The following is a 72,089-nucleotide window of genomic DNA, read 5'->3' on the forward strand; positions in this document are numbered from 1 at the left end:
TTCGGGATACAACAGATACCACCTCTCTCCCCTATTCCATTCAAGCAGTGGAGTTAGGCAGGGTTGTCCAATCTCACCATTCCTCTTCAACTTTGCCATCGATAACATCCTGGAAACAGCTCTGATAGATGTGGGTAATGGCGGTGTGGATCTGTTACATGAAGAAAGACTTTTCGACCTTGAGTATGCGGATGATATTGTCTTACTGTGCGATAATGCCCATGGCATGCAATCTGCACCTAATCAGTTGGCAATCAGTGTCCGCAGGTACGGTATGTGCTTTGCACCTTCGAAATGCAAAGTAATTTTACAAGACTGGCAGGATTCTAATCCTGCACTCACTCTGGGTAGTGAGCAAATAGAAGTAGTCGAGAAGTTCGTGTATCTTGGTAGCTACATAAGTGCTAGTGGTGGAGTGAGTGATGAGATTGATGCACGTATAGTGAAAGCCAGAGCGACTTATGCCAACCTGGTCCATCTTTGGCGCCTTCGTGATGTTAGTCTGGCTGTAAAAGGTCGGATCTACAACGAGTCGGTGAGAGCAGTTCTGCTCTATGCTTGTGAAATCTGGCTTCTCCGAGTTGAGGATGTTAGACGTCTCTCTGTGTTTGATCATCGTTGTCTCTGAAGGATCGCTGCCATCCAGTGGCAACACCATGTTAGTAATGCAGAGGTTCGACATCATGTGTTCGGACACAGCGACGATAATTCAATTGGTGTCACTATCTTGAAACATCGACTTCGGTGGATTGGACATGTTCTACGAATGTCGTCCCAGAGAATTCCTCGTTGTGCATTATTTGCCGACCCTGGGACTGGTTGGAAAAAGCGGAGAGGAGGTCAGTGTATGACATGGTGTCGTGGTATGAAGGAAAGCTGCGCAGGACTAACTTCTGTCGGTCCTTTCCGACTCCTTGTTTGGGATCCAAGAGATGGTGCAACACAGTGGCTAGAGACGTTATTAGATATGGCTCAGAACAAAAGCCAGTGGCGATCCTGCTGTAACCTTCTTTTACTTTGTTCATAAAAAGTGGCCGTAACTTCTTTGACTGAAAGAATTCTTTCTGGTTGTAACTTTTTGTTTCTCCCATTACTATTATTTGTTCACTACCATACATTAGTTTGTGGTCGTTATTGTTCTTTTTTCTTTTATACTCACCTTGAACTCTTTATCTCTTCCCATTCTCATTGTTTTTGTATGGGGCATATGTATCTGGCGCACCCTAGTACCAATATTTATGTGTTCAAATAAAAAATAATAAAACAAACAAGGTAGCCAGTGACTAACAATTGATTCATACGACATTTGTCTCTCCCGGATCCTGGAGCCCATGTGCACCATTAGTTTAGAATCAGGGTTTTCCAACTCCTCTAGGTAGGTTCACCGTTCCGGTTAAAGCACCGGATATTCTACCGTTCGTCCTCTCAGTTTCGTAAAAAACACCCCACAGCAAGAAGGCAGTGAGTAGGACTTCCTCATCAGTGGCAGTATACTCATGGCCATGTAAAAGCATTTCGAGAAGGAGAGCTGACTCCAGACCCTCGACCTTTCCAGGACATTTGGGGGCTGTTTACCAACACCTAATGGGAACATCGTGTTAGTAATATGGAGATCCAGTAATCTATATTCGGGAGCAGTGGTAATTCAGTCAGTGTTACAGTTTATAAACACCGGTTTTGATGACTTTTTAATGCCCCCATTGTAGCTAAAGTTTTGTGTCGTAAAACATCATACTCAGAAACATTGGATCATCAACATTGAGGCTAGGGTGTGTGTTTGCTGGAGTTACTACACCACGTTAACACAATGGGACGAATATCAATAGTCAAAATAACATTAGTAGACATGCCACTAGGAAATAATAGGCGTTAAGAATATTTTTTGAAAAGAAGGAATACAAAGATATGTCTGAAAAAACACTGAATCTGAGGATCTAGCGGAAGGTGAATTCATTTGTGCCATTGACACTGATTTTCAGCCACGTAATACACTTTAAGATAAACATAACCTTTTATATATCACATTTTTCTTCAGCTTCAGTTAACAATATAAGATAATGTTAATATCCTGCTAAAGCTTTATGGGGCTAATAAACACTTATTTTATCACTTAATAGTAATTAGTGCAGCAGTTCACTTTGTTTTACTTTAAACTACTGACGTATCTATTCGGCTGTTTCACAAGTCACTACTTTTCTCACTTCATTCTACTCCATGAACTCTAAACAACTCAATAAAAGAACAACTTCTTCATGTGGTTTTTCTCATTGTCATCTCTATATTTTTTATAAATCAATATATAGACTCTTAGTTAACTCATGTTGTAGATTTACAACCATTGCATCATTTTGCTTGTATTTGTCTTCTATTCCAATATTTTAATTATGCTCTTATTACCTGTATTCCCATTGATTAGTTTGAATACTGTTCCTGTTTCAATAAATTTACGAAGGATGTCTTTTCAAACGCAATCTGAAGAAAATGTAATAGAATGTAAGAAAGTGGATTTGACTACGGTAAGTATATAATCTGTAGATGGGGAAAGTAACTAATGCTTTTTGGTTTGGTGACAGAAACTTCTACCTACTGTCGCACGGGCTGTTAAACTATCTCAAGAATTTCCCGTATCCGACACACCTGCTTATATTTACTACAATGACTTTCCTCAATATAAGGCTATAGCAGCTGGACAATCTAAAAAGATTCTTTCGATGTAATTAAAATTATCATTACTATTTTATCACCATTTTTTTATACATTCATTTAGCTTACAAAATGTTCTGGATATTTTAGATGCCAAAGCTAACATTTTAGATGTTCCAGTGACTAAAAGTATGCATGAGAAATTCACCTCTATTATTGATGCTAACGATCGGATACTGGAAAAATTGGTAATTTTTAAGTTGCAAAAATTAACCAGTCATTTTTACATATATATATATATATGAATAGGCAATGGCTATGGATTTTGAAGAAGATCCTCAGCGTAAAGCATTCTTTCTTAAAACAAGATCTGAAGATCTGGTGGTTGCTGTTCATCGAAAAAATACAACATCTCTTGAATGGTTAAAAACGAAAAATGTATGTTCAATTCACTTCACCATTTTCATATTATGATTATTATTTTAGTCAAATGAAGAAACTAATGAAGGAGTTGATTTGTCGGAAAATTCATTAAAACTTTTATCTTCAAAATATATTGTCAGACCACAAACATCTTTTGCCACTCCACCAGACAATTCATACTCATCGTTTCGACCGAAAATAAAATCAAAACCAAATTGTATTCAACCACTTCCTGGTAATTTTTATTAATTTAACGTTTTGTTTTAAATTAACCTTTATTAAGAGTTGTTATCCAATGATAATGGGGAGTCGACAGAGTAAGTGTGTATACTTTGTTTATAAAATCTATAATTCTCTATTTTTCAAGTTATCCTCATCCATACAAAGTAGAATTAGAAACGTTTGGCAACAATCTACCTAGTTTGAATGAAATGATGTCAGAAGATTTTCCAGTGAAACCTTTAGATTCATCATATCAATATGTTGATACACTAGATACTCTTGAACAAATTATGAAATCCCTTTCCATGTGTAAATATATTGCAGTTGACTTGGAAGTAAGTGTATTCTTTTTTAAGAAATTTTCCATTCACATTTTTGTATAACATTGGGATTCAGGAGGTTTTTACTTTGTTAACCCATCTGCTAGCAGTCTACAAACAGAGTCAAGTCACAGTGAAATCAGAGTATAAAGGAGTCTTTTACACATACTAATAACCTGTACAATAGTCTACATAGGGTAGTCTGTTTTTATTCGCTCATTGTTCAATTACAGCTCATTATCACACAACATATCAGTTGACAGTAAAGCAATGTTATCTAGGACACTGAATCATAAGTGTGCTGAAATATCTCAAAATCAATGAATTATTTCTCAAAACCTCGAATTTGTGTTATTCAAAACAACTCCCAAACATATTACCCTTAAAAATATATCTTTAAATTATTACTTAGATTATAGGTATCAATGCCAAGGTTGGACTTGATAGTTTTAAATAAATTGAACATTAGAAAATAACAAAAAATGCATTCATTATTGGTACTGAGGCGTTGAAATGCTTGGTTAGACTGTTTTTGTTTTGATTGTTCACAGAAGTGTTTTGGTACAAGTCCAATGGATATTATTGTAGGTTAGTTGTGTTAGACTAAACATAAAATGGAAAAGACTATTCTTAATTAAAGCTTAATAAGTGGATAATCCATTTACAAATTAATTGGTGAGTATTAATCGAAACCTCTGAACAATTAGGAATTTTTGAATTGCTGTAATAGGGATTTACTCATAGTGTGTTATAAAAAATTCATAAATAGAGAGACCGACTACTGGTGACTATTTATCTCTGTAAATTTAGTGTTTGAGGTTTTACTACTTTGTCTTACTAAGTAGTTTAAAGTGTAGTACGAAAAGATTCAAAAATAAGCAGGATTATGTTCTGACTTGGAATCTAGTCAATCGTTGTTCGATTGTACCTAAATTGTACATAATTTGACTGTATTCGGAAATTGACATGACATACTGCTTTTGCTCTTCATTTTCGTGAACATAAATCTTCTTTACTGGTGGTGAAAACAATCACCATAAGTCCATGAATATTGCAACTTGAAATACGTTTTCTAATCTTTGTAGTCTTAGTTCTCTCTGTAGTCATGAGTCAACGTAGGATCTGTGTGGTAATTACCGTGTGTTAGTCGAATTTCTCTCAAGTTTTCTAGAACTTCTTCCGGTATAGCTGCACTGTATCTCCAGGTGATCCGGCTTAAACAACTGGGAGACAGTAAAGGTAAATGAATGATTTGTTGCACTAGGAATTAGGATTAGGATCTTAAGATTCTTTGAGTATCTGTGATCTTGATGCAATATTGTGCGTTCACCATTGACTCAGCGGTATAGAATTGCTCTTTCCTTTCTCCTATATATCTTTTTGTAAACTTCCACCACTTTTCTTAGCATCATAGCTATCGAAGCTTCTTGGGCATTACATGTCTAATACAAATGAGTACATTGGGTAGTGATTACATTATCGATGCATTGGCTCTACGTGATCATTTGTCAATATTGAATGAAGTATTCACTGACCCAAAAATTGTTAAGGTAAGAGAATTACACTCTTTTTTTATTACTAACATGTAAATTTAATTATTTGTACCTGTGCATTTACCTGGTAAATCCCAAAGTAGACTAAATGCACTTTTTGGACTCCACTTTTAGTTAATATTCGGCTGAAAAAAATGAAAAAGTGTGCTAAGAACTGTTGTCCTATTACATGTTTTTCGTAATTCACTTAGATTTTCCTAACATGTTTAAACTGAAGTGGGTAAAAGTACAGTCTAGGGACCAAATTAAAACAACCGTGGCGAATTTCCAGCTAGTTTCTGGTTAATCAGAAAACAGCCTGTACAAATGGATAGTTTATGGAAGGGGGAAAACAACAACATTGAAAACTGTGAATAGATTTTCAATAATTAGTGGATTTGTTGAAGTCTCCTACAGGTTATTCTTCTTGTCAATCCAAAAACAATGACATACAAATTTGTCTTTACAGATATAGATTATTCATATTCTCATAACTTTAAATGAACCTAAATATATTTTTGAGAGTCTCCACATTGTTACTAGTTAGGGTTAAGACTAGAAACTTTAGGTTTAAAGTTTTCATCATGAACTGACATCAGCTATAATGTAAAGTGCTCTGTGTTCGTATGAATGAATGTTGCGCAAACATACGACAGTCTCTGTCTGATTAGTCCATCTATAAAATAGATAACGAACGGGTTAAAGTTTGTTTCATAATTAAGAGCTTAGGGTTAGGATTTAGAGTCGATTTGCCTGTTTTATTTATTTTATTTATTTAAACACATATATATTGGTACAAAAGGGCACCAGGTACATATGCGCCACACTATTTGTGTGTGTGGGCTGTGATACTGCCCGGGTGCCCAAACCGAAGCAGGTGGTTTTCTTAGGGGGCCACACCCCGAGCCTTTGACCAAAAGGTCTGATCCACAAGGCAATGGAGCATCGTGAGGAGATGCAGTCCCATGGTAGCCGTTGACCAATGACAGGTTCGTCCGCCATTCGTTCCATCAGGATACTGGAGCCCATGTGCACCATTGGTTTGGAATCAGGGTTTCCCAACTCCCCTAGGTGGACACTCTACAGTACAGTCTAAAGAGATGGAATTAAACATTTCATAAGCTTACTCTATAATAGCAAAAATTAATTTTCCTCTATCATTTTAAGCGTTTTGAGTGCCATACATAGGAAGTTTTATTGCATACCATGCATTACATTTTAATTTTGCGCAAAAACCTACCTGTCAAACTCTCGGTTCTGATTGGCTCTTCCCTAAATTATAGTTTTACCCTAAACTCTAGGCTGATTATATTACATATACAAGCACTCAAACTTTATATAATAAATGAAATTCTCTGTTAATATTGCAATAGAATTTAATCTTATTCAAATTAAGTGAAGGTTTTGAACAAGGGATTGTGACTCATCTTTGAGAAGTGCAAATGTCTGAAGGTCATGCACTTTTACCTCTATTGGCTGGTTTTATTGAGGATTTTGATCTAGTCATTACATTTTGACCGTTCATATTTCTTTGTGTATTTATGTATCAATGATGAAAGAGATTTTATCCACATTGATATAAATAGGCTACAGTTGGCGTATGGAGTTTAATTACCTAGACTGTGTACAAATAATGTTAAAATAGAATGATATGATATGTCTCAATTGTGAAATACTATATACAATCTTATATACTACCAAATAGTTTTTTACTTCAAATAGTCGAATATCTTCACTATTTCCCTATTTAAACCAGTCTACTCAGATGTGAATCTCAAATAAATGCATAGAATTTGATTTTCTTGACTCATGGTCAAATTTTAATAAGAGGAAAAGCATTTATTTGAATTATAATAGTAAGAGAATACGATATTTGAGCACATTCAATGAATATATCCTGAACTAGGTTGGCGACTACAGTATGCTAGTAATTCCTACTGTTTCGTAGATTCCATCTAGAGAGTGGATGTGAAGTTAATAATCTTCGTCTCTCTAGAGATTTTGCGATTTTTCGTTTTTTATTATAAACATTATGTTTGATAGCTACTAAATTGTAAGTTCGATTTGGGCAACCGGATACTTCCGCTAGCTCTCACACTTGGAGTATGATTTGAAGCCCAATACTACATGTGTCTACATATACTTAGCTTTAAGTCGTAATTTTTTTTAATAAGAGCTAATTAACTCGGTTGCTCAAGTTGAAATAGATTAGGGCATGTTCAAGTAACCAACGGACTAGTTGGAAGTGAAGTGCTATCACCAATACTTAACGAAGCCTCCTAGGCCATCCAATCTCTTCTCATTGCAGTTATCTCTTTCAGTATTCTCACTAAGTTTCCATCAGTATTCATGCTACTACAATGGATAATCTGATCGTTCTTACTTATGAAATTCAACGTGTGATGATTCGAAATTCTTTTTTATTCATTTTCCAACTGTGTTTAAAAGTAAGATTTATATTTAACTGAGCTTGAAACATCACTTCAGTGATGTGCAAATGTTTTTTGTAACAAATTTTATGTCTCTTTTGCTCTCCACAACACATTCTCTATTATACACTTCTCAAGGTCTTTCATGGATCCGATTCTGATTTAATGTGGTTACAACGAGATTTTGGTGTGTACGTAGTCAACTTATTTGATACTGGCATAGCTGCTCGTCTGCTACAGTATGGCCGTTTCTCACTTAGTTATCTATTACAACGATTTGTTGGCATATATGCGAATAAGAAATATCAACTAGCTGATTGGCGTATAAGGTACCATTCTTATTTAGTTGTTCATGTAATGTTTAACAGTACTATTTTTTCATTGAAATCATGAACCGATCTACGTTAGAACACCACTGAAAATTTGAAAGCACAGGGCGGCCGTCTCGTTCTAGTATGGGATTCCTCGGTAGTGTTTATCACGATCCTGCACGCGGGAATGCTTAATCTCTAGACTATTGACACGGCATCCGATGGTGTTAAAGTCTAACCTCAGTTAGTCCACGATATTGTGCAACCCTCTTGGACTGTCGTCAATGGGTAAGTGTCTCACCTGATGCGATTTAGCTCCAATGGTAACAGCTTCTCACGAGAACTCCGGAAATTTCCCCCCGAAGCTAATTACTTGTGAACACATGATGATTGTCGGCATAAGGTTGTGGAGGTGGCTGAATTTCTTTGATTAAAGTCAGACATCAATATTGTTGAATGCCGGTTTAGTGGTCTAGAAGTCAAGCGTCATGATTTACGTGCATTTAACTGTTCTTTACTGACTGGCATATAACTTTGTTGGAAGAAAGCTTGAAACGATGGGATCAACCCATGAGATTATTGACTGTTGAACTGAACTGTGTTGGGAGGCTCAGATTCTCTGGGTATGGTCGGTATGATAGCTACGATTGGTGGCTGGAGAGGTTGGGTGACGTGGTTTAGAGTAAGTTGTAGTGCCGCAAATACATTTCTTTATACTCCTCTAATTTTTCGGTTTTAACACAGTTCCATACTTCGTATTCTTTTATTTAAGTATTTCTTCTCAGAACATTCTCTTCTTGTTTGATCTTTCCTAATACTATTGTTGCTATAATTAGTACAATTCCTTTGTTGTTCATCTTAATTCTACTTTTCTGTGCTGATGTCGTGTGGGAACTTGGGCTGATACATATTTGAGCCACGTCCTACGCTATTTATAACTGGCAGCTAGTTCTGTAAAGCTTAGTTAATTTCCGGTTAATTTAGTATACCGATAGATTTATCTTCTCTTATTCATTGGTCGATAGAATTCAGTCATCGCATATGGACTAGACAAACATAACACTGGTCATTATTTGCTGATCAATCAATTGTAAATATCCCAATTTTAATGAAAGTCATTTACGGCTTGGATAGCTCAGTGTTAGCGTCTCAGACTATGAATGTAAGCGATGCATGTTTATGTCCTATAAGAACGAATAGTTCTCTCACAATCACGGGAAAGCCTTACTGGCAAGCATCAAGTACGACAAAACCTAGGTTCAGGGTTTGCTGTCGCCCACTTTCAACCACTTAGTGTATAATTCACTGCTATGGTCAGTCTTATTTGTGATATGTGCATCATGTACAAATTGTCTTGATATACCTGATGGGTACTGGGTCAGAGTCATGACGTAAACATCAACACTGAGATTCATGTACATCCAACCAACAATTCCTTAGTTGGGTGAAACTTGCATTTTAAATTCCACTGCTAGTCACAATCCATCTATTCTATTAACTTGTGTCAAAATAGTTATATCAAGACAATCCACACAGAATGCACATATACCAACTGAGACTGATCAAAATCCAATCAATTATGAGATAATTAAAAAAGGAACGAATCGAGCTAAGAAATTTCTTTTCAATTAGTTTTTCATCATGGCTCTACACTAATATATATATGATTTACAATAATGAAATAACACTCATGGAGTAGATACGTTACGTAATAATTATATAATGATATATCGATTATAAACTAACACTAATTAATTGGAAGAAAGAGGATTAATACTAATCTAAGTAGTTATTCGAAAATCAAGCCGTTGCTACGTTGCATAATATATAAAAGAAAAGAAAGAACTAACAAAATATTTTGATGAATGGTCAGTAATATAGTAGTTATGTAAGAATCAAGAGACCAATGTAGAGAATAAGTAAAATACAAAAATAGAAAAATGGAAGGAATAAGATAATTGTTTACCAAAGTTCTGCTACAAACTCCGCTATACCGATGGCCAAGGTAGCGAGAGTGGTTGTACAAACTTCTTTTGGATACAAAGGTTCGGTTTGTGAACATGGATTGCGATGGCTTCAGCTATGTGCAATAGACGAGCTCGTAAACCATGCGGCGAATTTGATGGAATATAGTAGATAACCTTCAAAGGTTTATTCAGTTCAACTTGATGACTTGTGTCCACCAAGTTAGCGAGAATAGAACTCTTAGTCACTTTTATTTGTTGTTTGCTCAGCCATAACGGATGGTGTTCTGTTATTCGTTGACGAACTTGCCGAATTGTACGCCCTATATAACTGGCTCCACAGGAGCGGTTGAATTGGTAAATACACATAGAGGTGGCGAATTCAGACAATCTGTATTTATTAACCGTTCTTATTGCGGGGCGGTTGTAGAAGACGGTACTCAGTCTGGATGCATTAAATGTTTCCTGCACTGCCTTTCTTAACCTCTGTGCCACGATTTCTGCAGCAGTATCATTTAGGAAGTGTAATTTTAAGAACAATACCTTCTTGAGAACGGTAGGTACCCTTGTCCTTCTTTTCGTCTTCTTCATGTGTTTGTCGACGAATTTCATTAGATATCCATTCCTACTAAGCAAGTTGCGAATATTAATCGATTCATCTAAAATAATGTCATCCGAGCAAATCATTCAAGCACGATGAGTCAGGATCTTTATCAAGTTTCTTTTGTATTTGATTGGTACTGCACTATAGAAATGAGTGTATTGTCCAACTGTAGACTTTCTATGTAACCCTCTTTTTAATGTCTCATCTACTCTACTAGTTAGTTGGACATCTAGAAACGATATACTATCATTCTGTTCTTCCTCTAGTGTAAAAGTAATTGATGGGTGGATGTTATTAACTATATTAGGTATGTTCTCCTTTTCATGTTCTTTTTCTAATACTATGAAAGTATCATTTATAATAATAAGATGTTAGATGGCCAATTGTGTCTTTAAGTGGACCATTTTCTAGTTTTGCCAAAAAAAATGTCTGCCAGTAGAGGGCCTAATGGTGACCCCATGGCTGCCCCATCGAATTGTCTATAATATTCATTGCCAAATCGGAATGTTGGTGAATAAGAACGATACATCTAATGACATCATAAAGTTATTCTTGACGGATAGATTTTTTATATTATCGACAAATTCAAAGGAATCCTTGACACCATGCTTAACAATTTCTTTGTGCAGTGGTTTGAGAATTTGCACCAACCATTTTGCTATAGTGTGATAGGCTGAATTATTCATATCTAAAACGGGTCGCTAGATTCATTTGTATTGTATTGTAAATTATACCTATGCTTATTTCTCACAATTATAAGTGTATTTATATCTACATCTGTTTTTTTTTACCAGACCTCTGCCGAACGAATTGATCGAATATGCGCGATCAGATACACATTACCTATTGCATATTGCAAGTCGTATGTGTCGAGAATTACAAGATAGAGATCTATTGTCAGTTGCTATTGAACGAGCAAGGCAATTATGCCTTAGAGTAAGTTTTAGAATGTAATATGACTTGTTTTTCTTCAACAAAAAGATAGTTCAGTTCCAGTAATTAGTTAAACTATTCAACAAACATAAATAATTGCATAGAATTTAAACAATATCGAAAGTTTGCCTGACATTTGTCGAATTCTTGAACATCTTGAATCCTATACATATTTTCGTTCATTTGTACATAAATCCAAGTGGTTTCACTTTAAGAAAGAATCTAAAGAGAAATAAAGTGACAATCAATGGCGAAGAACAACAGGAAAAAGAACAGGGAAGTGAGAAAAGATGAGGAGGTTTTCGTCACAGTTTAGGTCCTGAAAGAAAATGGTATGAACATTTTCATTTTATTTTATTTACTGAATAGTAACTGGGCACCAACTGTGCCATACAAATAAAGAGGTATGCATTGTGCAGAAGTGGAGAAAGGACTGAGCAAGAATGTTATCTAATAGAAGATCTGGGTCAGTTAAAAATACGATCATGAAGATTTATTTTCCATCAACTTCATTGAATAATGTATGGGAATACATACGATTGCTACTGGTGTCGTTTATGAATCTTGTCGGATAGTATCGTGCAGCTTAGTTGTACCATCTTCAAGACCTCAACCCGATAGTGGTAATAGATCGATGTATATCAATTTTATATAGTTCTGTTTTATATCACAATGTCAAGTAGTAAATCGACCATTTCTCCGTTTTTTTTCCAACCAGTGCCAATGTTGGCGAATAATGTACAATATAAAAGCCTCTAGGATAACACACTCGTAAGAAGTATCCATTTAAAAGAAATACTTAAATTGTTACTTATGTCCAACTACCATCCATATTAGTGTTGGATTGCTCACTGATGTAACAGTAGGTTGAACGAAAGCAAGACATGATTTCAGTCCATAGAGTCACTAACTATTGAACTAAGTCATGTTGATGATAGATACTAACTGCTTGGTTGTGATCTTCACAATTATCGTAACAATTAGTTCAATATTTAAAGTGGTTTAGAATTGGTCACAATGTCTCAAATACATTCAATTTTTATTTGAAAATACTTATATTTTTCATTCTACATATTCACTTTTTTTATTTATTGTTATTTAAACACATAAATATTGGTACAAGGAAAAACCAGATCACAAATCTCATTTGATTTGTGTGAGGGCTGTGATACTGCCCAGGTGCCCAAACTGAAGCGGGTGGTTTTCTTAGGGGGCCACACCCCGAGCCTTTGACCTAAAAGTCTAGTCCACAAGGCAGTGGAGCATCGTAAGGAGATGCAGTCCCATGGTAGCCGGTGACCAACGATTGGTTCATACGCCATTCGTTCCTTCAGGATACTGGAGCCCATGTGCACCATTGGTTTGGAATCAGGGTTTTTCAACTCCCCTAGGTGGACGTTCCGTGTCTACCAACCCGGTTAAAGTTCTGGACATTCGCTTTCCATCCTCTCAATTTTGTAAACAACAGAGGTGCCACGAGAAGGCAGTGAATAGGACTTCCCTGTCAGAGGCTATATATTCGCGTGGCCATGTGAGAGCATTTCGAGAGGGAAAGCGAACTCTCCCCACTCTCGGCCGTACCAGGGCATTTGGGGGCTCTTGTAATGTGGAAACTTGAATCAATTCACATCGATGTCAGTTTCCGTATTGTTTATGTTTGATTGACTGATTTAAATTGCTATATCTTAAGCTAATTTTTTTTATTTGTATGCAGTGCATTATTTTCCTATCGTTTATTGTTCATTATTCAAACTTTTTATCATTGTTATGCATACATATATGTATAATTTCCATGTAGTGTTATACGAAACCTGTATTCAATAGACTCGGTTATTTGGATCTTTATAGACAAACTGGAAGTAGTAGTTTTAGTCATCGTCAATTATATGCTTTAGAAAATCTTTATGCTTTACGTGATTCGATAGCTAGACGAGAAGATGAAAGTCTCCAGTAAGTATTGTTATTATTATTGTTATTATTATTATTATTATTATTATTATTAGTAGTAGTAGTAGTAGTAGTTGTTGTTGTTGTTGTTGTTGTTGTTGGAGTAGTAGGAGGAGTATTTTGTTTTACTTTTTGCGTAATTGAGTTTTGTACTTTTTTAATTGAAGTAATTTCTCTGGTTTTCAGTTCAATAAATATAACATCTTATTCTGATGGGTTATTGTTTAGATTGGTTTAATTTGCACACTGTAGAAGAGTCTAATACTAGGAAGAAACAGCTCTTGAGTAGTGTTCCTTGGTGTTCACTGTTACTCTAAGATTAATCTGTGACTCCGAATGCTACCTACGAAATAATATACTTGATTTGTTTTTTCCTCAAACTTTTTTTCGTTGTTTATTTATTCATATGGAAGGCATCGAAATTCAAGATGTTTTTAGAAGTTTAGAGTTGTGGAGATTGTTCAGTTCTATTGAAATCCTGAATTAATCTAAGTAAAATCACTATTGAAAACCTGGAAGCACTAGACGGCCGTTTCGTTCTAGTTGGAAGTGCGTGTTCAAGATCTTGCACCCAGGGATCAAACCAAAGACCTGTCTGGTTCGTGAATGCTTAGCAGCATATAATTCATTCAAACAATATCCAGTAATTTCATGATTCATGGTTACAAATCTGTGTATCACTATCTCCTCGTTAATGAAATTGTGTGATTCGATATTAAGTACATTCATCTGAATTTAATCAGTTAGATTAAGTTATCTAGATTAAAACCTTTAGAGTTTTGAAAAAAGTACTTTTACTCATCATAGAAAATGTGTCTTTATTAGCAGTTTCAAAACTAAATTTGGTGGACGAGCTTAAAACAATCATCATGAATTCCTGGCCTACTCTTAACCAATCAGAAACACCCTTTGCAAATGGATAGTTCATAGAAAAAAGAACAATCATATTACAAATTGTAGATAGTTTTTAGGTACTTAGTGAATGATGGTCCTCTACTGGTTACTCCAGATGTAAATTGGAAAAAATCAACGACACATAGATTCGTATTTATGTATGTAGATTGTTCCTCTTCTCCAACTCTCAAAATGAGCCAGATAGATTTTTAAGAGTCTTCTCACTGTTCATAGTCATAGTTTGTATTCCGAGTAGGTATCAAGGGTTTACGGTTGGGATTTTCATCATGAACTGACATCAGCTGTAATCCAAAGTCCTATTTAGTCACATGAATCTTGCATGCAAATCCAAAAGCCCCTACCCGATTATTTCGTTTACAAATTATGGTGCTAATAAGTTAATGTTTGTCTCAGGATTAAGCTTTTTGAGGTAGTATCTATTTGCCTGTTATATGCAATTTACAGAAAAGGATTTAGTCATTCGGTACATTTAACACTTATTTTTAGCGTTTGATGGTAAAGAATGATTTCCCCTTTTTATTTTCAACATTCTGATCACTGTATGAGGAAATCACTAATCCATATGATACGTGATATTCGATTCTGATCGCTTCCTTCCTATACTGTGCTATTACCCTATATTTACCATTGATAACTTAAACCATAATGACAAGGAAGCTTCTCTAGAAGATAAATGACCCACTTTACTTCATCACACCGATCTATCTTTGTTTTTAGTGCTCATAGTTTCTAGTTATTTCTTCAAAAACTATATTTCCAATTGTTAGACCTGTTCTAAGTATCAAAACTTAAGATAATTTCAGTGTTGTTTTTTCCAAATTAATCTATCTTTATATTTATACCACAAATCGATCGAAATTAGATAAATTGTGGAAAAACCTGGAAGCTCTGGACGGCTGATTCACACTGCTGAGAAGTTCCACATTGGGACAAAACGGCCATCTAATGCTTCCAAGTACCTAATAGTTGTCTAACTTTGACAACTTCGTGGTGTCAATATAATTCAACAGACTCTGTAACCACGTACCGATAAATTTATCATTAACTGATTTTTTACCCAGAGGAAAGCTATTGAAAACTAAGATGTGTCCTGGACAGCTTTTTCATACTTTTTTAATTCATCCAATGAATGTAGACCTATAGCCTCAAAAGCATTCTCACACGGATTCGTTTAATTCTTTGTGATTGTTATTCATTATCACGAATGGGTACCTACTTTACATTTCTTACTATCGTAAACCAGTTGTTCAATGTTGTCCAGTTGTCAGTGTTACTACGACTGATGTCAGTTTGTAATACAAAGCAATTTTAAATGGAGATGATCTCTGCAAGTTATTCAGCTAGCTCAGAACCTAAAACACATGTTAATTGCTTTAAGTTGTCACACTGCATCAACACAACTAGGTAAAATTATCAAAACAAATGCTCGAGTAGTAGGAAATATTGAACATAGACAATATTATTTGAGAGGAAAGAATGAGTTCGTGGAACAAAATTAGTATGAAACAATTTTAATACTCAATACCTAAGAGAAAAGCTGGCAATTGATTTGAAACCATATTACCTACCATCTCTAACCGTTGTTCAAAAGTATGGCGTGGACTTCACTTTACCATCACAACTTAAACGAACAATCATTTATCTCATTAACTATCCCCCAATTTGTTGCGTCCAGCTTTCCTTCCAATCAACTCCTTTACCAGTAAACATCACAGTACAGTACATTGATCCTGGCAACAACCACTATGGTTTCTGTTACTGTCGATATGATATAGTTGTTAAATAATGATAAAAATTTTATTGTAATTATCGTGATTATTGTTATGAGTATTACTTTTCGTATATACATTAATCTCTTCACAGTTATGTCCTACCAAATCATATGTTGAAAGTAATTGCTGAAGTATTACCACGTGAAAGTTCTGGTATATTTGCATGCTGTAATCCTATTCCTCCACTGGTGCGTAAATATGTTCACGATTTGCACAAAATTATAGTGGATGCAAGAAATTTGCCTATTACAGATTTAGTAAGTTGGAGCAGAAAATTACATTTCTTTATTATTAGTATAGAAGCATTTGTGAGAATTGTAGTCTTTACATAGTTCAAATCACGAATTGATCTTAACCAGAAAACCCTTGAAAACCTAGATGCATTGGATGAATGTTACGTCCTAGTATGAGACTCCCTAACAGTGCGCTTCCACGGCCCCACATTTAAGAATCGAATTCAAGACCTTCTGTCTCGTACTTGGATACTCAATCTGTAGACCACACTGAGCTGGCATCTAATAATGTACATGTCTAACTTTTTTATATTAGATCTTAACTATGACTCGTAATATTTTCTAAACGCCATTCTCAGACACATCATTCTACTTTATATCTTAACGCCTCATTTTTTAAAATCATTTAAGTTATGACAGTAACTAATAAGTTCAGTCTGTTGAACATTTTAACTGCTTACTGTTTAGTTGATTCTTAGACTTTGACAATCTTCATCGAATAAAAAACAAAAGCGGATATTTCTACTTTTATCTGGACGATTAAATAGTTTACAAAAAGCGAAAGATATTTATCGGGTTGAGAGTGACCTAAGAGTTAATAAAGAAAATAGTAGAATTAATAATAAATTTGGAACTTTTATAAAGAATTCCTATAAATGTTGATTAACTAAATTAGATATTTTAAACATTTTCTTGGTTTCTAGAGTATTTTTTTCAGATGATCTTAGACGAATTCTTACTTTTTTACTTACTTACTTACGCCTGTTACTCCCAATGGAGCATAGGACACCGACCAGCATTCTCCAACTCACTCTGTCCTGGGCCTTCCTTTCTAGTTCTATCCAACGTTTGTTCATTCTTCTCATGTCTGTCTCCATTTCTTGGAGTAATGTATTCTTTGGTCTTCCTCTTTTCCTATGGCCTTCAGGATTCCATGTGAGGGCTTGCCTTGTGACACAGTTGGGTGATTTTCTTACAGTGTGTCCTATCCACTTCCAGTGCTTCTTCCTGATTCCTTCCTCCACTGAAATCTGATTTATTGTCTCTCACAGTAACTTGTTGCTGATAGTGTCTGGCCAACGGACCCGAAGTATCTTGCGTAGACAACTGTTAATAAACAGACGAATTCTAACAGTCACTATTTAAACATAGTTATTAAGAAATTCTATTTGTCTTATTTTGGCAAATCGATTAATGAGATAGTAAATATTTACCGACTCAAATGGTAAGGACATCTATGTCCATCCATGGACTAGCTGCATTGGCAACTGTAGTTGACTAAGCAGTAGGTTCGGAGAAGATGGCTAGTGTAGGAGTAGGTTTGAAGGGTTGGCTATACTAAAATATGGTATAATCCATGAAAACTCTAACCGTTGAACTAAGTCATATTCGTAGGTACAGACTACTTGATCGTCGTATACGTGATTATCGTAACCAATTAAAAAGGACTTTGGGTGATTTGGCTTTTTGTAAAAAAATAATTGAACTATTACTTATAAGCGTCATTGTTAGCATGTATTTCAGACCAGCTCTATTCAGTTACTAATTTATAATACATTTTTTAAGTGGACTCTTAGAAAGTGACTTCGTAATTGTTTCCTAATACCTAGAAATCTTTTCTTCAACCTGGAATAGAAAATAAATTACAGTAACTGTGGAAGAAGTCTTATTTCTAATGTACAGAAAACATGTATATCTACAAAATTGTCTATAACCTTGAGATTCTGGGCTCTTTTATTCAATTATGTTAAATTCGATGCCTATTTAGTTCAGATAACAAGAATATAATAATTTTCAGAAGGGGTTTTGTGGAGATTTCAGTATTCTTTTCATAGTTGAAATCATGAGTCAATTGAAGCTAGACCACCATGGAAAGCCTGGAAGCACTGGACAGCCGTTTCGTCCTATTATGAGACTCCTCAGCATTGCGCATTCACGAATATAGTAATTTTCTCCTCATCTTTTAATTATATGACTAAAAGAGAAAGATGTAAGTACGATCTAAATTTACCATTAAAAGTACACATAGTTACTTAGTAATTAAAATAAGTTATTTATTATAATGAATCAGACTTATGCGTGACGTCAAAAGTACAAATCAACACTCAATAATAATAATATATGTAGGTCAGACGTATATATATTTATAATATCCACCGTCACATGAGCCCATAAATACTTTTATACCAGTGTTATTTTAACCTTAGCCAATGTAACAAAGACTGTAACTAACTAATTAATTGATTGAGTTAATTATTTATGCGGAAAGATAAGTTTTTTTTCTCTCAACAAAAATAAACTATGCCATGATCTTCACAATTTAAATCACCAACTTATCTTAATTATGAGTCAGTTGAAGCTAGACCACCAGGGAAAATCTGGAAGCACTGGACGGCCGTTTCGTCCTATTATGAGACTTCTCAGCAATGCGCATCCACGATCCCGCACTCGCAAGATTCAAACCCAGAACCTAATAGTCTCGCACCAGAGCACTTAACTAGTGCTTCTAGGTTTTCCATGGTGGTCTAGCTTCAACTGACTCATGATTTCAACTATGAAAATACTGAAATCTCCACAAAACCCCTTCTGATCTATAATCATATGCTCACTAGTGACTAACTTCAAGAGATATTTCCTGGAGTTCTAGTGGGAAGCAGTGACCAGTGGAGTTCTACCAAGTCTGTTGTAGAGATATCAACTCACTGAAGACAATTGGTGAACGGTTGCTCAAACATCGTGGATTGGTTGAAGTTAGATATTAACACCGTTGGATCCCGGTTCAGTGGTCTGTCGGTTAAGTGCTCTGGCGCGAGACTGGTAGGTTCTGGGTTCGAGTTTCGCGAGTGCGGGATCGTAGATGCGCACTGCTGAGGATTTCCACGATAGGACGAAACGGCCATCTAGTGCTTCCAGGTCTCCATGGTGGTCTAGCTTCAATTGACTCACGCTTTCAACTATGAATTTTTTTCTCTCAACAAAAATAAACTATGTCATGATCTTAATATTTTAAATCACTAACTTCTCTTAATTAAATTACCATTTAAAATTGGAGAACACTGAACAATCGTTTCATTCTAGTATGAGACTTCTTAATAGTGTGTATCCACTATCTCACATCCGGGAATCGGACGCAAGACCTTCGATTCTATGAGTTCACTTTTTATTTGTAGGCTACTAACGCGCCATTCAAAACCATCAATAAAAAACTCTTTTTATTCAAAGATCAAACATTGACAATCGCCCTGGTGGATCTCATTTTCATGCAATGCGATAGAAATATTTTGGCGATTTTCTTAATTTGTATAGAATTTGTTTATATGTAACAAAGCATATATTAGGTCATAAATTTCCAAACTGTATTACAACATTACTATCAATACGTTATTAGCAAATGAGTGTTTGAAGCAAGGAGATGGAAGAATTACTTCCCTATATGTGCGAATCCACATTGTTTAATGTCTCATTAAAAAAATTGTCATTTATTATTTGAAGGATTCCTTACCACTGCACATTTATGAAAGATGGGCTGTTAATACTAATTAATATTCAGTAATAAGTATTTTTTTTAAGTATTAATGTCGTTGAATAGCTTGAATGAGCATGTGAGCATTGCCAAACAATAATTAGAAAGGATAAGTTATTTGATATGATTTTGAACCCCCTCCAATTGAGATGACACTGAATTATGCATTGTGTATGTTAAGACATTATTCACCTCTGTCTTCGGTAAAGAGAACTATCTCATCTATGTTGGCGTGAGTATAACAGCTAGACGAGTTTCTTAAAATATATATATCTTCGGTTCGTATATTGACGTTGTTAAACAGAGACATTTCTCTTTTCAAGAAATGTGTAAATAATATATATGCATAAAATTCATTTCATTTTGTGAAATCGTTTTTTTCTTTTTATTATTGCGTAATAGCCTCTCACTTCTGAAGAGCCTAGATTATCTACACAACCAAATTCACAACAACAAGAAAATGACAAAAGATCATCTGTAAATATACCTAATACGCAAAACTTAAGATATGCTTTGCCTCATGATTATTCTCGTGAAATTCATTTACTTGTAAACAGTCCAGATTATAGTGATGTCACTTGTACAGAGTTATCAACTAATAGTAAGTTACTACTGTTTTCTAATGTATATGGTTTATATGATATGATAGATTAATGGTTTAGGTGTCCAATTCTTAACTGCCTAAGCCGTAGGTTTGAGTAATATTACAAGCTCTTACACTAATCTGTACCTGGTAAATGAATGTTGAGCTACATTTTATCTGATTAGCCAAACGGAAGTAAATGGAGTTGTTATGAGTTAAGAATTGATGACTTAATGAATGGGTTTTCATGTATCAACGTGAATGAAGCCAATACTAATCGATAACTGAAATACAATGATGTAGTGTGACTGAGTGATAACTGTTTGTCAGACTGAATCATTGACGTAAGCCCTCAGTTGAACTTAAATGAGAAGACAAGTACACCGTCACATACAAAATATTGGACACAATTATAAGTATAAATCATTTAACAAATAAACAGTAGGAATATATGACAACTATAGGTCATTCACTCTCTAATGAAATTAGTCCCAAAATATCTGTTTTGAATTCTTGCCCCATTATATCGGGAATAGAATTAGAACTTACAAATTAATGTTTTCAAAGGCGATTGAATTCTTAGTGTTAAACTATTGCTCAATTATAATCACACAGTTTCCTTTTATCAGAGACAGTTTTTTGTAGTGGACTATTGCATAACCAGCTACATTTTTCATCACGGATATGATGAACATAGACTTATTTGGTTGCAATGCGAGTGGTATACAAAATTGAGTTTTTTTCCGAATGCCCTTGACATGTTTTACGATATTTTAAATATGTGTTCTTACAATACTGTCGACATGTTTTGAAGGGTGAAATAAATCTTCCGTAATTAGTTTACGTGTTCATATTTGTGCTGTGGTAATTGCAGTAGTTGCTAGTTCCAAATATTACAGTACTATTGTGGTGTGGTCTACTTATATCCATATAAGTAGTATATGGTGTCGGTCAGACATAGAATGTATTTCGGCAGAAGACCGATGAGGAAAGAACTGAAATGAAGCGCAGTTGGTAGGAAAATGCATGAACAATGGAATTAGAGAAGAAACAGTGAAGATTGAGACAATTGGTTGTTAATTTGCAAATTAACTGCTCATTGTATGGTTATCAGAATTTACTGAGATAGTCTGTAATTATTGCTTAAATACATTCGATTGTCGCCAACCAGTGTTCTGTTCACTACACTATCACGGTTACAACAATCATTGAGTTACATGTTTTTTTTCTGTAGCACCAACATCTAGAAAAAAATTTAATTCATGTTTTTTTTTCAGAGAAATCTTCAATGTTGGCATCAGCCTTACTACCGAATCATTGTCTAGCGGGAATTAAAGTTAATGAACAACAGGTAATTTGTGTTATTTTCGAGTTTTTTGTACTCCGTCTTGATTTAATTAACTGTATAAATTCAGTGGACTGACCCTATAGTTAAGCAACCATTATAAAACAATAATCGTTGGGCAATTGTTTCGTCCTGGTAAAGGGCCCTTCAACAGTACGCACTCACAACCGCACTGGAGTTCGAACCTACACTCTGATGTAATGGATATCCAGTGAGTGCTTCCTAATTTTATTAGTTATCTAACTAAAGTCAGTCTATGATTTGTGACTTGAAATTCAACAATCTTCATAGGATCCCTGGATCAAGTTGAGAACTAAACTTTAGCTGTCTTAATTCTCATAATATTATGTGACCAGTGAATTACCCTGTTCAATTCTCAAAGTCCCATCGAAATCGTGAACCAATGTAAGTTAGACCATCAGGGAAAACATAGGTGGCTATCTCATCCTAGTATGAGACTTCTCAGCAGTTCATATTCACGACTCCGTCTCTTGCAAGCAAATCTAAAAACTTGGGTAATGTACATAAATGTTTATTCTGTAGACCACTGAGAGTCATCCGGCAGTGTTAGTGTCTAGCTTCAATCAATCCATGATATTGTGAGACCATCCAGTGCTTCCAGATTTTCAGTGGTAATCTAACATTGAATTAATTTAAAATATCAACTCTAATACTTGTATACTACATTTCAGAGGAAATAACATGTCTTATATGTAATTATCAATGTAAATAATAAAAAATTCTGAATTAGGTACAAAATCATTCACCTTATAATATGTTAGCTAATCAATCTACTTGTTGTCTATTTAAGTAGTACAACATTTTATTTACAAAACGCTTTGTTTTAATTTTAGTCCCTTTTTTGGACATAACAGTCTATCTCTGTCTATATAAAATTATATACAACTTCATTGTTAAAAAAAACTACTGCATACATTCTCTATGCATTTAATGTCTACTCAGTATTTTGGTTTTCTCCTCTCAGTGTATATAAGACACCATTTTATGGTGTAGAGACCAGTCTGACCTTGTTTATTTATTAATGGACAACAAGAGCAACATTGAAAATTGATATGAATAGACAATAAAAATGTACCGTTAAGAATAGAATAGAGTATAGATGAAGAAAATAGAAATAAATATGTCAAAGAAAAGCTAGAATCTTATTCAACTAACTGTGTATATATTGAATTTGCTTTGTTAGTTGGACTAAACAAATTTCTAGAATTGTTTGTCTAACAATTGTGCATATCTGTGTGTGTATGTGTTTGTGCATGTTGTTTGATATATGTTTGTTTGTTTGTTTATTATTCATTTATTGACTGGTAGTTGATTACTCACTGACGCTGTTGTCGATGTTTCAGTGGATACGAATACGGATGATGATTCACTTCCCGGTTGTTTTTGTTGTTGTTATTTTTGTAGTTATTATTTATTTGCTTTTCTATCCTATCAATAATTACTTGTTATCTTCTCTTTCTTCTGTTCTCTTTTCAATTGTCTATGTGTCTCGCGGTCATGACCTTAGTTATACGAATGCATAAACCAATGTCTAATTTTGCCAGACTGGATAGTGTCCAACAATTAGATTGATACTTTTTATGTGATACCAATGTGTTTCTTGGGCTTTATATTAGAATAATGTGGGATTTTTAGTTTGGGAAACTTGGTGGTTCTAATTTATTCATTAAATGTTTATCAGTCAACGTCCTGTTTTGATCCTCAACTAACGAAATTTTGGATTACGAACAGTCGAGAAGTGGATGAATCGAACAACTGACATATAGAGCACTTTAGCCAATAATTTCCTACATGATTAAAAAAAGGAAAATCACCAGCTCAGGAAAAAGCTTGATACTCGGAGAAGTTCAAATGGTCATAGAACAATTTTCCACATATATCAACATATATGACCTTGGAACACAGCAAAATTAGCAAACTTAAAGAAATGACGATCTATAAGATAACAGTAATGGTCAATGCAGAAATATGGATTGTAAAATGTTGCTGAGGCTTTACTTAGATGTCAGAACTACTATTTATTAAAAAAACTAACAATTAGATCATCTGGATACAGAAGTTGTAGTTTCTAGTCATTATTATTGTTGTGTAACTCGTTTGTCAAGTACAGATTTATGTTATTTGTTTTGAACCACTATTTAGTGAGCATAAATGCTAGTGGTATTACACTATCTAACCGTCTAATCCGAAATAGATTGTACATGGATTCGAACTTATCACCTGCCAGTTGTTGTGAGTTGTCTTTCACAAGCACTAAGCCACTGCTACACTGTCAACAACTAATCAATATTTCATAAAAACTACTTTTTAGTTCTTACTTGAATACAGCTTCTCAGTCAAAGTGTAATTATGATATAGTGTACCAAGATTACTTCACATATTAGGGATGACTGTTATAGGTAGTATGTTGATTTCCTGTTAACTTTCGTTCACACTATCTGTGTGTGTTAGTTGTATTGGTGTGACCTGTTTTTCATCTTTCTAACCATTCGACAATGAATACAAAATCAGCCGAACCTAATTCTCTCTGGGTAGTTGGTAGAGGATATGTATATGTAATTGATTTTTAAGTTGCATTGGTACAGAGGACTAGAACACTACCCAGTAGTTATTTGAACTGAAATAAACGAAACAGGGATTTAATCTACAATTTATTTGGTTGTAAGTATGACTTCTCTAAGTATAAGTGATCATAATTGGGTACCTACTGTCATCACTACTGTTCGTCCTTGTCGTAGAAACACTAATAACTGAATAATGTAATTCAGGTGTAGACTACCTGGTTGGGATTCGCGAGATGATAGCAATCGATTGTTAGAGACCTTGAATGACATGGCTCAAAATCGTTTGCAATGGCGAAGGTGCATCCACTCTTTGTGTTCTACCAAATTCTAATCTGAATTCCTCATGTCTGTATCCTTTTTCTCTCTCCAAATTTATTTCACTGTATTATATTCCTTCAATAACATCTTCAAACCCTAATCTTTCACATTAATGCTTATACTCTTACTACTTCTACCACTATGGGATTTGAATCGACAACTTCATCTCTGTGCTAATGTGGTATGACAACTCGAACTGATGTACGTACGTACGAAGTTCTACGTTGTGACTGACTGACTGAATTAACCTAAACATTATCTAACAATAATATCCTGTTAGACAAAAAAAGTTACATAAATCCATAACTTACTGAACCACTTAGGCTTAAGTCTAAACGTGTTTGTAATGAGCTTCATATCCGTTAAGTTTTAAGTAATACTACTTTATTTTTTTGGATCATATGAAATATTGAGTTTGTAAATCACTTAGCGTATTTAAAAAAATCGTTATTTGATCATATTCTGATATTACTCGTACTCTTTATCCACTTATAATGTGTGTGCTCATTGTAAATAAATAGATTATGAACACATGTTTACGCATCTTATCAACATGACTTTGTAAAGCAGACTACTTTATATATTTCTATTTTTATTACTATAAGTTTCATATTTCGATAGAAACGTGCTCAAACCACTTTACTGTTTTGTCTTCATGGTGGAGAGTGGGGTAGTTCTTTTGTTTATTTCTTCACTGTTGTTAGTTTTTTTAAGTGCTTTACATTTTCACCATTTGTTTACTTGCCAGTCTATAAAACGATAGGTTATTGTTTGTTTGTTTAACCTTTTGGCTTGTACAATTGATGAATACTTTATAGTAATTGACCTTTTCTTTTCATTCTATGTATGCTTGTGTTTCACATTGTATCTAGGATATGAATGAGAGTCCGGAAAACCAACTGTTCAGGGATAAATTTCTTGATCCTAATCATTTATTACTTATGAAGGTAATTGATTTGTGTGTTTATTTTGAAGTCATGTTTTTGCTTTTATCTTTTTAAAGCTAATCACTCCATTCTTTTTTCGAATCTGTATATAGCATATACACCGATTGTAGATAATTTGGGTAAGGGTTAATGAACGGTGGATAACGATTATAACTAGAGAACCATAGAGGACTGAACAAATGGTTCGTTTCCGTTTGGAACTACTAAGCAGTACACAATAATAGAAAAGTCACATTAGATGGAAGACAGGACTTTACGTTGGAATAACTAACTCGAATATCTACTGATCTATGTATCCAACTTCAATCAATTCGTTATGTATCTTGATAATTATTTTATCCAATGTCAATAGTTGAATAGCTATCAACATATTTGTGAGTTGTGTATCAGACTATAAATTGATATTGGAAGTCTGGAAATCGATATTAAAACTAGTCACTAGCCAGGATAATTATTGTTCGGTTAAGTTGTTTTTGATGACTGATTCAGTTTGATCACAAACCATAATCATCTGTCGGACTGATTTCATTATTATGATTAGTTGTTCATGTCAATAATTTGTATATTATTCTTTCAATGGAGTAGAATGATATGTTACATCAGCTCATGAAGTGATTGGTCTGAGCCATGTTGATAAATAAAGATTACTCGGTCGCACTGTCGCTTGATAAACATACTTTTGTTGACATGACTTAGAATCGTTCAGATGCGTTCATTCTTTATAGTCCGCTCAATCTTGAACTGCAGTATTGCTTGATATATACTTTCACAGTCTTTTGAAACTAAGTTCCCAAAATTTAGTCTTTCCTTTTATCATTATTGCTACCTTATTTCGATCTCTTTTGTTATTTGGATCTCATGACAATGTAGTCTGGAAACTTGAATTAACACACATCTTTGACAGGTTCTATATTGTTGATGTCTATCTGTCTAATATACTCAAGTGTTAGTTGTTCATGTAACTAAATCATTGGCGTAATTCTCCAATTGAAGTGAAATCAGACAACAAACAAAATAACACATCTATATTCAAAATATTATTTCAAAATTCACATGATTAGACGTTTTAGGCAATTGGATAAAACTAACTTTTTAGGTACCCATTCATCTAGTGAATAAGATCTTAGCTGTTATTACAGCGAAAAAACAGTTGGATATGTAACACTGAGATTCAATGAAAAGCTCAATAATCAAAGTTATCTCTCTTGAGTTACTGCATTGCCTTTCTGTGTATTGTTATTGGGTGATTATATGACATATGTATGGACATGAATTCAACTGTAATAATTTTGGATTTTCTAACAGAAAAAACTCTTCGAGTACAAAACCTGACACTCTAATAAGTTGATAATAGATATTAGTAAACTGGAAAATATTCAGTCTAATGTTGTAAGACTGTTAAACCAGTTATTACGGCAAATTGACTTCAGTGTTCTCAGTGGAGACTTGTTTATTTTTTCTGCATTTTCATTAGTAGATAGATACATAGACGGTCTCAATAAACAATCATCTGTGAATATAGCAAACTACCAACATTCTAACATTACATAACTGACTAATTTAAAACAATATAAGGCTAAGTTTTCTACTTGCTGGTATCAAGTTTTACCTTACAATTGATTAGTAAAGTGTTTGTATATTTCAGTCTAGTAACATCTATCTGTCCTATTTGAAATTTAATGGGAAAATTAGCATCGTCAATGTGTGTTTTAGTGCATAGTTTCAGGAATCATTACGTCAATATATTGATGATTGAAGGTTTTGGTAATTATCAACGCATATTCATTTTTATTTTACTCTAAATAGCTGTTGGAACTTCTTAAATTCCCATGTTCTCCACTTACAACTGAAAATAAATCATCTACAGATACGAATACTTCTATTCCAATTGTTGTCTCACAGCAACCCTTGCTACAAGAATCCTCTGATACACTAAACACATGTAAGAGTACAATACTATCTTTGTGTATGTGAAATGTTTTTTTAATTGGCTAACTTATGTGAAATTGTGGTGCGAAAAATGTAAATACTGAAGGTGATTTCCTGTTCAAATGCAGTTAGTGAATACACCTTTCTAAGCACAAATCGGTAGTTGAATTAAGTCTGGGAGTTATGTGTTTCTTATTCTTCTTGTCTGCAGAAAGCTGAAATTTTCTTCAAAGTCAGCTTTCTCCCTATCCTAATAACTCCAAAAAGCCAACAAAAGAGGTTGGTCACCTCCTAAAATAACCTAGTGGTAACATTTCTGACTGTGACGTAAAATTGACACCCATAGTGACTATCAATCTCTGCATATTGTTGTTGCACCTTTGTTATGTTTTGTGATAGGCTAAGATTATTCCGAATTACGAATGATTGGGAGATTATTCTAATACGAAACGATATATCGGATGACTTGTACATTACAACACTTCAACGTTAATCATTCACACACGAATAATAGAGAGAGATAATAATACTTTCAGGAGTGTTTTGACATTCTCAAAAGAATTCAAAATTATGATAAAACAACTCTGTTTATGCAGAGACAAATGCAACCTTGATATATTCAGCAAAAATGACAAACTAAAAGCAGAACTAACCAGTCAAGTAACAGCAATGGCCATTGAGTAGATTTGAATTTTCATACAATTTTTCCGATTTATAAACTTAAATAAAGAAGAAAGAAATATCATAGCAGACTAATATGAATTCATTTCTTTCATGGATTTTCTTCATCTGCTTACGACCTAAAGTCATGATATTGATCATTAGAATGAAACAAGTGTACGTACTTTATATCAGAGACACCTAAAATAAATTGAGTTATAATGTGGAGATAGAATAGCATTAAGAGACCATAATTTGGAAGAATTAAAATTGTTCAAAGGTTCGTTGAAAATATGAATATCCTAGAAGACCATTGAAACAGAATCTTTTGAAATAGAAGATAGATTATATAATATAGACTAGTTGAGTGAATCTCTTATTAAATCTCAGCTTCAAAGGCAATGAAATAGCTGAAAGGATTGATTCAGGCTAAAGGTAATACTAAAAAGAACTTATCAAGCGACCAAGTTGGTGTCTCTATACCAAACCATATGCTCATTGTGAAAATTAAATTTGGTCCAATACCCGCCTTACTTTATCTACAATTGTGTTGACCAGTTTACATGTACATGTTATCTCCACATTTTAACTCAGTTTATTTAGATGTTTCTGATATAAATTATGTACACTTGTTTCGTTACAACGATTAGTATCAGGATTTTAGGTTGTGAACAGCTAAGGAGAATCCACGAAGTAAATGAATTCATGTTATTCTGTTACGATATTTTCTCCTTTATTCACGCACGAATTTGAAAAATACCGAGGAATTTCTTATACGTCAGGACTATCATTTATTTACAAAGACTGGATCATTTTGCGGTCTTCCTGGCAACCTTATTGATGATTATCAGCTGGAAAGGAACCTAAACGAAGTAAAATTATTTGTTGATTGATTCCAGCCATGTAATATCCAAATTTCCCCGTACGATGTCCAATTATTTAGACTAGAGGGTCAGATTGTATTTGATCACTAAGATTTTATCAACACAATGAAACTAGATAAATGCCACATTGGTTACTAACTGACTATTCAATGGCCATTATACATATATAGCATACATTGAATAAGTATCCTGTAATATTGTTTTCCTGTATCATGTTACATTGAATGTTTCTGTTTTCTATCAATTGTCATGAATTTATCACTAGTTAAGAATAGTTAAAGACAATTCAGCGAAAAAGTTTTCCTTTCAACAATTTTATTTACTCACGTTGTATATTCGTATTTATTGTTAATTAACAATTAAAGTAGTCTTTTCACAGTTCAGTTCACCAGTCGATTTAAACTAGACCATTATTGAACACCTGGAAGCACTGGAAGTCCGTTTTGTCCTAGTATGGGACTTCTCGACGGTACGCATCCACGGTCCCGCTTAAGGGATTCGAACCCAGGACCTTCTGTCTCGCGGGCGAACGTCTAATCTCTAGACCCCTGAACCGGCATCCAACGGTGTTAATAACTCGTGAATTCAACACTAAAAAGACTACAATCTCCACAAATCCCCATACTGATAATTCAACTAGTCTATTGAAAATTATAGGAACTATTACATCATAACATATACCAAAGAAAATTGTTTGATAATGGAGTATTTAATTTCATCTTATTATCTTTTTTCCAATTCTCAATCGTTATTCTGTTTTTCAATCGACTACTTTAATTAATAATTACCAATAAATACGATTAGCCAACTTAAATAAATGTTATCGTTGAAAAAAATTCTTTGTCGTTGAATTGTCTTTAATTTTTCTTCAATGACACTATGGATTACTCTCGGTATATTATTATTTTTCAGCTGAACCCGTAGTCAAAGCGGATGGTGATACAACTCAAGATGATCCGTCTATGAATGATAGTCAGTATTCTATTGTTTCTGATAATGGATATCCCAACAAATTGAAACGATCATATAACAGTGAAATCATTGTTAAAACAACACCTAACTTCGGTGATGATGAAGTGATTCTTTTGTATAATAAAAAAGTAAGCATTTCCATGATGATTATGCTTATGTGTTCATCTTCCATAATCTACTTATAGTCTACTATACATATTCCGTTGAGAATTTGTTAGAACCTTTTTTAAAATTATATTCATGGTATAATCATGTCCGTTGTGTCTGTGTTAGTTCAGTAAGTCAGTCATACGCAATGTAGAGTCCGACACATCTTTGCATCGGTTTAAGTTGCCATACCATATTAGCACTGGAAGATAAAACTATTTCCCAGTGGTAACAAAAGGAATTAAGTATAATAGAAGAAAGGTATTATGAGATTTCGAGACTCATATTCTTAGGAAATACACATGTTGAGTGCACCTATGACATTGTGAACGATTCTGAGCCATGTCACCCAAAGTCTCTAACCACTCATTACGATAAGCATATAGACTTCAACCAGGTGGTTCATAACTACCTACATGGCTCAGTCAAATAGTCAATAATTTCATGAATTGGTGCTAAATCCTATTTTGGCCTTTCTTAGCTTTCTTTCAACCTACTCCAGTTGAGGTTGTTAGTGGTTAGGCATACGTGATACATGCGTAACATATGTTTACTACAGAGAAAAAGAAAATTAGTACGATATGAAGAAAAGAAAGGAAATTAATTCCAACTGAAATATTAATTTAATCATGAGAAATACGGTTCAGAATCAGTAAATAAAACCGAAGAAGGAAAAACTTTGAAGTAATGGTTAGAAGGAAAAGAGTAATCATTGGAACTTCAACATTGTTATCGATATTGAGGCATACCAGTAATTGTTCCTAATCACGTACCTGAACAATTTCGTCACCTTTAACCAAGAAGCCTAAACCTACCGATATGTCAGAGAACATCAGTCACAATTTTATTTATTTATTTATTTAAACACATAAATATTGGTACAAGGAAGCACCAGATAAATATGCTCCTCACAAATCTCATTCGATTTGTGTGAGGGCTGTGATACTGTCCAGGTGCTCAAATTGAAGCAGGTGGTTTTCTTAGGGGGCCACACCCGGAGTCTTTGACCTAAAGGTCTCATCCACAAGGCAGTGGAGCATCGTAAGGAGATGCAGTGCCATGGTAGCCGATGACCAACGATTGATTCATACGCCATTTGTTCCCTCGGGATCCTGGAGCCCATGTGCACCATTGGTTTGGAATCAGGGTTTTCCAACTCCCCTAGGTGAACTTTCCGTGTCCACCAACCCGGTTAAAGCGCCGGACATTCGCTTTTCATCCTCTCACTTTTGTGAACAACACCCCCGCCACGAGAAGGCAGTGAATAGGACTTCCCTGTCAGAGGCTATATATTCGCTGGCCATGTGAGAGCATTTCGAGAGGGAGTCAGACTCTCCCCACTCTCGGCCGTACCAGGGCATTTGGGGGCACATCAGGGCTGGGCGTGGTGGCGTGCGCCTGTAATCTAGCTACTTGGAGGCCAGGGTGCGGGATTTCGCCGGCTCAGTGGTCTATCGGTTAAGGGCTCTCGCTCGAGACTGGTAGGTCCTGGGTTCGAATCCCTCGAGTGCGGGATCGTGGATGTGCACTTCTGAGGAGTCCCATAATTAAAAAAAACATCAGTCACAAAGTGATTCCACATTTTGTTCTGTCCACCTTTAGCTTCTTTTCGAACTCCATTTCTATCGCGATCAGCTACTTGGTTTCTTTTTTGTTTGCGAACCTCCGAACTACGATCCCTAATATGTGTATTATAAATTATTGTTTATTCAATAGTTCATTATGTTTATCAAATTTTAATGAACAACACAGTGACAATAAAACATAGTTTCAACGTACTTGTTAACCGATTTTCTTATTTTTGAATTATATATATATATATATATATATATATATATATATATATCACCGGAGCGCAAATTCGATCGAATTAAACAGACACTATGCATGAGGTGAAAGGTAATATTTTACATCTAATTTGACCTTTAGTGGTGACCAAGTGATTCACATGAATAAATGAATGTCTAGACTGACTTTTCTTTTTTCGACGTATTAACACTGTTACTTTAGTCATACCATGGTAATTAGCCTTAAAGTGAATGGTGTCTTTTTTTGTCTTTAAAATTTCGTTTTTGTCTCCTTATTATATCAACCTTCAGATTGTTAGTTGTGTCATTCTATAAGCAGTATAAGCCACTTAACATCAGATCTCCTTTTTCTGTGGGAGAGGGGAGCGTTACGTCAAATAAAGTCTCGAAATATGGATCACATTTGGGTGATGAACTGTAATAAAATAGTGAATGTCTTTGTAAATCGCTCAAATCAGTATATAATTATTTTAATGTACTGATGTCATTTGTTGACCCGGTCACACTCAACGTCTTGTTAGCTTACTTTTGTCCCGGCCAGAATTTCACAATAATGTTTTAAGTAGTAAGGCATTCATCAGACTTGTCCGAATTTCCTTGGTCAGTGGAAGTTCACAGCTTCATTAGCGAAATGTATTGTATTCAATGTACATTTAGTTAGCGAGATGCAAGTTTACTAATCAAAGGTTGAGAATACTGCTTGACAGTCCACTTTGGTTTACTGTATGACTGCCACCTACGAAAGTAGATATTCTCCATTTGCAGGTTTTTGATCATAGATGTCGCCGAAGGATTGATCGCGAACTATGAAACGGCCGAGTAGGTTTAGGTATAAACCACTAGTCAGAGGTGGTGAGTCATCTGATAAGGTTGTAAATCGTCATCAACGTAAATGGTTGGTACATGTATTACATGGTTTTCACCTATTTCAACGTACATTGCTGGCTGGTGCAAGAATAAGTTGAAAGAAAGCTACGGACTGATAAACGATGACATGGCTTTAGTCCACGATATCATTAACCTTCAATCTACACTATGATTATAGGTGCGGACTACTACTTAGTTGGGGCTTAAACAATAACCGCCATCTCCGATTGAAAATGTCGGAATATATGGCTCGAAATCAGTTATACTAATGTACATTTATTCAATCGTTATCTTCCTCTTAACCCTGAACTCCAGCATTTTTTTTCCTCATCCCTTCTTTCCATACCATATTCTAAATGATTTCGACTCCTGTGTTACTCAACTTGTAAATTTCTTTTTACTTAATATGAGTAGTTTGGTATCTTCAACGAATCCATACTTTTGTCAGTCTGTACGTTGATTATGACAGGCTGATTGACTACTTCAATGTTCATTTTCTAATCTGTCTTTTTTCTTTGTTTCCATTTATCATTAGAAAAATAATAAAGGTAAAAAACGCAGGAAAACTTACGAACAACAAAAATCAATACTGCAACCGGATAGCAATTCTAATAGTAGTGTTCAAAATCATCTTAATACAAACATGGAAATCGATGATGTATCCACTTTAATTAAATGTGAATCTTGTCCTGAACAATTAGAAGGTTTGTATATATCTACTTATTTTGTTCTTATTTCTTTTCGGTTCATGATTATTCTAGTGTGTATAAACAATATAGATTTTGATTTAAGCTTCACATATCTACACTAGGCAGTAGCGACAACAGCTTGCTTAAATATTTATATTGTGAATTGACATAGTATTTTGTTTGATTATAGTTCAGTACAGGATAACATTGATTATAAAGTTTTTCAAGTCAGAAAGTAAGATTTAACGTGACTCTGATTGATCAAATTACTGTTCAATTCATAAGAGCTCCATTCAAATGAAACCAGAACGAGATGAGGAATTTTTAGTAGACGTCATCTAAGTTACTAAGATATATATATATATAACATGATCAAGGAATTACTGCAGTGGAAAATTAGACCTAATACCTCTGTTATGATATTTTCCGTCTAGAAACTCAGACACAGTATCAACTATTAATCTCATCCCATATATTTATTCATTTCATATCACGAGAGTGTGTTTCGCTTCTTTTTCAACCACAGAGATATGTTTTCCATCTATTGTTTTGATTTTTCTCAATTTTACTAAAAAGATTCTTCAGCTGACTATTCATCGTCCTTCAACGCACCACCTGTTGAATCATCAACAAATAGTGCTTCAAAGAAGAAAAAACGACCTGTGAAAAAGTTTAAAGAATTTCGTGTGGTAAGTTGGTGATATCATATTTATTCAATGTTGGTGTTTGCGTATTTATTTTGTTTTATTCTATTTTTCGAAATATTAACTTGATTTATTTTTGTGTTTGTACACACATATCTATTCGATTTCAATCAGTCATGTTTAATTATTTCATCGAGAAGACTCACTGAATATGTCTACCTGATATTTGTCTATTTTCTACCTGAAGACATGTTAATTCAGTAAAAAAGGAAGTTGAATACAATGTAGTTACCATTATTATTCACAGGTTGTATTCATCACAGATTGGTCGCATTTAAGGTACCTCATATGTAAGACTTATTCTCATCAATGGACACCTGTAACAACACCAGAAGGCAAACTCAAAGGTTTTATATCTATCGATGAACGTTTACCATTATTATCACTACTTTGATATCAATCTATGTTAAATATAATCTATATGATAAACCAATCTCCATAAAACCCTTTCAATTATTATTATTACTCTGCCTGGATGGTTCTTTCCAGTTGTTCCCAGTTGCTATTCATCTTTTTAATGTCTGCTTCCAATTTCCGGCTCAGTATGTTCTTTGGCCTTCCTCTTTTCCGTTCCTCTTCAGAGTTCGAGGTTAGCGCTTCCCTCGTGATGCAGTTTGATGATTTCTGCAGCGTATGTCCTATCCACTTCCATAATCTTTTCCTAATCTCCTCTTCAGTTGGAAGTTGGTTTTCTCTCTCCCACAACAGTTTGTTGCTGATGGTATCCAACTAATGAACATTGAGTATCTTTAAATATATATATATACTTGTACTTTTTGATAATCGTTGTGGTAGTTCTCCACGTTTCAGTTCCGTACAGTAAAGCTGTCTTGACATTCGTATTGAAAATTCAGATCGGAAGAGTGTACATGGTGTACATGGAATAAGAATTAGTTTAGCAAAGATTGTATGACAAAAACACTGATAAATTAATAATTGTAGGTGATATTAGTCGAATCTGTGAATTTACCAAGTTATTGATAAGAGTTAATTACTATCTCTATCTAGACTCATAAATTAGGTTTGAGTACTTTAATTGCTACTGCTTCGGCTAATCGAAGAGACGCTGAGTTTTGTTATCTGGTGATTATTTTAAAAGATAGAGAAATGTCAGTGACGAGCTATGGTTGTCAGCAACTGCTGATGTGAAATATACTGAATTCATATTCTTCTACTTAAATTCGTAAAGGGGATCAATAGTCTGAAGTTGATTTAGTTTATCTATTTACCTAAGATGAAATGTGTATTAATTCTTTGGAATCTTGCAAAACAATCAGTTGAAATCAAAGGAAGCCTAATTATTTATTTTGTCTTACTATGTGAAATTGATTAACAGTACTGACTGGACTCATAGACCTACTCCTTCTCCCTTAATTCACTAAACTTGTACAGATTTAGATAAGTTTTTCTTTTAAATCCAACGAACTTTATCTGTCGGAAATGAATCAATTGTGTGACACTTTGGTGAATGTAATTATTTTTCAAAATATTTTTTTGAAATAATAAGAAAGGTTTGGGAGTTACGCTGAATGTTTTCTGATTGCGCCGCTGTTATATATTCATAAACGATTATGATTAGGATGAGGTTTCCGTACGTGGGTTTTCGGGTGATTTCTACTTACAAATGATTGAGATAGTTCGAATACAAACGGAATCATTTGTTCACTTGACAAGGCTCAAACAACTAACACATAACAGTGTAACAATAAACGTCAACGGTGAAACCCAAGAGTAAGGCAGCAACACAGAAGACACTTGATGTTTCACAAAGAATAATTTAATACAGAATAACTCTGTGTATATATAGTCACAAAAAACATAATGTTAGGACATATAATAAAAATGGTAGCAACCAATCAGAAGGTAGCAAAAATTTAAATTAAAAAGAAGCACTCGCGGTTATAATTACAAGTCGTTGCATAACAATTACTTTTTATCAATTTTAAACAATCTGTGACTTAAGTATGAACGATTTTCAGTCAACTCTTAAGGAGGTACGAACTTTCCATCATTGCCTTTGAACTATCCGCAAAAATCCAATAACCGGTACCTTCCTTTTGTTCGATTCACTGGTATAATATAGTTTTACCACAATTTAAAAATATTTCTTAACAAAGACTTTAAAATTTCAGGGAAAGCTGAAAGTATTTTAGCTCATCAGCAAGAATAAGTGCTTCCCGACAACATTTAAAAAAGGAAGGGCTTTATGTTACATTCCAGTTTGATATCTACCCATTTTATAACTATATTTAGTAAGCAAAGATGGATAGTGGCTAGCAGGGGAATCTAGGACACGCGTTTCGTTGTCCTATTTGGGACTCGTCACCTGGATGTACCTGCATCTCAGAGTTGATGTTCACTCTGGGACTCGAATCCAGTACCGTTCGCTTCAAACGCCATCGCGTTATCCACTCAGCTACTGAGTCCTGATAGCCACTTGTTTGTGCAATGGGGTGAAGTTTAAATTCACTTAGTGTTACTTGTTTGAACCTTCCTATTGATGTTTACGACTGAAACTGGTCAGTCTCTTATATTTAGTAAGTTTGTAAATGTCATCTGGAAACCTATGAATAAATTCGATTAACCGTGGAGTAAAGCTTTTACTCATGTTTCACATCTTTCTCCTATTGCTTATATATCCGCGTGTAGAAGTAGTTTGAGGTTAGAGAAAGTATTTAGAATGTCAGCTACAAGCGTTTAAGTAAGAGGTTTATCATGAACGAAAACATTCTTTGTAGGACGCGACCGTTGCTGCTACCTTGACGTGGTGGCCGGGCTTGCCTATCGCGATGGGCCAATCGGGCTATACTGGCTGGAACAATCGTTCCTCAAGGTCCTACCATGCCAGGCAGGTCGGTTGAAGAGCGGTAAGACTAAAAGCAGCAATCCCAAGGTCCGAAGTCGTACTGCCGACTGTACAGAGGTGTGACAGCAGTAAAGTGTTTCCTTCAGACAACTTGCTTGACAGCGATGCTGCCTTCCCACAAGGAGGGGTGGGGTTAGAAAAGGTGGACCCTAAAAATGCACACCTCGCCTTATCCCACGGATTTCCGTCTCCGGCAGTAAGGTCTCAACAAGTACGGAGCTAACACAAAAACTACCCACAAAAAGGTCGTGCGTGACCGGCCTCAAGCAGTTGTCCCTTGGGCACTGTGGTCACGCTCCCAGGTCGTTAAGACCAACACTAATTCAACTTCCTTTTCAGGTCCCTCAAGAAATATCCTTCTACGGTGTGGGCAGCCGGGAAGTAATATTAGCCCTCATATCCGTAACCGTACACTAAACCAAGTTGGTCACATTCAAATCCTTCTTTGTAGGATATGAATTTTTCATGTTGTTATTTATTGTTCAACAAGATTTAGACATGACTATTAGGTGTAATCTTTGTTTTTTTTTTCAATAAATTATTTTGTCTAAGTCTTTTAACATTTAACTATAAAAAGAAATTACATGCTAGATGTATAGTAAGTTACATTGTGATGACGTAACAAAGCTTATTATTATTATTATTGTTATCATTATCGTCCTGCTAATATCATTCATTTTCTTCTTATTCAATTTTCTTGTTTTTAATTTTTGTCTTAAAATTAGTTTCATAATCAATAGACAACTGTAAAGGTTTTTCTACTCTTGTTACATCTGCATCTACGGAAAATATTCTCTCACTTCCATTACATCTATTCCACCCCATCCACTACCATTATTTCACCGAATGGCAATTCATTACTATTTTTATTATTTAGTTTTACAAGAGAATTTCTCATTATTATGCAACACGATTGTTATTGGTGATATTTTTCTCCTGTGTGTGTTTGTGTGTGTGGGTATGAGTATGGAAAATTCCTGTCTCTTTCATAGACTAGCGAAAAAACCATATGAGTATAAAATAGATTAAACCTGATATTTTATTCGTTCATCTTATTTTTGTCGGTTAGTCGGTCGATTTATTTTTTCTTCGTGGGAGGCCTCAATCCATGGAACAACAGTAATAATAACAGGTGAACTATAGTGACAGTGTTTCTTTCATTTCACTCTATTGGTTCCCATTTCCCGTCTTCTTCTTCTTCTCATTTTTCTTTGTCTATCAGTTTTATCGGTCTCCTCTCCCTATTTGCTGTTTCTTTAGAATACTACTGCCTTGTTATTCGAACACAATATATCATTTCATACACGACAGGAATCAGTGGTTAGAGTTAGTCTTATACTTGGAGTTGTTGTCCAATTTTTAGTTTGTTCACAGCTTATATACTTGTGGTTGTGTGACCGTGCACGTTTATCATGAATATCTCTCTACCTGCCTGCTCATATTTATTTCTTGATAGAGAGATGTTAGATATTGTCCTCCCTCCCTTGTTGACTCACTTTTATACATACACACACACACACAAACATAGTAGCTTGTTATCATTTGTTGTCGTTGTTTTTTTTATTCGAACTCTTTCAAGCTTTCTTTTCTACTGCTACAAAATTTTTTTCTCTCTTTACACTCAAATGCTTGTTTTGTCTCCGATATCTAGGACGAATGTGAACTGTTTATAAGACAATTAATGTATAAAAGCAAAAAGTTATTGCTTTTTTTATGTAGATTACTTTTCGCCATTATTATTATTATTCTTATCCATTTGAAATTATTTATCCGCTTCTGTTTTTTGTTTTTTACCCTTGTGAGTTATCCTTTTCACTAAAAGTTAAAATGATTCATAATAGTTTTCAATTACCAGGTAATATCTATCATTATTGTACTATTTGCTTGTCATAGTGAATCTATTTACTTCAATTTTATTCCGTTTCAACAATTGTTGATGTTAATATTACACATTAATCTTTATAAATTAACTTTATCTCATAGTCGGGGACTGACTTATCTCATAGTCAACTGAGTAAACGTATACTTGGTAAATAAGTTGGGGTGTTAATTCGCTTTTCGTCCTCTCAATTTCGTAAACAACAGAAGTGCCACGAGAAGGCAATGAGTAGGTCTTCCCTGGTAGAGGCTATATACGCGTGGCCATGTGAGAGGATTTGGAGAGGGAGAGCGGACTTTCCCCACTCTCGGCCGTACCAGGGATTTTTGTCATATATAATGAAAAAGTCTTTGGAAATCGTTAAAGTCATGTATGAAATATGCTGATTTGTTGATAATGGGCGATATAGTTAAGGGATAACTGTTTATATAATTATATCATTATGAATGATTCTGAGTCATGTCACCCAATGTTTGCGACCACTATAACTACAGTCCTTGCACAAGCTACAACCTTTTGGTCTGGATCTACCAACACGGCTCTGTTCAACATTCAATAAACTCATGGACTAATACCATATCTTTGTTTGACTGCCACTAACTTTCTTACAACTTACTCCTATGTTAGACAATATTGCCCATCGAAGTGAGCGTTCGTTAGACATATGTAACAAATGTTCTAACCACCTTAGTCGATGAATGTTTGCAAGATCACTAACTGATTTTATCAGTTTCACCTAACGTCGATAAAATTGTCCATTTTTACATCCTACAAAATGCGAGGAATCCTTTGATAATACTTATGATCCAAATCCTTCAGCTGACACTTGTAATCTTCTTTTATAGTTTAAGTTTCACAGCCCTAATACACATATGTACACATCGTTTAATTTAATCATTAAATTTCTCTAGCCTGTTTATGCACATACACAAAAGTTTCCTTTTCTACTGTTTGATTAGTTATCTCTATATATTGAATATAATTAATTAAGGGTTCAAATATGTAATTATCTTTTACCGTACTTTTTGATTTTTCACTCTATAAATTGAAATCAAAACAATTCTCAAAGAAAGAATAAGCGCTTTGCTTGTAGGTCGTTAAAATAGACTATTATTATTGTTGTTATTATTCTTCATTTCAGTTCACGACTGCCTACTTAAATTTCTAGGGCACTTACATTCCATAAATTCTTACAAATATATATATATATATATATATATATATATATTCACAATTGTATTAATGAGTCGATCTAAACTAAACCACCATTGAAAATCTGGTAGCATAGGGTGGCCGTTTCGTTCTAGTATGGGACTCCTCATCAGTTCCCATCCACGACTCCAGTCTCTGGAGTTGAACTTAGAACCTTCAGTCTCTCGCGCGAATGCTTAACTTCCAGACCACTGAACCGGCATCCAAAGATGTTAATATCTGACTTCAATGAATTCATGGTCTTATGCAAACCTACATCCATTGTCTGAAGTGGAAAACTAAATTAAGTCATCATTATTAATGTAATTATAATTTTCTGTAGTGTGTGTGTGTGTACAATATTCCCACAAATTATAAATACTTATTTAATGTATCTATGCGTGTAGTTGGTTCTTTGATCCTAGTTTACTAAATTATACTTTTCTATTTTCCATTTTTCTTACAGAGTCGTCCCAAACATCAATAATAACACTAAACACTCTGCAGAAAACAGGCTAAATTTTCTTTACTCTATACAAGTGTACATGCTTTGTTCTTTGTATATTTGTGTCTGTTTTTCTTAAAAAAAAGAAAAGAAATTATGTGATTTTTTGATTCGTGTTGTCTTTTTGTCGTTGCTACTCTGTTTGTTTAAGTTGATTACGTCTTTGTTGTTATTTCAAAGTCTATCGGTTAGCATTTTAAAGGTGAAAAGAACGATAATTATTGGTGAATTCAATTAATTCATGAACTTCAGGAATTATCTCATGGAGCCAGCCACTAGTGAGCATACGATCATTATCAGAAGGGGATTTCGTGGAGATTTAGTAATTTTATATGGTTGAGATCATGATTCAATTGAAGCTAGACCACCATAGAAGCACTGGACAGCCGTTTCGTCCTATTGTGGACTCATGAGCGGTGCGCATCCACGATCCCGTCTCGCGAGATTCGAACCCAGGACCTCCCAGTCTCGCGCCATAGCACTTAACCTCTACACCACTGAGCCGGCATCCAACAGTTAAGTGCACTGGCGCGAGACTGATATGTCCTAGGTTCGAATCTCGCAAGGCGGGAACGTAGATGCGCACCGCTGAGGAGTCCACAATAGGACGAAACGGTTGTTCAGTGCTTCCATGGTGGTCTAGCTTCAATTGACTCATGATCTCAACTATATATAATTCATGCCGTATTTGACTGCTTTTTCTTCAGCTACATACAAGCTATTGTGTATGTAACTTTTATAAATTACTACCATTATTTGTAATTCAATGAAATGAATTGTTCATAAGAAGTAATTTGTTTGGAATATAAATGTATATAAGAATTGAAGTTTATTAATGTTCAGAAGCGATAGTTGTAGTCAATGGTTTGATGATATCCGATCATAGAATTATTATTTTTTATCACACCGTCTACACGCATACTTTTTAGAATGATTCAGTCGAAAGTTGGTAGATGTTGCGTTCTTCACTGAGGATGTGGAGATCGAACATTGAGTTTAGTAATTGTATGAGCTTACTGCCAGTTTGTGATCTATGGATACTAAGGTCACAAGCGATATATATATTTGTGGTTTGTTCAGCAAGTCAGGAACAACTCATATCGAAGTCGTGAAGTTTTGGAAAACATGGAAAACCATGGACTGACAAAGACTGTTTATAGTAATATCACACTGAAATTTTCCTCAGTAAATTTAACTCTAATCAGTGACTGCTGGGGACAAGTCGTTGCGCTATATATTGTCTTTCTTCAATGTTCAGCTGTAAAGGTGCACTAATAGATCAGTGAAGTAGGGTATTAATAATAAATAGCTTTCAAATTTTAACAGTTGAATACATGTAAGATGGCGAGAATATTCGATTTGTCACCTGTGTCATAGATTCCTGTAACATTTTTTATGCTAATACCATAAAAGATTATTATCTGTTGTGACAAATGACTTGAAGTTGACTATCATTTCGAGATGATATATGATGAGGGTTGTTATAGAAAATGAAGATTACTGTATAACTATTTTATTTGTAGCTTTTCAGACGTTTCAAAAATGATGTTTTGATGACTATATTTGATTTTTTGTGGCGAACACGACACCTTTATTTTAAAAACATAAAGCTAATAATTCTTTCATTAAGATCAAAACTGATTCAATTTAGACGACCGTTAAAAACATAGAGGCATTGAATAGCTATTTCTTCCTAGTGTGTAACTTTTCAGTAATCTCACTCATCCACAACTCTGTTTCATACTAGTAAGAAACTGATGTCTAGCACTTCGAGGTTTTTAATGGTTATCTTAATAAAACCAATTCGTGATCTCAATAATATTCGAAATCCTTTATACTGATAATGAATGATCAATCATGGTATTAATGTCTAACTTCAACCAATCCACGATGTTTGAGTAAGCGTTCACCAATTGTTTTCAGTGAGTTGATATCTCTACAACAGACTTAGTTGAACTCCACTGGTCACTGCTTCCCATTAGAAATCATGATTTCAACTATGAAAATACTGAAATCTCCACAAAACCCCTTCTGATCTTTTTGAAAATTACTAAAATCCATTTCATTCGAATGAACAGTAAGTAAACAGTTAAATGTGAACACCAATGCAAATCAATGCTCCTATAGTCTATGAAATGAATATTCATATTATATAAAACGTTTTCTTATTTGACTAGAAAATTCATTGATCTCAAACCAGTAATTATTCACTATACTAAGTAACGGATGTCACTGTACAATGTTTGTAAATTCATCTGTAAGCTAAAATTATTACGTGGTTAAAGTCAAAAGATTCGAAGCTCTTTACCTATGTTTCTGTTTAGCTGATATGCTTTGTTAAGATATCTCTGAAGTTTTAAAATCGATCATTTTCTCGATAGAAACTCAAATTCGTCCTGTTACAGTCAAAGATGTTTTCCGGCTAATCGTTATAGTTTTCTTACCAATATTCAATACATATTATTAGGATGTGATCAATAATTCAACAAGATCACATCTTTCTATACTTAGGATAATAAGAATCATTCATAAGTTTACTGTTCCTTTGTAAGGTTTTCAGATCTTTTATTATTTACATACATTTTAAATTTACATGTGAATAAGCGTTTGTGTTTCAATGTCGAGAATATTTAGTGATATATCTAGTATTTACTACTGGTATGGCGTATGCTACTTATGTCGATATAAATAGTATATCACACCAATCAGAAGTGAAAGAGCTAGTAGCAGAAATTTGGGAAGATCGAATTGAAGAGAATGAGACCAGAGATTAATTGTTATGGCAATGAAGTAACGATGAAACAGGAGGAGGATTTGCAAATGAAGTATTGAATGTATAGTTTTCACCTTTGATGAGAGAATTTTGTAATTTTATATTAAAACTATAGTTGGTTGACTCCATTTGAGTTCTCATTCACTACATTGTCACTGCTAACTTGAATTTTATATGTAAAATTTTTTTTCGCATAAACACTTTAACGTTATCAGCAATAATTTTCAGTTGTAGATTATCTTTTCTAAAAGGTCTATTCTTTATCAAAATGACCTTTATACTGTTTTTTTTTTGTATCTAAGCAGAATTACCAAATTATTTTAATTGAAATTAAATAATTATTAAATTCTTTTTTTTTTTGGTTTTCATAATTAATGTACTTGTTCATACGTTGATCAATCTAAAACACACAGTCTTTGTTGAAAGTATGTTGTCTAAATAAGTTATCTTTATTCTGTAAATAAACAATATGATCAACATTCTTGTGGTCTGATTGTTTCTGTTTTTATCTTTTAATCAATATTTACTTTAAGGATAACTACAGCTGTACCATGTTGCAATATGTGACAACATGTCTATTATGTATGTATTATGCCCCCAAAATACCCTGATACGGTCGAGAGTGGGGAGAGTCAGCTCTCCCTCTCGAAATGCTCTCACATTGCCACACGTATATAGCCTCTGCCAAGGAAGTCCTACTCACTGCATTCTTGCGGCGTTACTGTTGTTTACGGAATTGAGAGGACGAAAAGCGAATATCCGGCGCTTTAACCGGGTTGGTGGACACGGAAAGTTCACCTAGGAGAGTTGGAAAACCCTGATTCTAAACCAATGGTGTAAATGGGCTCCAGTATCCTGAGGGAACAAATGGCGTATGAATCAATCGTTGGTCACAGGCAACCATGGGGCTGCATCTCCTCATAATGCTCCACTGCCTTTTTGATTAGATCTTTCGGTCAAAGGCTCCGGGTGTGGCCCCCTAAGAAAACCACCTGCTTCAGTTTGGTCACCTGGACAGTATCACAGCCCTCACATAAATGAGATGAGATTTGTGTGGCGCATGTGTATCTGGTGCTTTTTGTACCAATATTTATGTGTATAAATAAGTAAATAATGTAAGTCCATGAAGCAAATGACTGTTTATCTGGGTCATTTGCTAGATTCGGTCTACTATCAGATTGGCATCAGTGCATTAACCTGTAGTTAGCGCCTAGAGATTTCGGGTAACATTGCTCAGAATTGGTTACATCGGCCAAGATGAATTCACTTTTTATCTTCCCTAGATCTTGAGTTTCAGTAATTTTTTTTCATATCTATCATTTTATTGTGTTTAACGTTTCTTATTATGATTGCTACAGTATTATTTCAACTTCTTACTTTTCATCTCGTTAATTACATAGCATCATGTTAATTTAATCTGGCAACTTTGGCCAACTCACATTTGTGTCAAGCTCTATATTGACCATGATTAAATGACTGAAATTAAACGCAAGTTGGTTGTAAGCAATAAATCTGAGGTTCTAGATCAAAGTTTTGTGATATTTGGTGTTCATCAATAAGGTATATGTGGAGTTGTGATCGATTGAATTCGATCAACGCTGAGGTTATTTTAGACAAGATAATTAATTAACCCAAAGAAATATTTCAAATAGTTTAATCGGATATGTCCATGTCCATTATGGTGTGCAATTAAAGATGAATAAAGTTTTGTAAGGAAAAAGCTATGAAATATCTAGACTCGATTTCTAGTGCGAATCTTATATGATGTGAACTGTCCTTTGGAAAAAGAATGCACAACTATCTGAAGCTTATAAATATATGGAAAAATGACTGTATATGTCTACATTACTTAGGAAAAAGTAACATAACTTTGATCACTAAGAATCCATTCAATCAAATCAATAAATAGGAAACAAATACTAACTCGAATGCAGCTTAAATGTTTCTCATTGTCGACGGATTAAAAGAATACCTACTATTTGTTGTTACTAACCATTGATTTTTAGTGATAGTCATAAATTTATTTTGTTAAAATTAATTTCTCTTATAAACCAATATTTGTTACTAGATAAACTGAACAATTTTACAATCAGAAGGGGGTTTTGTGGAGATTTCAATAATTTTACAGTTGAAATCGTGAATCAATTGAAGCTAGACCACCATGAAAAACCTGGGAGGCACTGGATGGTGGTCTAGCTTCAATTGACTCGTGATCTCAACTTAATAAAATAACTAAAATCTTCACACAACCCTCTTCTGATAATCATCATTTGCTCACTAGTGACTGGTTCTAATAGGTATTTTCTGGAGTTCTAATGAGAAGCAGTAAACAGTGGAGTTCAACCGGCTCTGCTGTGAGATAGTAACTCACTGAAGACAATGGTGAATGGTTGCTCAATTTCGTGGATTGGTTGAAGTTAGACGTTAACACCGTCAGATGCCTGCTCAATGGTCTATCGGTTAAGTGCTCTGGCGCGAGACTGGTAGGTCCTGGGTTCGAATCTCGCAAGTGAGGGATCGTGGATGTGCACTGCTGAGGAGTCCCACAATAGAACGAAACGGCCTACCATTGCCTCAAGGCTTTCCATGGTGGTCTAGCTTCAATTGACTCATGATTTCAACTATAAAATTTTACAATCAATAAAATAATTCTCTCTAAAAATTAAATTTTTTTTTTTTCTGATGAGTTCGTTTGTTACTATTCTCATAGTAAAATATACATGACTAATTTTAGTAAATAATTCACTTTAATATAGTTGTTAATTGTAGATTTTTTATTTACTTTGACAACTAAACATTTATTCACAGTAATGAAGTTGTGGATTGAAATCATAAATCAATTAATGTTGATCAAAATATCTGTTGTATGCTTTCGAAATTTTCAATAATGATCTAATATCCATCAATCAATTCATGATCTTAATCAATAAATATTCATTATTGATTATGTTGAAGTTTATTGATTTTTCTTTATTTTTTTTTATATATTTGAATTATTCGTTTTATTAAAGTAATTTTTTTGTTTATTTATATCAATATTGATGTTACTAATGAGTTTATCGGAATAATTTTTTTTTAATAAATAAACTTGATATGAATTTCTAAACTGATAATTTTTGTGTGTGTGAGTGTGTTTGAGTGTGTGTGTGTGTGTGAAACTACATGATATTTTCATATTTTACCAAGCCATATTATAAAGTAGTTTAACTAATCAAACAAACTGTTAAGTATATTGAAAGATATTTGTAAAAATGTTACATACATTTCTATCGAATTAAGATTGTCAACAGTTAGTGCATGTTTTTTTTTCAAATAAAAAAATGAAATGCATTACAATGTATAGTAACTTAGCTTCATAAATCAATCATCTTGATAGCTATCAGAAGGGGGTTTTGTGGAGACTTTCAGTAATTTTAAATAGTTGAAATCATGAGTCAATTGAAGCTAGACAATCATGGATAACATGGAATCATTTGACGGCCGTTTCGTCCTGTTGTGGGACTCCTCAGCAGTGAGCATTCACGATCTCGCCTCGCGAGATTAGAACCCAGGACCTATCAGTCACAGTTGGATGCCGACCAGTTCAGTGGTCTATCGGTTAAGTGCTCGCGCGCGAGACTGGTAGGTTCTGGGTTCGAATCTCGTGAGGCGGGATCATGGATGAGCACTGCTGAGGAGTCACACGGTAGGACGAAACGACTGTTCAGTGCTTCCAGGTTTTCCATGATTGTCTAGCTTCAACTGATTCATGATCTCAGCTACATCTTGATAACTGTCATTATATATATAAATCTCATCAGTGTTTGAAGTCAGAAGGCAGTAAGAAGCTGTGACTACAATTTGTTAGTGGATAACACAGATAACAAAACTACAAGCATATCAAGCGGATATGAAACAGAGAGGGTAATGTGTGTGTGTGATAGCGAATACAGAGGCGAATCTATGGTCATGTCAAGTTGCAGCTAGGTCAGGTAAATGATAATAATAGGATTCGAGTACATATATACACGGGAAAGAGAATGATTCATCGAGCAGTATTTTGGCGATTAAAATTTAAGCTAGAGAGAGATATATGTGAGTAGGCTGTCACATGTGATCAAGTGTACACGTTTATACAGATATGATAGTGATCATAATAATACAAAGAAATATGAGAATTGTTATCGTTCGAATAACATTGTCTGTTAAGTAAGTTAATAAAAGAGCTTAACAAAATTTAACCATAATCGAAATTAATTGTAGGAGAGATGCTATAAGTGAAAAATAATTTATCAAACCATGAAACAAAATATATGTGTTTCACTAAAGAAATATAGTACATATAACTTTTTCGATGAGACTATAATTTATGGACGACACTTGAGCGACGTTAGAGTGACCTCGAGAATGTCACCTGATAACTAGCACCAAATGAAGATTATAAACCTGTATGAGGAATTAGAACTATGATGTACAGTTGATGGTTAGGTTTAGGAATTAGATTAAGGGTTTTCGTCACATCTGCTGGCATCATCGGGTAAGTAATAGTGAGGTTAGACACAGGGTATTAATGAATGACAGTAAATCAGTTGATGAGGTTGTGAATCTTCATCGACTGAGATGGTTGGGTCACGTGTTACGTATGCCTAAACACGGATTACCACGACGCGCAATGCTGACTAATGTTGGGGATAGTTGGAAGAGAAATTGGGGTGGCCAAACCAAAATGTGGCATCAGTGTTTGGAGTCACTAACTCATAGTCTGAGCCATGATGGTAGATGCAAACTACTTGGTTGGGGTCCGTGTGACTATCGTAACCAATGGTTGGAGACTCTGGGTAATATGGCTCAGAATGGATCACAATGGCGTCGGTGTATACACTTTTTGTCTTCCCTTAAACCGTGAGATTAAAATTGCTTCATATCTGTCTTTCTTTCTGTACTATGTCCTTATACACAATCTTTCTTTTATATATTACCACCATTGAATTAACTACTTCTATGAATTTGGTGTTCATCTTGTTGTGCTAACGAGGTATGGCAACTTGGACCGATGAATAAATGTGCTTGGTCCTACGTTGTAGTTGACTGACTGACTTTCGTCACAAACTGACATCAGTTTTAATGCCATAACTCTATTTAGCCAAATGAATGAGTGAATTTCACGCTCAAATCCGTGATCTATTATCTTATACCTGATTGGTTCATCCATACATTATAGTCTCACCAGTTTTTCTTATCGAATTGGAAATTAATATCTGTTTAGATTTATCTTTTGACTATCAAACAACGCTTCATTACTCATGATCGATTATGGGGTATGGAATATTTTAACTAATGAATTATTGTTTAAATTGATTATTTTATGCCTAATTTTTAAAAATTGCCGAAAATTCTCTCCTAATTTGTCAATTTTATTCATTTCAGGCATGTCTGTTTTTAATACAGTTGTCAAAAAGCTCCAACTGACTTAAGTTTCGTGTTAATTTTCATTTATTAATAATGTGTAACTCGGATACCTAATGGAAATGATACTACTTGTGCGAGTCAGGCAGGTAGATATTTTTCGGTCTACTGTAGGACTCAGATGTTCACAAGATAAGTAATAATAATATATAAAAATAATACGATTCATATGTCTAAACCAAACAGAACATTCTCAGTTTCTTGAGTGGATAGTTAGTTGAAGTTTGACCATGAAATTGTTTTGACTTTGACGTAACTAAAGTCACCTGTAGTAAACAAAATACAGAGCTATAATTAACTCAACATGTAATGAATACACAAAGTACCATGGACAAATCAGGAGTACTATATCAAGCCCATGTTAAATTTCACAGCTACAAGATACTTTCAAGGCTTTAAAATATCCATGTACATATTTGAGCACATTCAATCTTCATGAATAGATGTTATACTCAAAAGATTTCTTGAAAATGCAACTTTCTCATAGAAATTATGTAATACTTTCTATAAGTTAAACAAAATTGCAACCATATGTCTGACATCAATAGTCGTCCAATAAGTACTATGTTTCATGCTTTGAATAACTATTTTTTTAATGATAAATGATTGATAATGATGAGATGGTGTAGAAGATTTGTAGCTCAGGTGGATGATTCTGATGGAGTTTTGTTCTCTGAGTTGGATGGTTTGGTGGACGTTTGTGCTGATGATACCGTTCAGAAGGATGATGAAAGCTCCACGACCAAACCATCCAGTTCAGAGAACAAAAACTCCATCAAGATTGATAATTATTTTACCTTAGTTTTTTTTTTAATGTATTAGTTTTAATTTGTTACAGTATGATTAATTCAGTTGTTCAATAATTTTTGTCTTTAATATTCATTATTAAATCCATGAAGTCGCTGACAAGTGGACTGTGCCATGTTGGTAGGTGTAGACTACCTGGTTGGGATTCGTGAGATGATAGCAATTGATTGTTAGAGACCTTGAATGACATGGCTCAAAATCGTTTGCAATGGCGAAGGTGCATCCATTCTTTGTGTTCTACCAAATTGTAATCTGAATTCTTCATGTTCCTGTCTTTTTCTCCTTACAAATTTATTTCTCTGGATTATACTCCTTGAATAACATCTTCAAACCCTAATCTTTCCGATTACTGCTTAAACTCTTACTACTTCTACCATTATGGGATTTGAATCGACAATTATATCTCTGTGCTAATGTGGTATGACAACTCGAACTGATGTACGTACGTACGAAGTTCTACGTTGTGACTGACTGACTGACTGATCAGAAAGACATATTTATTCATAATATTACTTAAGTGTGATTTGGGTCTACAAGGTTTCACTCACATGATCATCAATGATTCGACTGTTCTGTTAGTTCAGTCAAATCAATATTTATCAATCAGCGGTAATGTTCATAATGATCGTTTTTTCTTTTTTATTTAATATTGAAATAATACAATAACACAATAGGAATTCCTTTCATGGTTTAACCTATAAAGATAATAAATTAATAATCACAAAGTTTTTTAATTGTCTTATCTTTCTTTTGAACGAGACCTGAACTTTTAAAGTTACTTTGAGTGCATTATCTTAGGTGAAGCTGAAAATTACTTCTTACTTGCTTACTTACTTATATCTATTACCCCTCATGAAAGAGCATAGGTCAATCAATAACATTCTCCATACAACCTCTCTCTTGAACAATCATTTCCAATTATTTAGTTCCCATTCATCTTATTCATATCTGCTTACAATTCTCGATGCAGTGTATTCTTTGACCTTGCTCTTTTCCATTTCCATTTAAGATTCCAAGTTAGTGCTTGTTTTGTGATGCAGTTTGATGATTTTCTCAATGTGTGTTGTATCCACTTCCAAAGTCTTTTCCTAATTCCTTCCTCATTTGGAAGTTGGTTTGTTCTGTCCCATAGTAGGTTGTTCTCGATGGTATCTGGTCAACTGATATTGAGTATCTTTCATAGACAAGTGTTTATAAATACTTGTAATTTTTGGTTATGGTTGTGATAGTTCTCCAATTTTCATCTCCTTACAGTAGAACTATGTGGACGTTCATATTGAAGATTCAAACTTGAATGTTGGCTGACAGACAGTTGTTTTGAGTTCCATATTTTCTTCAACTGTAGGAATTTTGTCCTTGTTTTTTTAATCCATGCCTGGACGTCTTCATTGGATTCTCCTCGTTCATCGATGATGAAAATTATCTGTTAATCAAAAGTAAAAGCTTTAATTACATTCAACGACATTATCAGTCGAAGCTGGAACTGCTTATTATGTTGAGTGTAATAATTATTATATGATCTAACCCAGAAATATATATAATAAGTTAAAAATAGTATTCAGTAAAAATTTGGAAATCTCTAAATATATTCACAAAATACTGAGGAATGTTTATGAAGTCAATGCATTGCAAAAAAGACTTTTTAAGAGGATCAAATATTTCAATAAAGATGATGTAGGCTACATAAATGACACAACATTAAAATGTTTATCAATCTCCTATGTTTACTTCGGCAACAAACGTGTAGACTTCATGCTGTTTCCTATTTATGATACATTAAGAAATTTAGCATGTAATGTACAGAGATGTTAAGATAGATTGTTTAAGAGGTATGGTTCATGAATTGTGCTTAAATAGCATTTGTCACAGAGATTGTAATAATGTGACACAGTAGTTAAGAACCAATATTTTCCCTGTAGAAGGATTGGAACGTCATATTTGTGAACGAAATATGTACCAAAGGACGACTCCAGTACCTTTACATGGCACTTATAATAATTTGTAACGAGAGAGCCCGGAATAATACCGATAATTACTTTGATAAGTCTATCGTTTTATATACGCTTGATTATTATTTTTGCCTATTGATTTGAATAGATTTAATTTGAACTAATCAAATGATCCAGATATAGTATAAGAGTAAAGTATAATTACGAATAAAGACTTAATAAATGTACTCAATAATAAGTAATCAAACGTTTAATATCTTTACTATTTCCATAGTGGAGTAAGATACAGTCACTAGTGTAAGCAATTTTCGAGTGATTTCAGGGGAGATGTAATTTTCGGCATAGTCTACTAAAGATGGCAATGATTTCATTATACTAATGGATTATAATAAATTATTCTAAAGTTTTGAAAATTTACTTACATAGTAATTCATATAGAGAATAGATCTAGAGTTAGACAACTTTACTTTATGAATACTACAATTTAATGATTCTGCATATTGGTTTTCACCTATGATTATTAAAGGTACCTTTGTTTTAATCATTTTAAAGGAAAAGATTTAGTTTAAATTACCACTTCTATCAATCATCAAATATTAGCTTAATTCATTTGCATTTATAGTCTAAGGTATCTGGAATTCAATGAGATAAAGTAATTTCAATTCTCTTTTCTTTTTTTCACGGGAACATATCAATTGTCACAATTGATTGATCACTGGGTGGTGATCAATGTCATACGTGTCAAGTCCGTCTTAGTGCTAATCGAATACTATCGATCAAGTTGTAATTTGACCACTAGTCTAAGTGGCTCGACACTGCGTGCATTATGTTGAAATAAAATGGTGGTTGAAGGTGGAATCGAATCCGTCAGGCAGCACCAGTTCCCTCAAGATTATAGGTACACCTTGCTGACGAGTGCCAAGTAGCACAAAACCCGTGTCCAGGGTTTCCTGTTGACCACCTCCAACGACCATCTTATCTCAACATATCAATTGTGAATTGAAAAAGTCTTTTACTTGAAGAAATTAGTCGTAAAACTTAATAAGTGTAAAAGTTCAACAACAAACAAAAAGAAAACAAACAAGAACGACTGTCTAAATTATTATGAATTCTTTTCTTTTAAAGGATTTATCTAATTAATAACGAAAGGAGACAATAAAAAACATTCTTTATAATTATTACTATTATTAATGTATTTAATGTACTTTTAAAAATTAAATTATAATGATAAAGAAACATAAACTATACATGTAACATTATAAGCAAAGATGGATAGTGGCTAGCAGTGGAATCCAGTTTGACGCGCGTTTCGTCCTATTTATGACTCGTCAGCTAGATATACCTACATCTCCAGAGAAATTTTAACTATCTCATTCATAAATGACTGGTATTTAATTACTGATAAATGGGATTATTAATTTATTAAAGGAATAAACATGTTAGAGGAATTCGTATAGATTTGTATGTTCCCGTTGTTTATATTGTCGGATTGTAGTAATTAATTAATCCCTGCTGGTATATACTCATCTTAGGTTGATTATCTTGATATAATCGTTTAGGGTTAGTAACCGAATCCAGGAGATTCCGTGATGTTTTTGACTCATCAGATCAATATATCTGGACGAGCGTTGATGATAAAAGAAAATTTACTGTTAAGTAATATGAAAAATTATTTAGTGACCATGGAGACAATTTATATTTTAGGAAGTAGTTCTGTATTCAACCAGAAATTCTGTTCATTTTAATTTTTTGCTTTTTTGGAAGTTTTAAGAAACACAGATGAGATTTGGAGCTATTCATCTATGAACTCATGAACATAACTAACTTGTCAAGAGTTTTATTAAGTTGAAGGTAACTTTCACCATCAACAGACTTCAGGAGGACCATTAATGATAGTTAGTTACTACACCTGTAGTCTAGTTTTTTCAAAAACGATGCAGACTGTTTCACAAATGAGCAAAATAAAGACCTTTAAATCTTTCAATAAGCAAGCCATAATTGCTATCTTCAGGCGATTCAACACGGTGAGTAACCATTTTCATCCAAAACAATTTGATTGCTCATCTCCCTACACATGATTCACTATATTTATTACCAGTTACCACTAAAATTCCCAGAGCTTTATTTTGCAGGCTAATGAAACCATGATTATTGGACGTTTTTCCCTAGGAAGGATAGAAAATTATTAATAATTTAAGTATTTAAGTGGTATGTTTCAGTTTAAAATAAGTATTAGTGATATAAATCTTAATACGTTTTATTTAATCTGCAACTAATCATCATTATTTAGAAAGTTATTAAGAAGTAAGGGTGAATGTAAAGTCATTTTGTCTCAATGTGGAACTCTTCAGTTCTAAACCACACCAAACTTCAGAAATTCATTTATCTTCAGTTAAATATGAATTTATGACTACAAGTTTATGAAAATTATACAAAATCTCTTTATTAGAAGGGGGTTTTGTGGAGATTTTAGTAATTTTGAAATCATGACTCAACTGAAGCTCGACCACCATGGAAAACCTGGAAGCACTGTACGGCTGTTTCTTCCTATTGTGAGACTCCTCAGCAGTGCGCATCCACTATCCCGCCTCGCGAGATTCAAACCCAGTGGAGTTCAACCAGGTCTGTTGTGAGATAGTAACTCACTGGAGACAATGGTGAGCGGTTGCTAAATTTCGTGGATTGGTTGAAGTTAGACATTAACATCATTGGATGCCGGCTCAGTGGTGTGGAGGTTAAGCGCTTGTGTGCAAGACTGATAGGTCATGAGGTGGGATCGTGGATACGCACTGCTGAGTAATCCCATAATAGGATGAAACGGCCATTCAGTGCCTCCAGGTTTTTCATGGTGGTCTAGCTTTAATTGACTCATGATTTCAGCTATATAAAATTTCTTTAGTTGAAGATATTTTATTTGTTAATATGTCAACAACAATAGTTCCTCTGAGCTTCTGTATAGTCATATTGAACAGACTTTCTTTAAAGTTTGTAAAAACCGGAAGATTTAAATATTTTGAAGAATTATTAATCAAGAATAGTAGAAATGTTCAATATGACAGATACAAGAATACAATAGACTTAAACATTATTATATATCAATTTTTTCGAACGGAAATAAGCTATTACTTCATAATACTATAACAAGTGAATTCTCTTAAGATTCAATCAAAGGAAACTTTGTTATACTTATACATATAGCTTAGTCAGTCATTAATGAACTCTTTCAATCTATTTAAACTGCCTTCTTGAATCAGTCATAATGAATTAAATAATATGATTATCATGTCAGAGACGTCTCTTGAACACTGTTCGTATATATTATATTGAAAATATTTGAGGAAAGTATCTACTGTAAAGCACCATTCTAACTGATGTCATATTGGAGCATATACCGTCTATATTGTTCTGAATACTAGTTAACTTGTTATTGAATATCTATATCTTTTTTTCAAAGTTATTGTTATATGACACGATTTCAATCACTACAGGGTCAACACAATAAAAAGATAGATAGATAATTCAGATATAGCAATCGTTGAAAATTTGACCAAAGCCGTTGGACGCCGACTCAGTGGTCTATCGGTTAAGTGCTCTGACGCGAGACTGGTAGGTCCTGGGTTCGAATCTCGAGAGTGTGGGGTCGTGGGTGCGCACTGCTGAGAAGCACCATAATAGGACGAAACGGCCGTACAGTGCTTCCAGGTTTTCCATGGTGTTCTAGCTTCAACTGACTCACGATTTCAACTTTGAAAAAGGAATTAATCACATACATATATTTCTTATTATTATTATTATTAATTACTACTATCAATCATCATCAAAAAGGTACAAGTAATTATAAACAGTTGTCTATACAAGATACTCAATATTCGTTGACCACATAACCTACTATGGGATAGAACAAACCAAATTTCAACTGACGAGGAAATTAGGAAAAGACTCTGGAAGTGTATGGGACACACATTGAGTAAATCATCAAACTACATCATGAAATAAACGCTGACTTGAAATCCTAAATGGAAATAGAAAAGAGCAAGGTCAAAGAATCCACCGCATCGAGAATTAGAAGCAGATATTAATAAGATGAATCCGAACTGTAAATAACTAGAAAGGACTGTTCAAGAGAGAGGTTGTATTGAGAATGCCACTGAGTGACCTATGCTCTTTCATGAAGGGTATTGGATGTAAGTAAGTAAGTAAGTTACTATTATAGTCTTTGATATTGTCAAACAATTAAGTATTTTCTTTGCTATATATAACATGTCAACCAACTATGTATAATTATCTCTTTTGTTTTTTTTTTTAAAAAAAATAATCAATAAATTTTTTTTATTGATCGAAAATAAAATTGATTTAATCGAATTATGATCTCATGTTGATTAGATTTATGATGTGCTCAACATACTACTTCTTATATTTATTGATTTTTTTTTAAAAATTTTTGAACTATGTCTGAGAAATAAAAATCAATAAATTAAATCAAATCAATTTAATTTAATTGAAATTTTTTTTTTAAAAAAAATTTATTATACAGAATTCGTATTTCGATTTATATATGATAAATAATAAATCATATATATTGAGAAGCTATGATCAGATGAGTTAATCCATGTCGAGTATGTAAGGCAATTACTAAGTGTAAAAAAGGAAGATGATTGTACAGTATTGTGGATGGATTGAAGTTAGACATTAACACTGTTAGATTGAGGTTCAATGGTTTGGAAGCTAACTATTTACGCATAAGAGACCGAAAATCCTGGGTTTAATTCCCGTTTGCAGGGTTTGAGGAGTTCCATACTAAGACGAGATGGCTATCCAATGCTCTTAATTTTTGAGTGGCAGTTTAACTTATATCGGTTCATGATTTCAATTAAATTCAGTGATCTCCACAACTCCATACTTGTTATATCTAGAGCTTTGATTCTTGCTATACCGCGTACCACTAGACTACTTGAACGATCGAACCCGTAACGTCGCATGAGAGAAGACAGAAGACTAATAAGTAGGAATTTTATTCCCCAAAACAATGTCAAAATATGGTACAAAAATCTCATGTATTTATAGTTTTTGGCTAGAAGTAAATCATCATTTCGGACAGCCAATAGGCACATAGGAGGTCATTCTTATCCATCCAATAGGGAAGCTACACGTCGACATTCTAGAATATTCCCCTAGTAGTGATTGGATGGAATGTCTTCGGCTCTTTCTGGGCTTCTTGAGGCTTCCTAGAGTTTGCAAACGAGCTATCCTTACAATACTAAAAACAAATAATATAGTTTATCCAAATGATATTGTAGTTAGTTAACTTTTTTATCTACCTATAAAACATCTTAGACTGATTACTTTTCGGTCAATCATAGGCAATATAAAATTTTAGTTAGGTGCATTAGTTCAAGTTACTACAGTGAATTTAAATTATCATGACAAATGTGAGAAATGATAGCAAACATTGGGGATAAACAGCGTTATTCGAAAATAGAGAATGAATTCGTTCAATAAAACGTATAAGATAGCTTTTTAACCTAAGATTTATGGTAAAACAAAAGAGATAAATGATTATTTTTAAGAATGATGATATTCGCTTGAATGACTACTATATTTTGTGTATTGTTCATTAATTCTAAATTTGGCTTCCCTCTTTGACTGAAGATATAAAAAACACTATATTTGTGGGAATGAGAAAAATCTATCCGTTTTTTAATCAACATTATAATTATTATTATCCAGTTAAAAATACCGGAGTCAGATAAGGCTGTCTACTCTCCCCCTTCCTCTTTCTTCTGGTGATTGAGTGGATTATGAACACTTCGACATCTGAAGGAAAGCACGGAATACAATGGACATCTCAGAATCAATAAGAAGATTTGGACTTCGCAGATGATCTAGCCCTCCTATCCCATACACTCGAACAAATACAAACGAAGACAACTAATGTAGCAGTAGCCTCCGGATCAATAGGCTTCAACATGCAGAGAGAAAAAAGCAAGATTCTCAAATGCAACATGGCGAACGCCAAGCCAATCACACTTGATGGAGAAACTCTGGAAGATGTGCAAACATTCATGTACCTGGGAAGCATCATTGATAAACAAGGAGGATCGGATGCAGATGTAAAGGCGAGGGTTGGCAAAGCAAGGGCAGCACTCCTACTACTGAAGAACGTACGGAACTCAAAACAACTCTCTGTCAACTAATTTCAAATTCAGAATCATCAATACAGTCCTATTAAACGGAGCTGAAATGTGGAAAACTACTACATCCATTGTCAAGAAGGTACAAGTATTTATAAACAGTTGTCTACGCAAAATACTCAACATTCACTGGCCCAATACTATCAGCAACAGCGTTTTATGGGAGAGGACAAACCAGCTTCCAGCTGAAGAGGAAATTAGGAAAAGACGTTGGAAGTGGATCGGACATACATTAAGGAAATCACCAATGTGCATTACAAGGCAATCCCTTACTTGGAATGGTGAAGGGAAGCGGGAAAGAGGAAGGCCAAAGAACACATTACGCCGGGAAATAGAAGCAGATATGAAAAGGATGAATAACAACTGGAAAGGAAGGCTCAAGACAGAGTCAGTCAGTCAGCGACAACGTAGGACCAGGCACATATATGCATCGGTCCAAGTTGCCATACCTCGTTAGCACAACAAGATGAACACCGGATTCATAGAAGTAATTAATTTAGTGGTGGTAGTATATAAAGACAGAGTTGGATGGAGAATGCTGGTGGGCGACCTATGCACCTCCACGAGGGGTAACAGGCATAAGTGAAGTAAGTTAAAAAAATAGGTATACGTCTAAGATTTTGATTTTCCAGTCTGTACATTGTATTCACTTTATAACCTTTATTGTAATCAGTGTCATTCATCAATTGTTATACTTGAACTTCTAAGGTTCATTTATAAATAATAATAATAAAAAAAACATTTTGTTTTATAATGGACATTCAATGAGATGATAATGGTTGGGTTGAAAATTTTCTAAATTCACTTTTATGTACTTTAGTGTTTTTAATACATGAATCAAGGTTGTCTGGTTATTTAGATTTGTTTAACTATTGTCGTTATATTTTCCAATCCCTTTTATTTGTCTTATAAAGGTTGTCTAGATTTTATCCATTATATTCATTGAAATGAATGATGACCTCATGTAGAATAATAGTGAAATATGTGTGTTATAAGTAAAGATGGATAGTGGTTAGTAGTGGAATCCAGTTTGACGCGCGTTTCCTTCGATTCGGGACTCGTCAGATGGATGTACATGAATCCCAAAGTTGATGTTCACTCTGAGACTCAAAACCATTACCGTTATCTTCAAATGCCATCACGTTATCCACTTAGCTAGTGAGTTCTGATAACCAATAGTTTGTGCAATGGGATGAAATTTAATTAATTTTTGCATTGGTTATTTGAATTTTCCCGTCTATGTTCGAGGAGCCAATAGATCAGCCTCTTACTGGCATATGTGCACGTCCTGGACTCCACTGCTAGCCACTATCCATCTTTGCTTATAATGCTTGTGACTGAAGGCAATATCGAGACATTCCACACAAGATACACATATGCCAATAAGAGGCTGATCACTTACAGTCGTAAACATCAATGGGAAGATTCAAACAAACAATTTAAAATAAATAGGTAAAGATGTTTCACAACAGTGAGGAAATCAATTTATCCAGACTTGGAATACTAGGAAACCTAACCAAAAAAGGGCAAGAGCACTAACCACTTTTCAATTTTCATTTAGGTTATTGGTTATTTCTGTCAATATTTCTCTGTTGTTTGATATTCTTACTAATCGAAATGAATTATTTGAACTGTTATATTTTCAATTACAGCGAATATAGATCCTTTTGTTTTCAATGTTCAGAAAGAAGATCTTGAAATCGTCAAAAGTTTGATTTCCAACTGAAAAACTTTCGAATGTTATGTGTAAATCACGTGCACAGAAGATACTGACGATTTCATTTCATTAACACTTATTTAAACAATTCATTAAGGATTGAAAATCATGACAGACTGTGTCAGGGACAACGATTCGGTGAACATAAGTACCCGAATTTCGTCCTGGTCTCGCATATAAACTTACAATGTCATAAACCTTACCAATTCATTTGGTCCATTTACAAATAATTCTGTTTTCCAATGCATTTTTTCAATAAGTCAATTCGTAGACTTTTTGAGAGCTTGTTTTGTTCATCAATAACATAATCCGTATCTTATTTCATGCATTGATTGGATAAATTATACAACTAGATATATATTTTCAATCCTCATTGTTTCTTGCATAACGTTTTGATTATTACTGTGTTCTGTTGTATATCTAAAGTTATCACTATTATTGTGAAATAAAAATGAGTTCTGATTATTAGACAACGGTCTACACTATGTTCCTTCCTTCCCTCTCTGATGTAATATGACCCCGGTTACAAATAATAATAATATTAACTATAATCTGCTTTGTTTATTATCTTCTAAAGTAAGATTTTATTTAACACTTAAAAACAACAATATCAGACCAATTTTTCAATGAAAACAGAATAATCGGTATTGGGTTGTGGAAATATGCACTGCTGAGGAGCCCCATAATTGGACGCAACGGCCGTCCTATGCTTCTAAGTTTTCAATGATGGTCTCACATTGATCAGTCCACGATCTCGTTGTAAAAACATTTTATATTCATGATAAAAAATATTATGTTTAAATATATACTGTGACAAGTTTCACTTCTGTTTTTCTTAACAGAACATTACCTAAATGAGATTGAGCTTAAAACAATCCACATTGATGAGTGTTCATTGATAATGTACATGATAATTTCCACTAGAAATTTCGAGTGCAGTTTAAAAATGATGATGACGATGATGAAGGTCAAAAAGTCAAGAAAAGTAACTGGACTGTAATAATTTTAGTTGATTGAGTCTTGACTACTAACAACAAATTGACGTCATTTAGTAATTCACTACTATTCATCGAAGTAGAGATGAAATAGCTTTGAAGGATTAAATATTAAAGGAATTCATCAATTAAAATAGTTAAGATTTAAAAAATATGATAGATGGTTTCAATAAATAACTGAGCCGTAGGAGAAAATCACTGTTTCAAGTACTCATTGATTATGGTTTTAAATATTTTTCAGTTGCAGATAGCAACACTAAACTATGATATAAATCAAGTCAAAAAAATGTGAAAACTCAACATCAAAATTCTCTATGGTAAAGGAATTATTTATATTTTGTGTAAATGTGTACTTACTTACTTACTTACGCCTGTTACTCCCAGTGGAGCATAGGCCGACGACCAGCATTCTCTAAACCCGCTATGTCCTGGACCTTCCTTTCTAGTTCTATCTAATTTTTGTTCATTCTTCTCATATCTGTCTACACTTCTCAGCGTAATATGTTCTTTGGTATTCCTCTTCTCCTTTGGCCTTCAGGATTCCATGTGAGGGCTTGCCTTGTGACGCAGTTGGGTGCTTTCCTCAATGTGTGTCCTATCCACTTCCAGCGCTTCTTCCTGATCTCTTAGTCCTCTGGAATCTGGTTTGTTGTCTCCCACAGTAGGTTGTTGCTTATAGTTTCTGGCCAACGAATCCGAAGTATCTTGCATAGACAACTGTTAATATACACCTGTATCTTCTGGATGATGTACAATTAGTTCCATGTATTGATTGAAATGTTCTGGCTTTTGAGAAAAGGAATAATCATGAAAATCGAATTATTAACGATAAGGTCCAAATGAACAATAACTAAAGGATAAATCAGTCGGTAATCAAAGAGAACTGATTTATGTTAGTAAAACTGCACATCTGTAATACTCAGCACAAAAATAAACATTAAAATCTTCATTTGAAATGTAAAAGACAATTAGATTCAAATTATGTAATCCACCAGTCACGAACTGATGAACCAGTGGCTTAGTAATCAAGGTTTCATTCTTACTTGTCATTATCATACTCCTGAAATCTTTCTTTTTCAATCTCTTGTAAAGTCGTATTTGAGCACTAGCGAAGAGAACCAAAAGAATAAGCGGATTATCTTCTAAACCTTATGTTTTATTGGTTAACTTTTCAGTTAATATAAGTTTACAAATGAAGTCAGTGGATGAGAAATCCAAAAATGTAAAATACAATTGATTCATTCAACCTAATATACCTCATAAGTGACATCTAATATTCATTATAAAAAGATAGAAACACAAATCTAAACTTTAAGAAACATCACTAATGAACTAACTTTCTAATGACTTTGAAAAGATAACCGCGACTACTCGAAATAAATTTCGTAGAAACTACAAGCAGTTTTTAGAGACTCGTCCGACTGATGATCTATAAGGAAATAGTAGTCGAATAATTGTTTGTGAACGACTAGAACCCATACACTGTAGTCGTTTTATTTTGGGACTTATCAGTAAACTAAATCTGTAAAATTAGAAAGGTTTGTACCACCAAAGAAACAAAAATGAATATCATTTCATTTTACAATTTGCCTGATAAGAAAAGAAGCCTCGATAATGAGTAACAGTATGTGAGAAATTCTCAAAGGTTTTCAATAAGACATCTCAAAATTAGGTTTCTTAGTCTTTGACACTACGTTAATGCTTACTAACGAGATAAGCAGTATATAGTGATCACAATAATAAATGTTTGGTTCATGGAAATTTACTTTTTTTCTACAAAAATATGTAACACTAATGAAAATTCTATTTTGAAAAGAATGAGTTGTTTCTGGATATTTTACTATGAAAAACAGTATTTTTAAAAATTAATTTTTACATCCCAATTGTTTATTTACTCTCATGTTCATCCTATCGTAAGTGGTTTGCATAAATCCGAATTGCTGAATGTAGATTACTTGTTTTAGTTTCAGTTTGGAAAGGACAGGAGGCTTGATGGCGTGTGTTAGTCCTCTCAGTTGATCCAACTTTCTTTTGAAAGAGTCGACGGATGGAGCCTAAACCACGTGCTGAGTTAATGAATTCCATTCGTTGATGATTCGATGGGAAAGTCGATAGTCAGTTGACAAGTAATTCGTTCTGGGTTTGTGAACATTTTTTGAGTGTCCTCGTAAATTTTATGTTATGGAAGACAAGAAAAATGAAGTCATATCAGGTGCAAATTTATCACTAAGCAATTTGAAAACTGTAATCAAGTCGCCTCTGATTCTTCGATATGACAGCGGGAATAGGTTTAGCTTGGTCAGTCTAGTAACATACGTGAGCTTCGCTATTCTGGGAATCAACTTAGTTGCTGTTCTCTGAACCCTTTCCAAGAGTTCACCGTCATTGTGTAAATACTCAATGGAGTGTTTTGTGACCATGAAAATAATATAGTTTTCATTCAATTAAAACTCTTAATTAAAAACTTCAGAATATCGGATAGATTGATATTCACATACTGAAACAATCTCAGAGACCACATTTATATGCAATGTTTTCACAAAAAATTGATGAATCTCTACAGGAGTTTGAAAACTGGTATCTATTATTGATGATTACTAAAATGTATTCATAAATAAGATAGCAGTTCATTGCCCTGGTACGGCCAAGAGTGAGGAGAGTCCGCTCTCCCTCTCCAAATGCTCTCACATGGCCATGCGTATATAGCCTCTGACAGGGAAGTCCTACTCACTGCCTTCTCGTGGCATTACTGTTGTTTACGGAATTGAGAGGACGAAAAGCGAATATCCGGCACTTTAACTGGGTTGGTGTACACGGAGGGTCCACCTAGGGGAGTTGAAAAACCCTAATTCCAAATCAATGGTGTAAATGGGCTCCAGTATTCTGAGGGAACAAATGGCGCATGAATCAACCGTTGGTCATCGGCTACCATGGGACTGCATCTCCTTACGATGCACCACTGCCTTGTGGATCAGACCTTTATGTCAAAGGCTCCGGGTGTGGTCCCCTAAGAAAACTACCTGCTTCAGTTTGGGCACCCGGGCAGTATCACAGCTCTCATTTGATTTGTGTGGCGCACATATGTCTGATGCCCCTTTGTACCAATATTTATGTGTTTAAATAATAAATAAGTTCATTGCAATACAGAGTCAATACATGCTTAGCACAAAACGTTTTCATTTGTAAAGTATTAGATTTAGAACAAAATATTATGCCATTCAACATTTATGATGCCATCCTACCAAGTACAATCAAAGGCACAACGGTATAAGCTTTAATGGAACTCTTGGTTCGGATGTTGTATCCCAGAGTCAGTTTTTTTTAAATATTTTTAATGAACCTATCAAATTTATAATACGATTTTCACTTCAGACAATAATAATGTTTACATTTTTTTTTTAACCAATAAGATCAAAGGCCAACTAACCGTACGAATACATTTTTTTGATTGGTTAATAATTTTTATTAATCCATTTATACATTCATAAAGTCAATGTGTTAACCAGACTGACGCATTATCAAAACTATTCAAGTCTGTTTATCTTAATGGCTACATTTTCTATAATTGTAACTCTAGTTACATTATAAACATAGGGGTGACACAGTATGAGCTAATTTGTTCCCATCTCGTTATTCAAAAATACAACAATATAACATTTATACTACATTCAAAGAAAAGTATTTTGTTTTCCATCTCTCCTATTTCCCTTTGTATAACTCTTCACAATTCAATAATCTCAGATAATGTATGCATAAATTTTTGTTTTAATTAACCAATAGATTGTATATATTAAATTTACATATATAGTAATTTGTTACTAGGCCCCCTGTGATTTTAACGATATATATATCGCTCCATCAAACAAATTTCACATACACACCATATTATTATTATTATTAGTCCATTAAACAATCGGAAATATGATTTTTGTTTCTATGTATTCACTGATCATCTGTACAACATTGCTTAATTAAAAAAAAAATAGCAGTACAAAAAAGTTTATGCGCCCCGATATTTACTTAATCCTTTACTACTTTCTCAATTACTTCAACTGAATACCGGATTATAAAAGTCTCCCTTAAAAAAGGATATATTCATGTTCGGTGAATGTTTCAAATGGAATAATAATTAAACGTTTTTTTATTATAAAGAAACAATAATAACATGTTTATTATTCGGTAAGTATCTACCTTTTTTATTATATCAACTAATTTGTTTCCAGGTTTAATATTATCTTTCTCATAAATATTTATCAGAAGGGATTTTGTGGAGATTTAGTATTTTCATAGTTGAAAGCGTGAGTCAATTGAAGCTAGATCACCAGGGAAAACCTGGGTTTGAATCTTGCGAGGCATAGTTGTGGATGCGCACTGCTGAGGAGTTCCAACATAGGACGAAATGGCTGTCTAGTACTTCCAGGTTTTCCTTGGTGGTCTAGCTTCAATTGACTTACGCTTCCAACTATCATAAATATTTCTCCATATGATTATCACTATGAAGTCTCTTTAGACTTAAATGTTTTTCTTAAATCACCTACTTATTGAACTAATTTCTACGAAATCTTTTAATATTTAAACAACTTTTGTTCTTACCAGTTATGATTTGGTATAAAGTTATAATTAGGTGGAGAACAGTTATATCGAGAATAAGACTAATATTAATAATGAAATTCTTTGATAATCACTCCAGACGATGAATTAATTAAATATGCTAGTGTAGATTATTGGATACTAACCCCTCAGTCAGATGTGAAGCTCTGGCCATGTAAACAATGGGGAAGGTATGAATGTGCGCTCCTGAAGAGTTCTTGCTAAGACGAAACAGTTGCTACAGGTTCATTGGTCTCTAAAGATACAATGGCAAATGTCTTTCTCCAATAAATAGCATCTACACACTGTTTCTCCGATTTCCATCGATCATGTAAGAATAGAATAGTGTAGTTGATGCATTTTGGGGTAACTGTTCGTGAATATGAATGTCATCAGTGCAATCTAGATCTCCTTTTACTTGTTAGACATGATAAGATTTCTTTTTAACGGTTAAGAACACTAGTTCATAGAAGGTGAACCTGATATTGTTTGAATAGTTAAACGTTTTTCTATAATTAGCAAATCTCTTATTTAATAAGCGTAAAGGGAATTTCATAAGCCTCTGTGTAATTTTTTTTAAATTGCCGATATGTGTTCTTGTTACTACTACTTGAATATCTTAACGGAATCATTTCATTTCTAGTAGAATGAATTTGAAAATTTTCGGAAGGTTTCTACTTCTGAGTTATTCATCTAAGTTAAAGATTTCACTCGGTCTGCTATTAACAAATAAATATCAGATATTACTATTGAGTTTACATAATAATTGAACTAAAATAGTTACACTGTTCAATAATCAAGTCATTCATTTCAATAAATGTAACTTCAACTACTATAAAATAATTCAAAGTTATTGAAATGTTGAATAGTTCTGAAGTAGTTTAATAACCTTTCCATAACAACTAAGGTATTTAGGACACGTGCCATGCATATCTAATCACGGGATACTCCTATGTGCAGTGATGGGTAGCATGAGAGTTAGCAGAAAGATAGGTTAGGTTGGACAGACAGTAGACGTGTCAGAAGTTGATAAAGTCATGAACTATAGGTTTAAGTCATATCAGTTGGTGCAGAATTCATGGTCAATACCTACTTGGTCATCGTGATAAATGACTGAATACTTTATATAACTCAGAATCGATCTCAGAGGCGTAGTTGCATTCCCTCTTAAATATCCTCACTTGTGTCATTCATTTCATTTGAATCATCTAATTTATATTTCCTCTTCTATATTACTACCGAGGTTGATTTTGTTATTTCTCTCCAGTTTAATATGTCAGTAATTCCTACTCATATTATGAATTGAGTTGTGGAAACTTCAACTGACATATTTGTACTAGGTTCTAAGTTGTAAGTAAATGAAACCTAAGAGATTTTAAGAATTAACCGTTCTATAACATAAACACATAGACATTAAAAGTGCCATTAATGTTAGTTTGCCATAGATAACCAACTTCTGTTTAATTAGATCTTTCTCATTTCTTTGCATTTCATAAATAGCATTCATAGACACGTGAAAATTGTTAACAAAAAACGAATACTACTTAGTTAGTGATCCTGTTTTTAAAAGCCAATTTTTCAGTTACTTTCTTTTTGGATAAATTTACTTAATTGCAAGAGAGTCATTAATTGAAAGTCGATTGTATTTCTTTTCCAGTACGTTGTTCTATCGATAAATAAGTCTAAGTGATTTATTCTGAAATTCCTAGACAAAATAAGTTATTCTCCTTCTTCTTCGGCGAAAATTTTTATTGATTGCAACTTTTATGTAATTCGAATATCTTTGTCGGATAAAATTATTTTTTCGTACAAACAAAATAATTTACAGTTCAGTTGATCAAAAGTACATTTTTCCCATGTGAAAAAGAATATAGTGCTTGAAACAATTGCTTTATGTAATTTTGGCAAATAATTCTCACCTAATGACGTCAACTAATAAACTAGTATTGAAAATAACATGAAAAAAAAATAACCAGAAAGCTGGGTTGTTCTAGTTTGTCGAATAAGTGTAAACCGTAGTGAGATGTTTGAAATACAAATTAAACAGCTGTTCAGTATGAGAAGGAAACTGTTAATTTGCTCTACAAATTCCAATGAATTAATAATTTTAAAAAATTATTGTTTCGTCTTGAGTCTTAAACACTGAAAAATCTAAAAAAGGTTGAAATTTTTTTAAGTCGTTGGAAGTGGTTAGTAGCAAACTCTAAACTTAGATGTCGTGTTGGTTGGATCTCTTCAGCAAGGTCGACCTGCGATACTGACTCAGCTAATTGCATATGTCTTTCTGATGAGACTTTAATTTATGAATGACCTTTAAACGACGCCAAAGTGATCTTGAGAAAATTCACCCACTTACAGAGTCAAAAGAGAATTGTAGATTAGTGTGAGAAATCGGAATCGGGATTCGGAGTAAGAAGTTAAGGTTAGAAATTAGGGTTAGAGTTTTCATCACGAACTGGCATCATCTGTAATGTCGAAACCCAGTTCAGCTTCATAGATTAGTGAACTTCATGTCAAAGTCTCTTTATATTATATCTAATTGGTTCGATTATAAATTAAAGTCTCGCCATCTGTCTCACAAGAGGTTATTTGCTGTCTGAATGCCCTACGTCGCAAATCATGAAGCTGTGTGGTAAGGATTCGAATTTTACAAAGACTACCAGTTCCCTATATATTGAAAGTCGTTTTTATGGTTAATACTGACTATCCTAAAACCTGTGTCGATCAGAATTCCCTGCTAACCATCTCTGACCATATAAAGTCTCAACATAGTGTACGTGATGTCAAGTCACTGATACTGTTGTGGATATTGTAGTTTAGTCATTTTAATTCAATTAGCACTCAGAGGACTAGAGAAATATGGCATTCGTCATTACAGAGTGACCAGTCAGTTGTTACTTTCGAAATTATAATTATGTAATATGATAATATCGAAGAGTTGAAAACGGTCTATAGCTGACTTTTATGCTGAGTTTTATTGGCATTGAGAGGTTTGTGAAGACGAATCCAATTTGTTTTCAGTTTATTATCATAACATGACTTTAATTAGGAAACCACTCACAAATAAGATGCACAGGATAAGATTCATTAGAAATGCTCACTCTGGACTCCCTGACAAAAATTGATCCTAATCATGCCAAAGAAACTTTGCACGATAAAAATGCACACAAGCGATAATCAAATATCAGCTAATTTATCTACAGAAGTTCCTAATTTTATGACTGAATTCTGATATGAAACGTATATTTGTAGAAAACAATACGAACAACAAAATATTGTTAAACTACCCAATAAGACATACTTGCGACGGTTTATCTTACTTATTGTTATTTAACTAAAATCCGAGTTTGCAAGTGATTAACCACTGAGTAGTGACCAATGTCATATTTGTCCACTATTTTAGGTGCTCATCAAACTCTATCGGTCAATTTGTGATATACCAACTTGTTTTAGTGGCTCAACGTCGATAGCACTATGTTAAGATGTAAGGTGGTGATTAAATGTGATCAGTAGGGTTTCCTAACATCCTGCTCATCAGTTAGCCATTCTACTCGCAAGGACGATTCTCTTTAATTTAATCTCTCCAAACAGTTTTTAGCATCTGGTATAAATACTAGATTTGACTAACTAGGTTTTCACATACATATTTACTATAACTTTCGATTCATATCAGTATGTCACTTGATACATTCTATACTGTTTTATTTATTCATATATTTCGTAATATAACCTTATATTTAATTAGGTGTGGTTTAGTCAACTAGTACTTATTGGGTATTCATCTGAAGAAATTCTATTGAACTCATTAATTACATGATGTTTTTTTGTAGTTGTCCACTTAAATTAGAATATCTGTACATTGGATTATGAAGAAAATCCACTGCTGTGAGAATGAGTGAAGTTTTCCATGGGTTCATAACCAAAAACACAAATGTCAACTTGTGAATTACGTATATCAATTCTACTTCACCTACTATGATTCCAGATAGCTGAATGGTCTCATTCATCCTTACCACAATACACTTAGTAGTTCGAAGTTATATCGAATAATTTGTACTTGATTATTAACAAAATAGCGAAATTCTGAGCATTCGTTTCCGCTTCAACTGTTATCCATATGAGACTTAGACAGGATGAAATTTTCACAAAATCTATGTAAATTGATTTATTCCTCTTCTAAAAAAAGCCGAATGAATTATGTATAGAGTGAAGAGGTTTAGAAAAATGATTTGTGTAACCATGTAGTGGGAATGACTTCCGTTTAATAAAGGTAACATGATATAACCTAATGTATAACAATAGTATCAGTAACAATGTCTATACATTCCAAACAACTAACTACTACTTAAATGATTTGATATGATGTTTTTCTCACGAAACTGAATTAGGAGAAAAACTGAAGTCGTAGTATAGTTCGAATAATTAACCTTCGAGTTTTAAAAAAATTTGCACATTATGAGTAGACACTTAGAAAGTATCGCTTCACTTTTTGACCGAAATCCATACTACGCAGAGTGAAAAATAAACACTATCCTTTTGTTAAAGTTGGATAGTGGCCATTAGTAAAATTCAGGACGAGCGTTCCATCCTATTTGAGACCCACTGACTGAACATACTCGGATCTAAGTGTTGGTATTTACAATGAGACTCAAAAATTAGTTCATCTTGCTTCGATAACCAACGCTTTGTTCAGTGGATTATTGAGTTTGGATTATTACCGGTTCGTTCATTGGCATGAATTTTTTTGTCGGGGTCTGTATTTTCCTGCTGTTTAGTTCAGGAATTCAACTGAACAGTCTCTAATGGTATATGTGCAATTTAGGGACTGACCAGTTACAAACCGTGACATCAACAATGAAAAAATACAAACACAAACAGATACTATTGTTTAAAAATATACGCTTACATGTTACCGGAAATATATTAACTCATATAAGAGGTAATTATTTATTTTTAAAAATACGGTTGATTAGTTCAAATCATGGTAAAGCAGCTTGTGACTTCGTCTTATTTACTTTCATTAATTATTAGAACAAATTATCCAGACGTTTGTACATGACAATCAAAAACATTGTCTTACGGAAGGGTATTTAACTCATCGTCTATTTCAATTTAACATACCGGTTAATGTGATAATGTGACAAACTTACGAAATACGGATTTATTTATTAACCTTTTGGTCACATTTAATTCATAAGGGATAGACTGATACTATTTGAGTGTATAAACCGAAGTGAACTGCTGTTATAACCTTTAATTTTGATCAGTAATTAAACCAACTTTAAGACCATAGGATATCAGAAATTACTGAACAAATGTTTTACCACTGAGAATGAGTTGACAGATACATGATAAAATCCTTGATTAGTAATAAACTTAATTTTTTAACTATGCAACACAATGGTATCATGTTATTCAAAATAGATCATAGCATCGCTAATTTGTTCGGTCATTAATTATCCCCCTTTTTAAACTCTGAACATTGTGTTCAATTTCTTTCATTGCTATTTTTTGTACTTTTTGAGAAGCGGTTCAGTAGTTAAGGCGTTCAACTTTCAGTCACTAAGTCACAGGTTTGAACCTCACTCTGCCTATTTCAGTTTAGGTAACCGGGTAGTAATGTAATGTATGCCACTTATACTGACAGATATAAGTAGTATGTAAAACCAGTCGTAAGTGGATTGTCTAGTAGCAGAAGTTTGAAATGAAGACAACAGATGGGAAATCGGAGAACGATTGAAACAACAATGGAATTAGAGGAGTAACTAAGTATTTAAAGGTTAAGGTGCGCAAACAATATATTTAATGCATGATTTTTTATATTTTACTAAGCCAATGTATTTATCATTGAAATATTAAGCGGTGTTCCCCCCTTAAGTTCTCATTAATTACAATAGTATCACTTCACAGGTAACTTTTGATTTGAAGCCAAGTACTCAAATTGTTACTTAGTAAGTTATTTAATAAACATTCCAATTAGTAACAATGCGAATTGATATACATACACATCAGTATACAAAGATTAAAATTAATTATATGATCACATCATGTGATTAATTAATTATACGTGTTTATATGTATATAAACAATAATTTGGTTGGCATCCATATTTCCCGTTCTATTTAAAATCACTTACGTACCTTAGTCTATACAATGTAATAGTACATTTTACACTAGAAGAAAAAAAACAAAACAACAACAACAGAAAGATGTATAAACAATCAGTGAAAAAGACGAGGTTTAAGTTTTTTTTTTTTTTAAATAAATAAACCAAAATAATGTCGCAATTTTTATTTTGTATGTGTACTAATAAATTCCTTATTATTACCAAATAAAAAAGTGTATAAACCTTCTCAGATGATTAATAAGTTACTAGTGTTAATGCTGACAATCTGTAATATTTTCTGGATAATTCAAGTCTAGATACAAAATTCTTAGGTCATTAAAGTTTCTGTATTTTTTTGATATTGTTGAAATTATATTCTTCTAGTATTGAATAGTTTCATCATGAAGGTTTCATGATCTCTTTAGACAAAATCATCAGCACACAAACTCCAGATAGAAGTGAGTTATGAGAATGTTTTTTTAACATGTGATTAGCAACTTATTTTATTGATCTTGAATACGGCTAATTAATGGTGGCACTTGTCATGTTATTGTTGGGACATTTATTTTAATTGCTTTTTCTGCTATTGTAAAGTTTTTAGTACCTGTATAGTTGATAGCTATATGATCAAGCTGTGCTACTCACTGTTGTATAGAAACTCCATTTGATGTATAATTCTCTTGAAAGCCAATAAAACGAGAAACTGTTTTATCGAGGTGACTTAATGGTTAAACTCTTCATCTTTCAATTACTAAGTCTTAACTTTGAGCAACGGGATAGAAGTAGTAATTCCCAGATAACTAAAACTTGATTCGAGGCCTAGTATATAAGCGTTTTATTTGGTAAATTAAACACAAAAATATTTG

At 33.8% G+C, this 72,089-nt stretch overlaps 1 protein-coding gene across 1 annotated transcript; it reads left to right on the forward strand.

Moving 5' to 3' along the window:
* Positions 1–2,453: 2,453 nt before the first annotated feature.
* On the forward strand, positions 2,454–40,735 carry Smp_131150 (polymyositis/scleroderma autoantigen-related; the record flags this gene model as incomplete). Its single annotated transcript, XM_018797400.1, has 19 exons — positions 2,454–2,516; positions 2,574–2,713; positions 2,768–2,891; positions 3,130–3,301; positions 3,350–3,383; positions 3,434–3,623; positions 5,015–5,158; positions 7,708–7,898; positions 11,243–11,384; positions 13,180–13,331; positions 16,107–16,272; positions 20,174–20,372; positions 21,632–21,705; positions 25,475–25,549; positions 27,356–27,491; positions 29,935–30,122; positions 33,352–33,520; positions 34,082–34,194; positions 40,612–40,735. The coding sequence occupies 19 exons, from the start codon at positions 2,454–2,456 to the stop codon at positions 40,630–40,632; spliced, it is 2,493 nt and encodes an 830-aa protein (XP_018652445.1). The 3' UTR covers positions 40,633–40,735.
* Between the last annotated feature and the right edge of the window lie 31,354 nt (positions 40,736–72,089).

The sequence above is a fragment of the Schistosoma mansoni genome, chromosome 4 (genome assembly GCF_000237925.1).
Source record: "Schistosoma mansoni strain Puerto Rico chromosome 4, complete genome".
Taxonomy (NCBI): Eukaryota; Metazoa; Platyhelminthes; class Trematoda; order Strigeidida; family Schistosomatidae; genus Schistosoma; species Schistosoma mansoni.